Raw genomic sequence first — 72,089 nt, 5'->3', positions numbered from 1 at the left:
GGACAGGAGGCCCGCCACAGGACCAACAGACCACCAGCACCCCTACCCCTGCAGAAGGAGAACCACCCCGCAAACGGTCCCTGCGATCCAGGCAGAAGCTAGAGAACATTGCCAAGACCCCCGCCAGGAAACAAGACTCACCTGATTGTCACCCTTCTGTCCCACTCTGTCACCCTGTCCACCTTAAACTGCCATTACTCCCCTTCCTATGCTCCATTGGACAATGCACCTGTGATATCAAGAGACTGGACTCTAACTGGACATTCCTCCACCATCAACCCAGCCCATTGCACATCCTCCTCTATGTATGAGCACTTAAATAAACACTCTTGGAACAAATACAAATCTTGAGTCTGTCAAATGATTGAATTATGTATTAGTACAACATTCTGAAAACATTGCAAGTCACATATACAGTCATTTATACATTGGTATGACCTTTAGTGGGCAGCAGTAAACATACCAGGAGGCAGAGTGGGCCACAGAGATCTGTAAATAGAGATGCCAAAGGGTACAGTAAGTGGCCATGAACATAGGGAAATCAGGCTGCCATGTACAATGTCCTACAGAAAACTGAAATGTAAAGTGAAGTTACAGTATCTTACCTGTGTGTCACTGGACATACTGCTGTATTATATTACTTCTGTTGTCCACATCTTCTTCCTCTGCCTCCTCTTCCTCACTGTTCACAGGCTCCACTGCTGCCACAAGATCATCTCCAGGCTCATCCTCCTGCAGAAAAGGCACCTGGCGTCTCAAGGCCAGGTTGTGCAACATGCAACAGACAACGATGATCTGGCACACCTTCTTGTGTGAGTAGTACAGGAATCCACCTCTCAGATGGAGGCACCAGAACCTGGCCTTCAGGGGGCCAAAGGTTTTTCAATTATCCTCCTTGTTCGCCCATTTGCCTCATTGTAACGTTCCTATGCCCTTGTCCTGGGATTCCTCACTGGGGTCAGTAGCCATGAGAGGTTGGGGTAACCAGAGTCACCTGCAAATATCAAGGGATACCTGTTAGACACACACTAACCCTTAGGGACAGCCCCATTCCCAGACACCAACATATACTGGTTGGAGACCTTGGGCTCACCTTTTAGCCACACCCGGAGCCTCTGGAGTTGGCCCATCACATATGGGATGCTGCTAGTCCTCAAGATAAAGGCATCATGCACAGAGCCACGAAACTTGGCATTCACATGGAAGATGTACTGGTCCGCCAAACACACCATCCGCACATTCGTAGAGTGATAGCTTTTTTTATTCCTGAACACTTGTTCATTTCTCGGGGGTGCAAATGCTACATGTGTACCATCAATGGCACCAATGATGTTGGGGATATGTCCCTGGGCATAAAAGTCAGCTTTCACTGTGGCCAAATCCTCCACCTGATGGAATACGATGTAGCTGCGCATGTGTTTCAGCAGGGCCGACAACACTCTGGTCAACACGTTGGAGAACATTGGCTGAGACATCCCTGATGCCATGGCCACTGTTGTTTGGAAGGAACCATTTGCCAGGAAATGGAGCACTGACAGGACCTGCACTAGAGGGGGATACCTGTGGGCTGGCGGATAGCTGACATCAGGTCTGGCTCCAATTGGGCACACAGTTCTTGGATTGTGGCCGGATCAAGTCTGTAGGATAGGATAATGTGTCTGTCCTCCATAGTCCCAAGGTCCACCAGGGGTCTGTACACCGGAGGATGTCGCCATCTCATATTCATCCTCAGCGGCAGAAGCCTGTGGAGAAAAACCTTGAGGAGAGGGTCATATTTACACAAAAATTGACATAATGATGCATCTTTTCCTTTACAGAACCTGTATGTGAATCTGAGAGTCAGTTGCTGTGCCAATGTCTGCTGTGACGCAGTTAGGTGTCATGGCCTGTGCCCCTCTGAAATGGCGGCTGCCTGACCTGTGAGGAGAGAAAGTGGAAATGAGGTAATTCCGCTGGCATTGTGCACTGTTGTGGTAGGCGGTCGATGACCTCCGCGCAAGTTCGCATTGGTTATCATTGGGCCCTATGGGTTCCAGGAGCCAATGGCGATGTAGGCCGGTGGTGACGATACGCACCACTGCGGATGTGACCTCCATTTTCTATCTGTGCACTCACTTGCTACCTGACCTTCAACAGGAGAGGACCTACACACTGCAAGTGCTGCTGTGACCTGTGTCTGGAAGTGACAATGGCTCATGTGTCTGAGGAAAGGGCCCCTGCCTTCACTGCGGAGGAGTTGGAGAAACTGGTGGATGGGGTCCTACCCCAGTACACGTTACTTTACGGTCCTCCAGACAAACAGGTGAGTACACTGTGAGCATGATGCGTGGGGCATGAATGTATGGATTGCTGTGTGTGTAAGCCACATGTAGATGGGGGCTGAGGCGTCCTGGCCAGGGTGCTGCATGTATGGTGGTCAATGTATGTGCGTCAGGGGATGGTAGGGATCTGGTGGGCCATAAGTGTGACGGTCTGGACGGTTAACTAATTCCCTTTTCTGCTGTCTTTTCCATGCAGGTCAGCGCCCATCAGAAAAAGGGTATTTGGTGTGCCATCGCCGTGGAGGTGCGGACCCTGGGGGTCTTTGACAGGCAGAGCACCAACTGCCGCAAACGGTGGGAGGACCTGCGCCGCTGGGCAAGGAAGAGGGTGGAGGCCCAGCTGGGGCTGGCCTCCCAACGAGGAAGGGGTGCCCGTCGTACCCTGTCCACCTGATGTCCCGCATCCTGGCAGTGGCATATCCAGAGTTGGATGGACGCTTGAAGGCATCACAGCAGCCACAAGGGGGTGAGTACAGATTCAGTTTCATGACTGTGCGCGTGTTAAGTTTTACCTGGGTGGGGGATGTGGGCTGTGGGTGCCCCTCGGCCAGGGCAAACATGGCAGGATAGGTCTCTTGTTGGGCAGGCTCTGAAGCACTCCACCCCCAATAGTGTTAGTGGGCATCTACTACTGGGCAGGGTCCTGTGGGTTTCAGGTGTGCAGCTAATGGCGTTAGGCATTGTACCCCATGGGCCGGTGACTATCTTAGTAACTGGTAGTGCATGGCCTAGTGCATAGGTCTGCTCCCTGTGAGTTGTCTACGCCAACGGTAGTGTTGTTGCTGGAATTGACCAAGTGTATCCTCTGTCTCTCCCCCCCTGTCCTTGTGTGCATTAGCATCATCTGGTGGAGGAGCAGAGGCACCGGCGACAGAGGGAGCTGCATCCCACATGGGCCTGGAGGCCGAATCCACCGACGGTGAAGGCATCAGTGGGACGGAGGGCGAGGGGAGCACCCTGACAGGGTCAGGGGGGACACCACAGATAGCGACTCCTCTTCCGATGGAAGCTCCCTGGTGGTGGCGGACCCCTCTGTGCCCACCCCAACAATAGGTACAGCCACCAACCCCCCTACCAGCACCGCCCTCCCAGCAGCCCCTCAGAGTGTTTCCCGTGCCCGCTCACCCAGGAGGGTGGGCATCTCCTTCACCCCAGGCACCTCAGGCCCTGCCCCAGTCAGCTCTGCTGCCCTCAGTGAGGAGGCTATTGACCTCCTGAGATCCCTCACTGTTGGGCAGTCAACCATTCTGAATGCCATCCAGGGTGTCGAGAGGCATTTGCAACAAACAAATGCATACCTGGAAGGCATTCACTCTGGGTTGGTGGCCCAACAGAGAGCATTTCAGGCTCTGGTCTCAGCACTGATGGCAGCCATTGTCCCTGTCTCTAGCCTCCCTCCTCCAACTTCCTCTACCCAGTCCCAATCCCCTCAACCTCATCCTATCCCAAGCACACCTTCAGACTAGCATTCACCCAAATCACCACACAAAAGTGGCTCAGGCAAACACAAGCACCACACTCCATCTCACAGGCACTCACACAAGCACCATCCCCATGCAGACACACCAACATCCACTGCCTCCACTGTGTCCCCCTCCTCCTCCTCATCCACCTCCCTCCCAGTAGTGTCTCCACTCACACCAGCATGCACTACATCCTCATCCACTACCTCCATCACCAGCACGCCCATCACAACACACCCCTCACTGGCAGTCACCACCCCCACATCCATGCACACATCCCCTGTGTCCTCTACCAGTGTGTCTGTGACCCCTCCTCCTAAAGTACACAAACGCAAGCACCCACCCACCCAAAAGCCATCCACCTCACAACAGCACCCAGCCCATGCACCTGCACCCAAACTCAGCAGACAGACACCTCCTAAAACCACTCCCTCTTCCTCCACTCCAGAACCCTCTCCCTCTTCCTGCACCAGTGTCCCTAAGAAGCTTTTCCTGGCCAACTTTGACCTCTTCCCTACCCCTCCCCATCCCCCAGTCCTTCCCTTCGGGCCAGGGTAGCCAGAACCCAGCCTAGCACCTCAGCCACCAAATCGTCGTCCGCTGTGGTTCCTGCAGCTATCAAAGGCTCAAAGGGGGCACCCATCAGCCCAGCCAGTGTGCAACCAACCCCTGCCAAGGCCTAAGCATTCCGCCACCTGGCAAGGTGAAGAGGGGGACAGGATACAGCAAGGGGAAGGAGCCACAACCACCCAGCAAGGCCACCTCAAAGACTCCAGCTGCCAGACCCAAGGTCACATCACCATCTGCTAAGGTGAGGAAGGGGCAGAAAACACCAGCCAAGGCAATTCAGGCGTCCGAGGCTGCAGGTGAAGGCCTGGTGGGTACCAGCACAACCGCCAGCCCGCCATCTGCACTCTCACCTGCACCGTTGCAAGCACCACTACTGTCAGCAGCAGCAGCCCCAGTGGGCAGCCGTCCGAGGCTGCAGGAGAAGGGCTGGAGCCTCCCTCCACCACCGGCAGCACCGGCACCTGCACCACGGGGTTATATGACGGAACACCGAATCTTAAACTACTACTAACCTTACCAACGAGGTCGGAACACCGACCTCGTCTTTACTACTAATGATTTTACCACGAATGCCTTAACAACAATATTTCGTTGTAAAGCCATTCCTGATAAAATCATTAGCAATAGGCACCATTCACCCTACATCCCTCACCCCACCCCCCCAACCCCACCCCAAAACCTAAAACCCCCTGACCCCCCACCCACTCCCCAAAACCAAAAACGCCCCACCCCCCCAACCCCACCCTAAAACCTAAAACCCCCAACCCCCCACCCCCTCCCCAAAACCAAAAACGCCCCACCCCCCCAACCCCACCCCAAAACCTAAAACCCCCTGACCCCCCACCCCCTCCCCAAAACTTAAAACCCCCCACTTACCTGAGTCGTCACCTTGTCATCTGCGTCATCCTCCTCAGCCAACTCCCTTGTTTGTACCTTAACCATGCATGTTCGTTGTTCAGGACATGCATGGTTAAGGCACAAAATAACGAAGTCGTCGTTAAAGAAAGCGTTGTTCCGCTTTCGTTAACCAGGACTTCGTTATAAAAAATTTGGCATAAAGGATGTTTACCGCACCACGGCCAGCACCGCCACCTTTACCACTGCTAGCACCGCCACAGGCCCCGCCACAAGCAACACCACCTGCACCGCTGACAATAGCATCACTACCAGCAGCAGCAGCCCCAGTGGGCAGCTGTCCGAGGCTACAGGAGAAGGGCTGGAGCCTCCCTCCACCACTGGCAGCACTCCCACCAGCCCCGGCACTACCACTGGTTTGCAGCCGTAGCCGTCGCCAGATGGAGTCTAGCACTACCTCCATGGACTATCACACAACCTTGTCCCTGCAAATCCCCTATCCTTGGCAGGATGAAGCACACTGGGCACAAAGCCCCCTCCAGAACCAGTGGAGATATGCATCCAATCACCCAATCCTTGGCAGGATGAAGCACACTGGGCACAAAGCGCCCTCTAGAACCAGTGGAGATATGCATCCACTCACCCTATCCTTGGCAGGATGAAGCACACTGGGCACAAAGCCTCCTCGAGAACCAGTGGAGATATGCATCCACGCATCCAATCCTTGGCAGGATGAAGCACACTGGGCACAAAGCCCCCTCCAGAACCAGTGGAGATATGCATCCACTCACCCAATCCTTGGCAGGATGAAGCACACTGGGCAGAAAGCGCCCCCCCCCCAGAACCAGTGGAAGTAGGCATCTACTCGAGAGACTGTGGCCTTGCACTCCCCAGGACTAAGCAGTGGGCAACCCACCCACTCGAGAGACTGTGGCCTTGCACTCCCCAGGACTAAGCAGTGGGCAACCCACCCACTAGAGAGACTGTGGCTTTGCACTCCCCAGGACCAGGCAGTGGGCAACCCACCCACTTGAGAGACTGTGGCTTTGCACTCCCCAGGACCAAGCAGTGGGCAGCCCACCCACTTGAGAGACTGTGGCTTTGCACTCCCCAGGTCATCGCTGTGGGCAACCCACCCACTTGAGAGACTGTGGCTTTGCACTCCCCAGGACATCGCTGTGGGCAACCCACCCACTTGAGAGACTGCGGCTTTGCACTCCCCAGGACCAAGCAGTGGGCAACCCACCCACTTGAGAGACTATGGCTTTGCACTCCCCAGGACATCGCTGTGGGCATTGAGCCCCCTCCAGGAGCAGTGGCGTTTTACCATCTTCCGGCTTAGGTGCACCCCTCTTCACCCTCCCCCTGAGGTGCCTGTGTGTTTTCGACCTGATGCCCCTGCAGTGTTCTCTCCGTATTGAGGCAGGAGTCAAGTGTGGGCTTAGCCTATGAGCTTTGGCCCAGTGGCCCACGGACATTTTGTGTGGACAATGTACCGCCTTATGTACATATTGTATATTTTTGTAAACACTGTTTTTACACTTCTTACATATATCTGACTATTTCTAATATATCACTGTTTTGAATCTATTCCTTTTGTCCTTGCGTTCTTCCAGGGGCTTACGGGGTGTAAATGTAATTTTGATGCACGTGTTTGTGTGTATGGTGTTGTGGGTGAGGGTGGGGGGGTGGCGTGTTGCGTGTGTGTCTTACTTTCTTTTCCTCCCCCCATCCCCTGTGTACTAGATGCAGTACTCACCATGGTTGTCGCCGCCGCTGTTGGTACTCCTGGTAGATGAGGAGGTAGACCAGCATGGGGAGGACCTGCAGCTCGGGCTCCATGGCATCCTGGATCTTTGTTGAGTGTCGAGAGGTGAGTGGTTTCCCTTCCAAGTCCTGTTTCTGCTGTGCTTTTGCTGGCGTTGGTACCGCCCCGGAAAAGATGGCGGATGGGCGGGTTGTGATGGGGTGGGTGGTACATTGACTTCTGCCTGTCTGTTGGCGGTTACCGCCACGCTGTTTGTTGCTACCGACATGGCGGTCGGAGTGTTAAAGTGGCTGTATGTTTTGGCGGTTTCCATCATGGTCGTGATCCCATTTCTTTTACCGCCTGCCTGTTGGCAGTATTACCACCACTTTAACACCGACCACCAGGGTTGTAATGAGGGCCTTGGTGTCCAAAAGATCGGCTGGTACGCCTTCACATAGACAAATCAGTACAACCTGTTGTCCTACTCCATTGCCGGGTGGCCTTCCATCTCCGCCCAAAAGTTGAGGCTGAACTGAAACAGCTAGAAGAGGCCGACATCATTGAGAAGGGAGATGGCCCTACCCCGTAGCTATCCCCATTCGTTGTGGCCCGCTAGCCCAAACAGCCGGGCGAAGTCAGGATATGTCTGGATATGCGGATTCCCAACATGACAACTTGACTAGAAAGGCACCTAACACCCACTGTAGATGATATAGTGGCTGAAGTAAGTGGCTCTAAATGTTTTGCTAAGATAGACCTCCGAGCAGGTTACCACCTTTTGATGTTGGTACCGGAATCAAAAACGATCACCACCTTCTCCACTCACTTAGGCCTCAGAAGATACAAGCGCCTCAGCATTGGGGTTTCCAGTGCTGCTGAGGTGTTTCAAGACACCATCAGAGGGATCCTGGCAGGACTTCCCGGGGTCCTTAATGTCAGTGATGACATTCTGATACACCCTTCTACATTGGTGGAACACCTTGAGAGGCTTCAAGCAACTTTTCAACAACTTCTAGACAGTGGATTCACCTCACACCGTGAAAAATGTGCATTCCTGAAAAGGGAAGTCAGCCTTTTTGGATACAAATTCTTGGAATACAAAGTCAAGTCTGACCCTGTCAAAGTCCAAGACATCTGTTCTGCATTGGCTCCCACCAGTGTCACTGGATTGTGGTCTTTGGAATGGTGACCTATTGTGGACGTTTCATTCCCAATCTCACCTCTGTGATATCCCCTTTCCATGAGTTGACGAAGTCCAACGCCATCCGGGAATGGAGCCCTGAACAGCAAAAGGCCTTCCAATCAATGAAAGGTGCCCTGTCTAAGAACACAGCGCTAGCCTATTTCAATCAACATTTGGAATCTGAACTGTCAGTAGATGCCAGCCCCACAGAACTGCAGGCTGTGCTCTCTCAAAAACAAAGCAACAAAAAACCTCGGAAGGTCTGGCGGTGCTTTTTTTCCGCGCAGCTTTGGACGGCTATGTGCTGATTCTGCCCGTGCTGCTGTTGCACCGGTCGGAACGTGAGAGCCGCAAGCTCCTATCACAGGTCAGTGCGGGCGGTGGACAATGCAGTACCTCACTTATCATCACTGCCAGTAACGGATACAGAGTGGTTGCAATGCTGCTGCTGTAGCATTATCCTGTGGACACGCAACAGAGTGCCACCGTACGTTTTGACGGGTAAGTGGTGCGGGGGACATGTGAGAAAGCAAACGCTGTTTCCTTCTGGATCCTGAGTATAGCTAGGGAACAGGAGAACAAATTTAAGTGGGATAATCAAAGTTTGGTGGAGAGGGTATATTCAACTTCTGGTGCAGAGAGTTACGGAAGGGGTTTGCTGGTGTTGTTATGTCCTGTTTAGTGCAAGGGGTAAGGATTACCAATCCTACAAAAGAGAATTATAGGCATAAGGATTAACAATCCTACGAAAGAGAGTTATTCCGGTGATCCGTGACTGGAGAAGTTATGTGCTTGTGGTGTCCTGGATCGTCCCCAGGAAATACTGCTTAAGTACTGTGTGGACACGCAGTGCAAGCTCTTCAAGAAGTGTAGCAGGGGAGGGAATCGTAAGCTGTTGCAGGTGTGCAATTTTGAAACATAATCAGATAAGTATGGCCGTCTGTGATTCTGAGAGTTGATAGATGGTAGTTGTTGGATCCTTGTGGCTCCGAATCATACTGTGGGGCCCCCAAAGTGAATGCCAACAAGCAGGCAGGCAAACCCCCACTCTCCTTTGTGTGGTGCACACATAACTGTTTCTGCTGTGCTTTTGCTGGCGTTGGTACCGCCCCGGAAAAGATGGCGGATGGGCGGGTTGTGATGGGGTGGGTGGTACATTGACTTCTGACTGTCTGTTGGCGGTTACCGCCACGCTGTTTGTTGCTACCGACATGGCGGTCGGAGTGTTAAAGTGGCTGTATGTTTTGGCGGTTTCCATCATGGTCGTGATCCCATTTCTTTTACCGCCTGCCTGTTGGCAGTATTACCACCACTTTAACACCGACCACCAGGGTTGTAATGAGGGCCTTGGTGTCCAAAAGATCGGCTGGTACGCCTTCACATAGACAAATCAGTACAACCTGTTGTCCTACTCCATTGCCGGGTGGCCTTCCATCTCCGCCCAAAAGTTGAGGCTGAACTGAAACAGCTAGAAGAGGCCGACATCATTGAGAAGGGAGATGGCCCTACCCCGTAGCTATCCCCATTCGTTGTGGCCCGCTAGCCCAAACAGCCGGGCGAAGTCAGGATATGTCTGGATATGCGGATTCCCAACATGACAACTTGACTAGAAAGGCACCTAACACCCACTGTAGATGATATAGTGGCTGAAGTAAGTGGCTCTAAATGTTTTGCTAAGATAGACCTCCGAGCAGGTTACCACCTTTTGATGTTGGTACCGGAATCAAAAACGATCACCACCTTCTCCACTCACTTAGGCCTCAGAAGATACAAGCGCCTCAGCATTGGGGTTTCCAGTGCTGCTGAGGTGTTTCAAGACACCATCAGAGGGATCCTGGCAGGACTTCCCGGGGTCCTTAATGTCAGTGATGACATTCTGATACACCCTTCTACATTGGTGGAACACCTTGAGAGGCTTCAAGCAACTTTTCAACAACTTCTAGACAGTGGATTCACCTCACACCGTGAAAAATGTGCATTCCTGAAAAGGGAAGTCAGCCTTTTTGGATACAAATTCTTGGAATACAAAGTCAAGTCTGACCCTGTCAAAGTCCAAGACATCTGTTCTGCATTGGCTCCCACCAGTGTCACTGGATTGTGGTCTTTGGAATGGTGACCTATTGTGGACGTTTCATTCCCAATCTCACCTCTGTGATATCCCCTTTCCATGAGTTGACGAAGTCCAACGCCATCCGGGAATGGAGCCCTGAACAGCAAAAGGCCTTCCAATCAATGAAAGGTGCCCTGTCTAAGAACACAGCGCTAACCTATTTCAATCAACATTTGGAATCTGAACTGTCAGTAGATGCCAGCCCCACAGAACTGCAGGCTGTGCTCTCTCAAAAACAAAGCAACAAAAAACCTCGGAAGGTCTGGCGGTGCTTTTTTTCCGCGCTGCTTTGGACGGCTATGTGCTGATTCTGCCCGTGCTGCTGTTGCACCGGTCGGAACGTGAGAGCCGCAAGCTCCTATCACAGGTCAGTGCGGGCGGTGGACAATGCAGTACCTCACTTATCATCACTGCCAGTAACGGATACAGAGTGGTTGCAATGCTGCTGCTGTAGCATTATCCTGTGGACACGCAACAGAGTGCCACCGTACGTTTTGACGGGTAAGTGGTGCGGGGGACATGTGAGAAAGCAAACGCTGTTTCCTTCTGGATCCTGAGTATAGCTAGGGAACAGGAGAACAAATTTAAGTGGGATAATCAAAGTTTGGTGGAGAGGGTATATTCAACTTCTGGTGCAGAGAGTTACGGAAGGGGTTTGCTGGTGTTGTTATGTCCTGTTTAGTGCAAGGGGTAAGGATTACCAATCCTACAAAAGAGAATTATAGGCATAAGGATTAACAATCCTACGAAAGAGAGTTATTCCGGTGATCCGTGACTGGAGAAGTTATGTGCTTGTGGTGTCCTGGATCGTCCCCAGGAAATACTGCTTAAGTACTGTGTGGACACGCAGTGCAAGCTCTTCAAGAAGTGTAGCAGGGGAGGGAATCGTAAGCTGTTGCAGGTGTGCAATTTTGAAACATAATCAGATAAGTATGGCCGTCTGTGATTCTGAGAGTTGATAGATGGTAGTTGTTGGATCCTTGTGGCTCCGAATCATACTGTGGGGCCCCCAAAGTGAATGCCAACAAGCAGGCAGGCAAACCCCCACTCTCCTTTGTGTGGTGCACACATAACAAGCCATTCTAACTATCACACATTTGGCAATTGAGTGTCACTCATAAGTGCACTGAAATCATGGAAATATCACACATAATCAATTTGAAAACGTGTCAGCTAGGTCCTTAGTAATAAATATTTAAAAAATAAACCACTCAATACACAGTTTTGAGATACCATTAGATATGTTTCTCTTTCCTCCAGTATTTTGAAATGTTTTTCTTTTACATTTAAAAAAAATACTTTACAGGCAAACATTGGCAAAACTAACAACTTGTAACTAGCATTATAAAGACCAGACCTGTTAGCTTTGTCAGTGATTCTGGTATTTGTTACTCAGCTGTTCTATGAAGCTTTCTCACAGTCTAGGGACATTTGTACCAAGGCTTTAAATGGGGCCAAGTCCCTCAGGATCTCAAACAGTAGATAGTATTATAGAACAGACATTGAAAATGGTCCATATTGGGCCTTGTATTCATGTCCTTAACTTTACTGGGGAAAACACTGATGCATATGCCAAAAGACCCGATTCAGGCTGGATAATCCTGATTTTTTTAAGACAAAAATGGCTACATTTTGGCTGTTTCCTAACTGAAACTTCCTCTGCTTCTATAGAGGTCAATGGAAGCAATTTTTTTCCTGATTTTATTTTTTAAATCTCGCACTTTCCTTTTCTAAAATTTGGGCCTGTATGCTGACGATTTCTGAGCAATTAATGTAACAAATGCTCAGATAATCCATGCCAGTGATTTAGCTTCTGTTTACATCTAATGTTTTTTCTGGATCTTGCACTCCATTAGATTGTTGGCTTGTGGCGTTTTTGTATATTTTTTCTTCACTCAGCATAGTAGTCTTGTATAGTGCATGCTTTGGACTTATTCGCCTCCTATTGTTTAGTGTCACAGTTGAAAACACCGAAGTTGAGGCTAAGGTTACTCACTATGTCTGTGTGTTGGTCAAAGATGCATACATGCCAATAGACCTCACTAAGGTGGGAGAATCCTGATTTTTGTAAGCCAAAAATTGCTCTATTTTGACTGCCTCCCACCTGAACTTGCCCTTCCTTCAATAGTAATCAATGAGAGAAATACATTCTCTGGATTGTTTTTTTAAATCTCCCATTTTCCTGTTCTAAAATGTTGGCATGTATAAAGACATGTTCAGCATAAATGGTCATCCAATGTTGGCTTCTCCCCAGAGCGCACACAGACAACCATTGACAGAGCCAATAATTCTGGCTGGTTGTTGGTATATGACAGATGTTGCGCTATTATATCTAGATGCAATAACAGAAAGCACAGAGAAGCACCAAAATATCAGTGGGGTGGCACACTATGGGACGCACGGAAATGTAGTTTAGTTGATTAAGCCATGCCTATAACTAAATAGGCCACGCTCATCCCCGCCTCCGTCCACTTTTTTAATCCAATTTAAAGGACTGTTTAGCGCCATGCTACCAAACAAACATAAAATGAAAACCCTAGACAAGCAAACATCTAACTACGGGGAACCAATAATTTAAATAAACCAAAGAATATGTGAATTGTGATATTTGACCGATCTGCCTCATGTAAACAGTAAAAGATTATAAAGTTGCCTTGTCCAACAGCATGGCTCCCAGTTGTGGCACAATATTTAAATATTTTAGCACGGTAGCGTTGTAGTCTTTCCCACATTGCCTGCTCAGCGTGATCTGGAAGTCCGTTTTCCATGGCAATGCCTCTGAGAGTGCTGCTGCAGTTGCCACCGCCCCTGTACGCTTCTCAGGTCTCACGCTTCCGCTTCCGGTCCCTCTGTGGCCTAGCTGGGCCCGGAGCCGGGGGCTTCGGTGCCAGTGGTGGCGGCCACGGAGGATGTCCTCGGAAGGTCTGGCGGCGCACGTTTTCCGCGCTGCTTCGGAGGGCCGTGTGCTGACTCTGGCAGCGCTGCTGTTGCACCGGTCGGAGCGCGAGAGCCGCGAGCTCCTATCACAGGTCAGCGCGGGCGGTGGACAACGTAGTACCCCGCTTATCATCGCCGCCAGGAACGGACACAGCAAGGTGGTAAGGCTGCTGCTGGAGCATTATCGCGTGGACACACAACAGAGTGGCACCGTACGTTTTGACGGGTAAGTGATCTAAGGGACATGCAAGAAAGCCAACTCAGTTTTCTTCGAGAATCCGGAGTATAGATAGGGAGCCGGAGAACACATTTAAGTGGGTCAGTCAAACTTTGGTGGCGAGTGTATAAAAGTCTGGTGGAGAGGGTTATAGAAGGGGTTGGTTGGTTCCGATATGTCCTGTTTGAGTGCAAAAGGTGAGGATTAACAATCCTACCAGAGTTATTCCGGTGATTCGTGAAAGGAAAGGTTACGTGCTCGGGTGGCCTGGATCATCCCCAGAAATACACGGTACTTCTCTATTACTGTGTGGGCACACAGTGCAAGCTCTTCGAGAAACGTAGAGTGTAAGCTGTTCAAGAAACGTGGCGGGGGACGGAATGGTAAGCTGTTATAGGTGTGCAATTTTGAAACATAATCAGGCAAGTATGGCAGTCTGGGATTCTGAGAGTTGTTGGATCCTTATAGCTCCGAGTCACAAACGGTTTTGGGGACACTTCAGGGAAATTTACGTGCGCAAACGTTGGTATTCTTCCAGGTGCTGTAGAATTACAGCTTTCCATTATAATTTCAAAATACGTGTGTGATTTTCAAATTTTTCCAAATTATTCCTGTCCTGGATTTAGACTAGTTCAGTTAGTCTTTCCAGTGTCCGCCAAACCCTCTGTTGTTTAGGAGACACAACTTAGGACAAGGAAGTTTTATAATGTGCTCAAAAAATTGATTCAGGATGGAAGCGGAAATGGTCATTAGCTAACATCTCATGTTAGCAGCCACCCTTTGTATGTTAAGCTCTATCACCATCACAATCTGAATTATCTTAACCCATAAAAGACCACCTGCTAATATAACAAGCTGCAGACTTTTTTTTAGTTCGCTCCGGGTTCGTTATGGGCATAAATATGTAACACCTTTGATTAGTAAATACTTGACACATCAGGTTGAGATCCTCCCCAACTCTGCCAGAACTTGGCAGACCATATATCATTGGAACTCACATTTCCATGGGGCCCAAAAGTTTGGTCTGTGCTGTGACTGAGGGCTGCTTTGATGCCAGTAGGGTAGCAGTCGTGGGGAAAGGTAGTGTTGAGGTTTTTACCTGAGCGTAGGGGAAACAAAGCACGTATGTTAAAGGCTGAGCATGTACGTTTAAAGGCCGAATTGCACATTCAATCAGTTTAACTTTTTTCTTCATTATCATATCTAAGAGTACATCAAATACATAACTTTAGGATGCGTGCTGTACAAAACCCTCTCTTGTGTTTCATTTAATAGACTATTTTGTTGCCCATACCAAACGACGCGCCTCCTAGTCACCTATTTACATTTTTGCTAAATTCATGTTTGCAAACTATATCGCCTAAAAAAACTACTTCCCAATGCACTGATATAATCTGTACTATAGTGAAACACCTGTATGCTAATGAAATACTTTTTCAATTCGGGAGAGACTTTTATTATATTTTAATACATTTATTGCAAGATGTCTTTACAAATGTAGGTGTTCTTGAATGTTCCTGAAGGTAAGTCGTGCAGGACACCCTCGATACTTTCTTTAACTTCAGTTAACCTCTGCTGTTGACTAGTGGGCTGCGTGTAAAGGTCAGGAGACCGCAAGCGGCCACCGGGCTGTACTTTGAGTATCACTGCCCTGTAGGCAACTCCCATGCTAACCATTCTCGTATATACAAAGAAAGCATGAGCTGGACTCAACATTCCACCAGACATGATTCAGCATTATTACGCTCTTCTTTTTGACATAGACTAGCTCATAGAGAATTACACTGCTCCCTGGAACTACAACTGCATCTCACGATACTCCCGTTGTATTACCTTTAACATCAACAACCAAGGCACATTGTGACATGTTCAGAGAGAACTCTTCCTATCCCTGCACACTATGCTTCAGTTCACATGGTTGGCTCCCAAACATACACAAAACCACATTTATGCTAAGGATTTGTAAATAGCATTTTCCACAGACCGCACTACACATATTTTCTGTTGATTGTTCACTATCCAGCACGTGACATCAGTTTGCCAACGATTTGTAATTTCCCAGCAAGCACAACACTTATAGGTCCCTTATTTGTTTACTGTGTTGATTCCCCTGTACTAATGACACACTCGGGATAATTCAAGCGGCTGACCCTCCCCGCCCCGCGATCAGTGGTACGCCTGGTAGCATGCGTCCACAGAATTCCACATCGCTCCTAAAACATGCACTCAGTAGTGCCCCCCCTGTTTGGGTCTAACAATAGAGCAGTGCACATTTAAATATGCAGATGAAAACGTCAAGAACACTCTAGATCAACGGTACTCAAAGTACGGCCCGCGGGCCGCCAGTGGCCCCACGGACCTACCTTGGCGGCCCGCGAGACACACAACAACTTAGACCATGCCTGTGAATTCACTGTACGTCAGCAGCCTTTAATGTGCACATGGCCTTCATTTTACACCTCTGACGTCACGCGCTTTAAGATGTTAAAAATACATATCTTATTTTGATAACGGTTAAACGATTCCACTGTACACCATTAATAGCTTAATCGTGCTCACACTTTACTAAATTTGCACCCCAAAAAGCCATCAAGCATTATACACACAATTGGACATTTTCGCTCACCACTTCCTGTAGCAAATATGTTTCTTTTTTTTTTTTTTTTTTTTTTGGGCCTCGGCAACTACAGTTTGGAAATATAATGAAGATAAAAGTCTTCAAATAACCGGACACTGAATAACACATAATGGAAATGATCATGGTAGGTGCCTTATGACGTAGTAACGGGAGACTCAGATCACCGGGCACTTGTGACGTCACACTCGCAGCCCACAGTCACAGGGCGAATGGCACAGCAGGTGCCCCCGCCCGGCTTCTTTACCAGAGTCTGCCCCCCTACCACCAGCGCGTGCTGTCGCCCCTCATTGGAGGCATGACCCGTGGGCACATCAGCTCGCACCCAGCTGCACTCTGTATAAATAAAAGGCAAAGCGGTGCTGCCATTAACTCAAGGCACACACTGACTGCTTCCACAGTGCCACTCTAGTATTACACAGAATAATGTACCCCCATTAGGAACAATCCGAGGACAGATACATCGCTTTGTTCTTCAGGGCCTGCACCGATCTTCTTTTCGTATTTTAACAGAGTTGCAGGCACTAGTCAATACATTCGTAAATCCAAAATACCCCACCTAATAACATTAAATGGGTAGCTTTCTGACAAAAAAAGGAAAACGCTGAGAGCAGATGGCGCTGTGTGTGTGCGCGCTGTGTGTGTGTGTTACTGGGGTAGGGGTGAGAGCAGTTGGCGCTGTGTGTTACTGGGGTAGCGGTGAGAGCAGATGGCGCTGTGTGCAGATGGCGCAGTGTGTTACTGGGGTAGGGGTGAGAGCAGATGGCGCTGTGTGCAGATGGCGCAGTGTGTTACTAGGGTAGGGGTGAGAGCAGATGGCGCTGTGTGCAGATGGCGCAGTGTGTGCTACTGGGGTAGGGGTGAGAGCAGATGGCACTGTGTGCAGATGGCGCAGTGTGTGTTACTGGGGTAGGGGTGAGAGCAGATGGCGCAGTGTGTGTTACTGGGGTAGGGGTGGGAGCAGATGGCGCAGTGTGCAGATGGCGCTGTGTGTGTTACTGGGGTAGGGGTGGGAGCAGATGGCGCTGTGTGTGTTACTGGGGTAGGGGTGAGAGCAGATGGTGCTGTGTTCAGATGGCGCAGTGTGTGCTACTGGGGTAGGGGTGGGAGCAGATGGCGCTGTGTGCAGATGGCGCTGTGTGTGTTACTGGGGTAGGGGTGGGAGCAGATGGCGCAGTGTGCAGATGGTGCTGTAAAAAGGGGGCGGGTGGTTGTTCCCCCTCTAAGCCCCGCCCCCTCTAAACACCCCCCCCCCCCCCACTGTCACTTCAGTGCGGCCCTCGGCCACAAATCATACTGCAATTTTGGCCCCGAGAAAACGTTTGGGAGTACCCATGCTCTAGATGAACTACCTACACACAGCACACACTCTGAAAGTCTACACGTATTAACACACATAACTACATATTAACATGAGCCTATAACTCTTAATATGAGGTTTTATCGTCCTCTCATTATCTGAGCCAAAAATACAAAGACAAATACAATATCAAAAGTGCCGAATAACTTGACCTAGTTCGTAAAAAGGTATGTATTTGACTATCTGTAGCAAAAGGTTGGAATTTATAATGTTGCAGAAATAAGCTGTTATAGTGAACTGCGTAACTTCTTTACAACAAGACTGAAATTGTTTACCCTTTATAGCGGGTATCAGTTAGAAAAAGCTATCGGCCACAGGAAACATGGTTCTATTCCTTTTTCCTGTCTCTTTTCACGCTTCTTGCTGTATGAATATCACTGCAACCAACAGTCTTAATATAAAGTACATAGCTCTTCACTTTGTCAACATTCTAAAATGAAACAATCTGGCACATTCGTCCTTGTCTTGTGGTACATGGACACTCCGTGAAGTGAAAGGCACCAATCACTTTTACATATCCATATTGTCACTATTGATGCCTGAAGATGTCTTGACCAAGGTGGTTTGCATTTTAACATCTTTCCATAGAAACCTAAGGAACAACGCCATCTAAAAGGATTTTTCACTGCAGCAGATGCGCCCACTGATGTCACACTGCCAACGGCAAAGAAACTACAGCTTCACATGGACTATCAACCATGCTATACCATAGTGGAGAACCAACCTTGTTAATGAAAAGGTGAAGGCAACTTGGTTCTACTAATGTAGTTTATTTATAAACAAATTTGGGCTTAACTGAAAAAAAACAACTGTGCCATGCAGCTAGCCTGTGACTGCAGAACGCAAAAGTAAAGAAAGTGCATTTAAATTGCACGACAAGATGGATTTAAGGTATGGAATTTACCATACACCAGTAGAGTGTGTGTTTTTTTGTGAGCCATTCCTTCACTTTCCTGGTAATGCCCTGCCACTTCACGGTTTCTCCTACTAGCAACAACTACTGACATCTTTTTGGTGTGTTTGGGGACAGGCTGAGTTCTTTTCCACCTCTGTAAGCTTACATTTCCTCTGAGCTTGTGAATCTGATTTTCCCTGTTCCTTGCTGGTGGCATCCCAAATAATGCAGTACTGGTGGAGCTATTTTTCTTTTCGTTTACTTGCTTTTTTTCTGTTAAACTTCTCACTTTTGCTTCCCACCGGTCCACTGCTTTTTAGAGTTTAGTAAGTCAGCAGTTTAACTTATTGCCAAATGTAACTGAAAAGACGTTGCTCCAGTCTAACAACTCATACCTCCAAACGAAAGGGTGTGAATTGCAGTGCCAGATTTGGATGTATACTTCAAAACAGCACAAACTACAACAAACTGTTTCGTGAGTTGACAGCAGGTCTTATTTTCGGGTTACTACCTTAATCCTTATTCTGGCCTTCATTGTTGAGTGGTTGGATGCAGCAAGAGGCAAGTTACTGAAATATACCATGCTAGTATGGATCGTCCAACCAGCATTCATGCACTCGTAGAATTGTAAACCTGCGTTTTATTTTGAGAGTGAAGTAATAGATTTTATTAATGAAGTTCGACTGTTCTACAGTTCATATAAGTATGTCTATTGGCGCTACTGAGTTAAGTAATAGAGTAAATTAACAACCTAATTATTAGCAATATGAGTTGTTGCATGGCTGTCTGATCTGATGGCCCCTGAGGTATTTAATAAATGCTAGTTTGATGCTTCTGCTAGGTCAGGATCTTTTCAAAGTACAGGATTGGAAATCATTCCAAATCGAGAAAACTAGAAATGTGAAGATCCATATGTGCTGCATTGCGGTGTATTTTATTTGATGTGAGTAAGTCCACTGTAAGGGTGCAAGCCAGGAGAAGCAGTGAAGATATTTGAAAACAAGTGATTGGCATAGCCAATAAGTCTCACCTTTTGGACCTCATAACTGTTTAGCAATGCAACACATTATCCTGGGTGCTGTTCCGCCAGGGATTAAACAGAAAAATAAACCAGTACCATAATCCCTGTGCTGACATTCCGAACCTCACATGTAACTGATGCCTAACAAAACAGTGATCAGCGCATGATCTGGTCTAGACATACCAAAACACACCAAGTAAAAAAATATTTTAGTTGAGGGCTAGTGCAACATCTGTAATAACACAGACACCTGCCCAACAGGACTTAAATAAAACACACACTGCTCTTTACACTCTACAGCTTGGTGCAGTCATAACCAAGATAGGGTTAAAGTACAATGCCCTGACATTAGTATGACACAACAGAAGCATGAGGCCACTTGTCATGCATGGTTTACATCATACTGAAGTCACTTACGACACCAATGCAGCGGATATGGGGACAACATATGATAAAAACCTGCCTCCAACCAGACCACAAAATGACCCCAAAAAAGGCACATTTAACACGTATTGAGAAGGTGCCACCATATTGCTGATGTTAACTAACCTTAAAACATCAGCTATTCTGATTTAGGTAAGAGTTTTTATTTCTATTAACATATTCACCTATCCTGGAAAATGAGTGCAGCAAAAGAGGGTCCTGGGAAGACCACCTTAGCCTGCTAGAACTGGGTTTATTGAGCACTGCCCTCCATCATGAGCTAGAGGATGCAGAAGATGCCGGCAGTATGTTAACTCCGTTGGCCCACAGCCTGGTTCATTCTCAAATTTATTTTTTAAGACCTGCTCTGTTTCTGCGAAGTGTGATTCACATATGGGGGGCAGAATTGAACTCCACGCATACAGACAGGACAGAGGTGCACTTCACACAGGCAGAGCAGAGGCACATTTCATACGTACAGGATAGAGGTACTTTTCACACAAACCGGGCAGAGATGCGTTTCACACAAGCAAGGTGAATGTACACGCCACACAAGCAGGGCAGCTGTATAATTCAGAAAGTCGGGTTAGAAAGACATTTTACTCAGACTACAAGTAGACACACTTGACACTAGCAGGGCGGAAGCCTTTGTTACACATGCACAGCATAGTGACATTTTAAGCAGGCGTGCTATGTTTCATACAGGCATCATATGGCCATATTATACACAGGCATGGCAGAGGTACCTTTCACCCTGATAGGGCAGACACAGATGTGGAGGGTTGAGGCAGTGGCCACGGAGATGTGCCCTGGCAGGGAGCTCTCCGGCAGAACAAGAGGCTATGTAGAGGAATCGAGTGACAGAACAGAGGTAAAGTGCGTGGACAGTGGTCGAGTTTATCCTGGACCTAACTCTGGCCCTTTTATAAAAGGCTGATCTCAAAGGGCTGGAAGGCCTCAGTCCACCACTCGCTGACTGACTGGAAAAGGGATGTTACGAAATGGTCCAGGGCTGAACTGCAGGTTCTGAAGGCGGAGGAGGCCAAGGGCATCCGACAGGTTCCTATTGCCCTGGCCTGGGAAGACCTAGTGACGAATTGGGATGGGCTATCCAAGAGAGCAGCAAACACCGAAGTGGGAGTGGGAGATGGTTAGCACATACTAGGGGGTAGTCCCGAAGAGAAAGTTTCCCAAGTGGTGCCCTAAGTTGTCCGAACTGATATATGATCTGCCTAGTGGAACGCGAAATAGAGACGAACGAGCCGCCATCTGCCACAATACCACAGGGATGGGGGAGGGGGGGGTGAAGTGAGCGGACTGCTGTCCCCTTCATACGCTGGTGCGCCCTGGACATGGCCCTTTCATTTATGTTGCTATGCCCCAGTTCCTTAAATGTTATCAGCAATAAATCTCACCCACACAATGCTGTAAAGTTGACCTTCTGTTTAGTTTATATACCCTTCCCCCCCCCCCTTACCCTTTTTTTTTTCTTTTTCCCTCTTTTCTTTTCCCTTTTTCCCGTTCTTCTCTTCCTTATGTTTTCTCCTCCAAGTTATAGCTTGGAACGGGTTTAGGCTTGTTGTTTATATGCACGACACAAATCAATACGGTAGAACAACGGAGAACATAGCACAATTTGTCAATGGGGTTAGATTAGAAGAGTTAAGGTCCGACGAACGAATAAATGATAATAGGAGTACCAAAGAAATATACAATGAAGCACAAGTAATGTTTACCACAAATGCGGTTTGTTTAATGATCATGTATAACAAGCGCAAGAGATTACCTTGAATAGACATACGAATGTAAGACAACAAAATGTTAATAAAAATATATAAAAAAAAAAAAAAAAGACCGTGGTCGAGTTTAGAGGTAGTAGGAGAGTGAGGACTGTGGTTGGGTGCAGGACGGTGGTAGGGTGTTGGGACTGTGGGAGGTATGCAAACAGTTGTACCTTTCTTTATTAGTGGTAGTTTGTAGGGACAGAGTATGGTATAATACAGTTACCAATGTGAAGTGTAGGAAGGTGATAGTGTGGAGTGCGTGGGGAGGGGTAGAGGGTAGTGAAGTAAAGTGTGTGTGTGTAACAGGCACCAAGGACAGACGGAACACTGTCGAGAGACCAGACAAGGTGATAGAATCAAAACACACTGCCTAGAAGCGTGCCAATACCAGAGTTCTGCCAACTTGCAGGGACCACGGTGCATGCAAGCGTGCCCCAGAGCAGTCAGTGAGCTTGCAAGGGAGCTGGGAACTTCTGGCAGCGCCACAACAGCCCACTGCTTCAGAGTGACATGTTCTATGTATAGTACCTCAACTTGATATAAAAGAAGAATCTGGAAAGGCAAGAATAGAGGGCCTATCAGGGACCTGTTTCAATGGTGGTTTTCTATTACAGTCCATGCCGAGCACTTGCAGAATCAATTCAGCTTAAAGCTCCGGTGATAGCAGAAAGATGTTGTCCAAAAGAATGTCTGTTGTTTGCTAGCACCGCTTCCAAACTTGCAACAAGCTGCAGCATTTTCTTTACTCACTGCACACTCCTCAGACATTGTGACATACACCCGAACAGGCCACTCCCTGGAGAAGCCACTTGGGAAAACAAGACGGACAAAGATGGTGAGCTGGCCCTGGAAACTGGGGCCTGTAGGTCACTGCAGCACCAGTCCTACGAGAAGCAGCCCGATGACGAAGCATGACATCTCTGTTTGGTGTGAGGGCACCACTAGATAATGCATAAGATTCCCCAGGGTTGGGACCAAGTGTGATTTTCTTACCTGTGTTAGTGGTCTTTATTAGGAACAGTACCTTCTTTTGTAATATATTCCTGGAAACCCATCTCCTCCCTGCTGTCTGTTTCATGTTTGTAGAGGAAGTGGTGGGGGTGGGGAACCTGCTGGATGGGGCATTGACATGAGAAGAACTTGCCCGACCAGTCGCTAAGGGAGCATGACAACTCTGTAAAAAGCTAGAGCACTTAATGGGTTGACGTTAGTTAGTATTAAGCACTATGTAATGTGGGTGAATGTGAAGTCCCTAAAGCGGGGAGGATGGTTAGCCACTTTGGGTTGTACAGGATTCACTGAAATGCAAAACTGCAGTTTTTTTTTTCCATCTCTTCTAAAGTTGCCTAGTCTGGGGTAAGGCAGGGTGTTCATTATGCCTTACTCACTAGGATTTCAACATGTGCAAGATACACCTTTTTACTACTAATAGCTCAATTTATACATGTTTAGATGCTCACTGACAACTGTCTGTGTACACTGAGGCACTGTACTACTACAGAAATGCACAAATGGTGTAGCAGAGCTCAATAGACTTAAGCTGTCCCAGTGCTATGAGTTAAATTCTTGCTTCTCCGTGTGCCGCATGGATCCGATTTTACCCCCGTTCGGGGATGCAGGAGGCACAGGGAGGGAGCACACCATCCACAATTGGTTATACACTGGCTGCCCCGTGGCTGGTATCGCATTAACGTATGTACAGCTCCTAGATGTGAAGCTGGGCTCAAGGGGACAAACAGACACTCAGTAGACATGCCGCTGTGCTGGTGCCTGAGTAGGCACAAGCTGCCAGGAGCCACGTGCGGCTGCAGATGTATCTTCAGATGAACCCAATACTGAAGGATGCCGCAAACTAACCCGTTCCTCAGACTGATGGCGTGCGGCTACTAAACTAAAATGTGTTCTTCAGGTAGCACCAGTCTTTAGTGTGGATTCATTCTGAAACTTTTCATTACATATTGAATTGTATTACTGTCAACTTAAAAAATATTGATGCAGCAAGTGTTTTGACGACAGGTGCAAGATTGTACTCTGTACTGTGTCAAAATGAATGCTTCCAAGCTCCGTCCTATGCTTTGGCTGCTAGGGATTAAGAAACGCAAACAAGGACTGGCATGTGGCGAAGTGGGGAAGGGTGCAAACACAGACAACCAAGAGCAGTAAACAAAGAAAAAAACAGGCCTCGAAATGAACACAGAAGCGTAAACATACATGTAATTGGGCATGGCTCCATGCGAGGAAGTAAAACAAAGTAGGGACAAAGAGGAAAGATTACCCAATAGCAAGCAGCAATTTTTCCAGGACTATCGAAGAGACAAAGAAAAAGGCAATTGGTGGGCTGTTAGCCCACAGAGTGGAAACAGCATGTCTCAAATAGACTGCACATGCGCTGCTTAGGTTTGACCTAAACAGAAGTGGAACAGTAAACTGCACATTCCAAACCAGTCGTCATTTTTGGGATATATAATATCTGAAATTATTTCAACCACTTGCCATCCATTTGGTATTGGCTTGTAGTTGGGAGGGTTACAGGGGTGTGGAATTTATTAAAATATCTACTTGTCCAGGGGACAGGTTGCTTCTCAAATCTACTTGTCCTGTAAAAAGATCTACTTGTCCCTTTGGTGCCATGTAGTGTGGTGACAAACTATGGCAGCAATCTCATTATGTAAGAGCTCTGATAATATCCTCTCTGATTATGCCAGGGCTACTACCATAGTAGGGCTTGAATACTTGCAGTTTCAATCCCTACTGTAGCAATTTCCTTATTTTGCCACCTTTCTGCAGATCTGCATACTGGGGCTGGAGGAAGCAGTAAGCAATAGTTCCAGGACTGGAATGCCTTTGAGTCCGCAAACCTACTAACCTGCATGTTTTAAAGATTTTCACCAGCTTCTCTCTAATATTTTCCCATAATAAGAAAGGTTGGACATTTACTCCTGACAATGGCAGAATTAGAACTTCTTCCAGGGTTGAGAAGAAAGTGGCTGGAGGGAAAATGAACTTGCAAATGCTCAATAGATTTTCACATGAGCAAATCTACGCATCCGTATTTACCCATGCTAAAATACAGTTCACAAATATTTTATAGGGGTACGACAGATACCATGGGTGCACTTTTGTGACTTTCTTTAAGAATTTGGGGCCACATGTAGGTAGGTTCAGATTTGCGACCCGCAAATTGCTAGTCAGAGCGACTCGCAAATTGCGAGTCGCAAATCCTAATGTAGGATGGTGTCCCTGACACCATCTGTGATTCGCAAGGGCTTCGCAAATGCCCACCTCATGAATAATCATGAGGTGGGTCGCAATTTGCGGCCCCCTTGCGAATGGTGGCCCACACAGGGATTGTGGCCTGCTGGAGACAGCAGACCACCATGTTGGTGACTGCTTTTCAATAAAGTAGTTTTTTTTTTTTTTTTTTTTGTAATGCAGCCCGTTTTCCTTAAAGGAAAACGAGATGCATTACAAAAACGAAAAATGAAACGTTTTCGTTTCGACCACTGCCTGCTCTGAAAAAATGTTTACTGTGACATTCACAATGGGGAAGGGGTCCCATGGGGACCCCTTCCCTTCTGCGAAAGTGTTAGCACCCATTTGAAATGGGTGCAAACTGTGATTGGTTTGCGTTCGCGGTCACGAAACAATCCTACATTGCACTGCGAGTTGCAATTAGAAAGGGAACACCCCTTCCTAGTTGCGAGTCGCAAACCCGTTTTGCGGTTCAGTAACCAGGTTACCGAATCGCAAAACTGGGTTTGTGCATCGCAGTGTGCTTTTTGCACGTCGCAAACAGAGAAGGTCGCTGTTTGCGACATGCAAAAAGCTACCTACGTGTGGGTTTTGGTCCCTAATTAGGTCTGGTGTTAACAAAGACATTTTGTTTTTATCAAACTTCTATTTCTCTCTCTTTCGGCTGGCTTTACTGTGAGTGATCGCATTCTGCTCTTCCACAAGGAGCATATTGGCACACAAAGTAGTTTTGTTCAGTGTCGGGAACTACAGTGGCAATCAGTGACGTAACGAAACTGGAGGGAGCCCCTTTGCAAAGAACATGGAGGAGCCCCCTCTCCAGACTCACTCAGGGCAGGTGCTGTTCTGAAGGGGCCCCCTGGAGGGCGGCTGCGGGGCCCTTGTTATGCCACTCGTGGCAACTTGTGCTTTTAGAGTTCAAAAACTTTTTTTTTTTTTTTTTGCCAGTGTTTGGTACCATGTTGAGGGCCTGGTAGCTCCCACAACAATAAAGTGTTACAAAAGCCATGTCAAAACAAGACACGCATTGATGAAACTAAAAGACTTCTAAAAATATGTCAGATCAGTTGGCTTTGTCAGTGTTTTTTTTTTTCATGCTTCCCATAATTGTGTTGAAAATGGTTACACTGATTTTCCATTAGAAATATTTTTGGGAAATACTAGCATGCATCAACAAATTTTACTAAATGATACTTCATAAGCATCTAATCAGAGGGCATTCTGGGAGCATTATACTTAGCCTCATACCCAGAAGTTTTCAAACCTGTGTATACACTTTTTTTTTTTTTTTTTTTTTTTTTACTGGAACCAACGTCAGTAGTGAAGTGTGACCTTAAAACATTTATTTACAGCACTCACCCTAATAATTAAGGCTTTCAAATAATGAACCATAAATACAAGTTCGAACAGCATTATCTTCTGGAAACATTACCTCAACTGCAGAGAGTTCCACTCTCTGTAAACAGGCAGCCAAAGGGTTTGAGCTGCAGAGGGTTGGGCCTACTTGTCCCAAGGACAAAGTAAACATAAAAACTTGTTGCCCTTGACCCCAAACAAGATGTCCCGGGCGTCGGGCGATAGGAATTCCACATCCCTGGGGTTATTTCCTCCTTATTACAAATATATCAACTCTTAAAAGGAATTACAGCTGAACATATTTACTTACATTACACATCATAATCAAGAAGTGAAAGTGCTGTTTTCTTCAGTTTGCCTTAACAGTGTATTCACTTCCCACTCAGACCCAATATAGATGCGACACATTGGAAATTGCTGGTTGATTTTTCCTACAGCAAAATGCCAAAGAATCCATATGTGGTTTTTGACACCAGAAGTCCTACTTGGGACAAAAGCCAACATAGATGTTCTTTCAGTCATTGTTCAAAAGAGGAGAAAGTGCATTATCTCATTCCCACCAATGGCACAGTTAAGATAGTCATCATATTCTAGAAGTGTGACACACTTTGCTAACTACACCCAGGTTGGGAAAATCTCTATTCTAGACTTGATATATAGAACACAGGACATTTCAAAATAGGTAAGTCCTGATATGGTCCACAGCCCACTTTGACTTTACATTCTAAATCGGACGATGTCAAGCTGCCTGTTCTAATGTTTAAGAATTTTTCTTTCAAATTAAGCTTCAATTCCATTCCTTAACAACATCAACAAAATTGGATTTAATTGAAACTGGATTGCTCCAAAGGTGACCTAGTTGCAAATCAACAAGAATCTTTTTAATATATGATAACCAACCATTGCCTACTGGGTGTCTTCGAATTCTGTGACCAAACCAGAGATTTTGCTTTACAACGTTAACTTTATATTTACAGCAGCTCAGTACTAAAGATAGAAGAAAACTGACAACCCCTAAGAAACAAACTACTAAGTACCAGCCCCATAAATTTTTCTAGAATTGATCTGATTAAGGGAGGTACACTGGTGACCCAGACAGTCAGAATTAGGTTAGCACTGATAATCCTACCGGACCATACACCCATAACACAGGACTTTACATGGTGTGAACTTTACAAGAGGAAATTCAATTAATTTGTACTTAGCCATGGACTTTACAAAAAGGAAATAAGAAACCAAACATAAGAGTACTTTAATATTAATCAGTACATGGATGCACAGCCAGCAACCACCTGGGACGTCTTTAAAGCAGTTGTCAGAGGTAAAGCGATTACGTGTTAAACCCAGCAAAGATGCATGTGGGCTTTAACAAAGGAAAATGTGAAAGCTGATCCAAGAGTAAAAGAAAAGCAATAGAAGGAAAGGAAAACTCTCACTCCTGAGAAATTACAAAGTAGAAGCCAGCTAACCTTATTTTTAAAAGAACTGTGTGAAAAAGCTAGACTGCATCTCAAACAGAAATTTTATGAAAAACGTAGTAAAGCTGATAAGCTGCTTGTGACGAAACATTGAAGAGGAAAAGATGCCACTTGAATACCCAATGTTAAACGCCAACATGGGTTATTGACTGTGGCGGAAGCAGAGAAGTTAGAAATGCGTGAACATGGCGTGTATTATATGGTATGGTTGTGCAGCCTCACCGTGTAATAATCTTCCCAATCTTTTAGGACCAGTAGGTTTCATTTTAAAGCCCTCTAGCTCATCCCTGGGTAACTGTGGCTCTGAGCAGCAAGGATTATTAAGAGAACAAGTGTAAAGCACTTGCACAGCACCAAAACAATTCAAGAAGAAATACGCAAGATACTCAAGAAATCCAATACTCATTTTATAAAAATGGACTGTATTTTTAGGCACCACAATAAAAAATACCACCCAAGCGTTCTGGAGATACAGATTTTAGACGGGATAGTAAATATCCACTTTTTACTGAACTGCAAACAAGCATTGGCAAATTCTACAAATTTGACACTAAAATGTTTTGAGAAAAAACGTTTGGCTTGTCATATTGTGGTCAGCCAAGTCTGATAGGGAACCAATCAGCAGAGTATTTTAGGCCCTCAGAACCGTTACCTCGGCGGGTGAAACAGTCTTCAGTCCAGTCCAGGTACTTTTATCCTTTGCTGTAGGTTCCTGTGGAAGTGGTCCTGATGAAAGGGATGCAGCATACTGTATATGCTCAAGGATGCAATGCGGCTGTCTAGGGTCCTTCTGCAGCTACCTCTTGGTCCACAGAGGGTTATGTGGTCCTGACTACGGGGTCGATGTCCTTTGAAGTCCTCTTGGTCCTGGCAAAAGCCAGAACACCCCTGGTATTGCGGTCCCAGCCAAATCTTCCTCTGGGGCATAATGTATCTTGTGGGCAATTAAGCTACACCCCGATGACTCTCTTGGGCCCACCGATCACAGGTGAAACTTTGAGCATTGGGCTCTGCTCCCTGGTGCTGCATGGTGGAAGTCTGAGGATTCTGGGCTGCCAACTGCCCCCATGAGGCATCTTCAGCTGTTCTAGCCCTGCGCTGGCAGCAAGTAGTCAGCTAACTGTTCCTTGGAGACTCTTGCTTCAGCTGGTCTTTGGAAACTACTTCTCTTTGAGAAGGGCACAGTAGACACAGTCCCTCTCCTTTGTTTAGCAGGTGCAGTTAAAACAGGAGCAGGCTCTCTTTTACTGTTTCCATGGTGCAGGATGGTCGTCCTTCTTTCAGCCTTCTTCCATTCCGGGTGAGATTGGAGTTCTGTGTGCCAAGGATGCCCTATTTATGCTCAGAAATTGCCATCCGAGTAGGATGAGGTTGGTAGCCAATAGGCTACTAGGTGCCTTCCCTCCTGATGACCACTTCCTCTGAAATGTGACATCTAGCTGACTACTCTGCCTACTTCCAACATAGAAAAACTCCTCTCTTGGCATCCAGAGCTTCTTAGTCCAACCCATAAGTGTGGCTACCAAGGGGTCTACACACCCCTGGAAAAAAAATGGTTTGGCAACTGGATTCCCCTTCCCTGTCCTTAGTCCCAGCCTATTTACCTAGACAGTAGAGCAGCACCTCTCTAAAGTGTCATTCAAAAGCAGTTTCTCCTTTGAAACGCGCCTTTATGGCCAACACTGGTGTGGTTCCCTGCAGGAAGTAGGGAATACCTCTCCAGTGCAGGCTTCTGTTGTCTCCTTTCCTGGGAGTCGTTAGCACATCGCCACAGAAAAATTAGTTGAGAACAGTTTCTCTCATGGTCCATTCAGGTTTCCTCCTGGGAACATTTTAGTGCAGGGCTCTCAAGAAAGTGAGCATCAGTCACCTCAGGAAGTGTCTGACATTGCACTCCGTTCTGGGGTATTGGGGGGAGATTATGGTGGTGGGAGCAGCACAAGGAGTTTAAGGGAGGGAAGGACCAGGATGGGCGAGGGCCTCGACGATGATGGGGAGGAGGGAGGGCACCGGGTGGAGTTAAAGGCTGTGGGGGGGGGGGGGATTGGTATCTGGGTGGGGGGAAGAGCAGATGATAAAGCAGATTACAAAGTTGATTACAAAGCAGACATTAATTCAAAAAAATAATTCTCACAGAGAGCTTCTTTTGGGAGGCACCTAAGAGTATGGTATAGGATGATCCCATTTCGTAAAGGAGGGGCTGGGGGTGAACTAAGAGTGATTTCTTGTAAGATTAATGGTGCTAATGAGCAAGTCAAGTTTGCTGCGTTACTTAATTGGCTCAGGACCTCACAATCACAGATTTTTCTATTACAGGAAACACATTTAAAGTGCCAAAAGAAGCCCACAAAGCTCCCCAATTTTATTGCTCAGGCCTATTATGCTTCAGCTAATGCTGCCGTTCGAACGGTCGCTATTCTAGTGTCTAAAGAATTCCCAGGGAAGATGTATCCGATTTATCGCGGGAACACTGGGTTGTAATCAGCACTCTTATTTCAAATAATCACATTAATTTTGCATGTTTTTATGGCCCGGTAGAGGACGATCCTACTGCCCTTCAGAGTCTGTATAAGGTGCTCAGTGTACTCCCCGGCTTTTTAATCCTTGGTGGAGATTTCAATGCAATTCCAGATGTACAGATGGATTCTTCTCGGAAAAATAAGAAGCAGAATAAACCTAAAGTCTTTCAGTGGTTGGCTAAAATTATCTCGGATCTGGCGTTAGTTGATGCCTGGAGGTCTGATAATCCATAGATCAATGACTTTATGTATTTTTCTAAAAAATATAATGCAGCCTCTAGAATAGACTTTATTTTAACCTCGTTCCTCCTCCCACATAACAATTCTTATATAAATGCCAATCCTTTTTCGGACCATTCAGCACCTCAGGGCAGTCTGGAAGTTATGGCGAATTGGCAGCTCGTCCATGCTGGAGCTTCGATAAATCTTTGTTGGTAGACGAAGGGTGGGTCCAGACTCTTAAAACTTCCATTACCACCTTCCTTGAAATCAACAAAGATTCAGCATCTCCATTCTTTATCTTGGAAGCACTTAAAGCACATATAAGAGGAGAAACTATATCTTACAAGGCTTTCATGGTCAAATCTAACAAGCGAAAGGTCAGTGAGCTCCAACTAGAGCTAGAACAAGCACAAAAGGCCAGTCTGTCTTCCCAAAACGTAGAGCTGCTGCTGCTAAGATGAAGCAAATAGTCAATCAACATACAAGCTTGCAGAGGTGGTATGAGGAAAGTGAACATATAGGTAAATTTCTGGCAAGATCAGTGAATAAAATAAAAGCCCAAAAATATTATTGATGAAGGGTCGGATACGCTGGTAAGTCACCTGGAAGACATTGAAAGGGTTTTTGTATCTCACTATTCAAAAATATATACCTACTCTGTTCCAACCAACGTCCAGTTGGTTAACCAGTATTTGGATTCAATAACTTTGCCCAGTTTAGATGCATCTGCAAGGGCAAATCTTATATCTTCTATCTCATTCGCTGAGGTAAAATAGGCAATAGTGGCCTCAACAAACGGGAAAGCCTGTGGGAAGGGCGGCATTCTGGCAGTAGTCTATAAAATCGTTGTAGATCAGATAGCTGGGTGTCTTGCTGCTCTGTTTAATGGTATTCTTCAGGGGGCAGACATACCCACATCTTTTCCAGAGCCACGGTGACCAGTTTTCCAAAAAAAGATAGGCCAGCTCAGAAACCAGATTCATATCGTCCGTTCAGTTTATTAAATTTTGATTATAAGCTGTTTGCTAAAATATTGGCATGAAGACTGACTTCAGTAACACAGGATCTACTCCAGGAAGACCAGTGTGGCTTTCTCCTGGGTAGGCTGCTAGCAACAAATACCAGCTTTTTTAATTTAGGGGATATACTACTTTTCCAATAATGATAAACCGGCGGCTATTATAATGTTGGGTGCTGAGAAAGCCTTCGATTTAGTCCAGCGGCAGGTGCTTTTTCAGATATGAGCAAAGTTTAAGTTCCCTAGCCAATTTATTCAGACTTTATGCAATCTGTACTCTAAAGCACAAATAAAAATCCTTATCAATTCTCGTATTGCAGGAACTCTACAAGTCCAGTGGGGCACGAGTCAAGGATGCCTCCTTTCCCTTGTGCTCTTCGTGCTGTTTATTGAACCCTTAGCAGCGGCAATACTACAAGACGCTTCTATTCTTCCTCCTATGATATGTGCTAAGGAAAAGCTCTATGCCCATAGTATAGGTACAGGTCACAAGTTTAAGGATATTTGGGGACCAACTCTCGAGGTAGAGGATCTATCTAGGATATGAGGAGTTGTGAAAAGCGAAATCATAATCATCGTCTGTAGCCAATCGAGTATCAATGAAGCGATGAATGACAAACTGTAATTATATGTCTCAATTTCTCTACTTTGTTCAAGATTTTCATCTGCTCAAATCAAAAAAATGTCAGACACTTCCTTAAAAAAAAGGAAATGTCTGACATATTCTATACATTCCCTCTCTGGGAAGAAACCAGTCAATATCTCTGCTGGTGGCATGGATTGGTCAGGCCATCTTTGGATCAGCCCCAGACTTGATTATAGTCCGTCAAAAGACCAGTGTGGGCCTCTTTCCACATGTGAGACCTGGTTGGCACAGGTGTTGAATATGCACATGAGCTTTCTATAGTTATTGGCAGGATCCTTTGCCACCAAATCCCTAGCAAATGACAAAGCAAATTGTTGTGTGTTGCTGAAGATGAACACCATCTCAAACATATGAGTTGGGGATAGGGCGATCAAAAATCGCTGTGAACCCAGTTAAGGACCTATTATCATTGTCTTTGTTTTGACAATTTGATAACTGATGAGTACTTGCTAGTCAGGAATAATCTGGTACCAGATTGGAACTCCAGGCACCTCAGCGAAGCGTACGCTGGATTTGGTATATTTTTATACACCGACTCGTCTTTAGGGTTCTTTGGTCTCTGTTCTTAGACCAACCCTTGCTTGTGGCAGGACTAGTTGTGTTTGACATAGAGATTTTTGGGGAATGGTGGAAGGTTGGGGGTCTTTTGAGAGAATCTTCTGAAATCATCTTTGAAACGTGAGCCAGTAGCTCCAAGAAGCAATATAAATTGTTGTGGTCATATGGACTAGTTGGTGTTGTGAAGGAGATTCCAAATCTTTGTGAGCAAATGTCGTGAACATTACCAATTTTCTTGTTTGGGCCTAGCATGCCGATCTGTTAATTCTTACCAATTAGCAGTTTCAGTAGGTCACGTTCCCATTGAAGCTCATCCGACTGGAGACTAACCCTTGAACAGAAAATCGTAGAAGGAACTTTTCATGCCAAATCCTTTGGATCCTAGATATTCATCTTTATAGGATGTTAATAAGGCTGCCATTTTTAGAAAACAGCCCTGATAATGCAGTTTCTCCCCCCTCTCCAGCAATGCCTTTAACGGGTGAATTGTCTGTTCTTCTGTGTTTACTCCAAAGTTTGTGATGGTGATAAACTTTCACTGCAGGCTATCCACCCATGATGGTGTGACTTTTGAGTTTGCTAGATTAACACAAACAGCAACGAGATCCATGTCCTACTTGACTTTTCTGGGCAGTGGTAAATTGTGAATGTTTTGGTGCCTTGAGGAATATGAGAGATGCCTTCCAGCTACGGATCGAGTTGGTGAAACTTTTTGTGCCTGTGTTGAAAGGCTCATTGGATCAAATAGATCATGGCTCGGGCAGTAATGGTTTTTAGCTCACGCTGTCAGGGGAGCTATTTCTATGAAGTCAGCTTTAGCAGAATTCCACCTTGAAGACTTTTTGAGGGTGGTGGTCTGCTTGAAGGACTCAACATTTAAAAAAAAAAAAATTATATATATTTTAAGGCTTTTCCTTCCAAGGAATAACAGGTGGTATCCAAGCTTTGGACTTGCATAACTCTCACCACAGGTCATGTCAAAAAATGCTATATAGCCTAGCTTTTTCATCTGAATTTAAAAGAAATTCAGATGAATAACCTCAGCCTTGATGTTTTTATACCGATAATTAGTAAATAAATATAACTTTACATTATTAGATTTAATAATTGCTCATTCTGCTGTTTTAATATCAAGTATTGTTTAGCTTAATCTGCATTCCTTTTTTCCTGCCCTACAGATAAATATGTAGAATACTATGTGGAAGGCTACATGTATTTATTTTTAGGTACCGAAGGGAAGCCAATTCTTAAAGGGAAATGCAGAATTTCCTAGCGGTGAGTGAAGGAAACGCTTGATTTTATTGAAGAAGGTGAGGCAAGAGAGAAAACATTCTGCGTTTCCCATGAAGCCTCCCAAAAAATTGGGCCAGTAGGGAACAAACAGTGATAAGTCAATTAAATTGCACTGCTTTCAACAATACATTTAACTTGCAGCAGGTAGACCTCTTTTCTTGGTTGAGAAGGAAAACTAAAGTCTTGATTAAACAATGGTATTAAAAAAAAAAAAAAAAAAGATAAACATGGCAAGCAGCGAAGTGAACTCTTCTGAGAAACACCAACGAAATGTCCATGAAAATTGGAATATGAAATTAAACCAATGATAGAATTCATTGGTGTAGAAGATTGTTTGACTATGGCTGATGAGCAGAGCTGGAGGTAGCCAAAACATTCTGTGGGAAGAGTTAAATACAAAGTGGTAGGATAATACCCACATCAGCAAAATCACAACTTTCCACACTAATAGGAAAACCAGTGTTTTTACGGCAAGACCTCATGTTGTATTTTGCTTGTTCAAAGCAAATTAACAACCACAACACAATGGGAGGCAAAGGTTTGCTATAAAATGTACGGAGTGTGTTATCGTTGAACCAGCCTGTCGAACCAAGGATGTTCTCTAAATAGGCACCACCCAAAAGGCCTTGGAGGCCACACACATCAAGTGGAATAGGCTCAGAAACAAGTGTCCTCCATACCTGCAAGGAAAATTAAGCATTAACCCGACTGGTTCAGCTAGGAGATGTAACAGGCTTGCATGAGATTAATGATTGGGAGGAAGAGGACCTGTTGAGATGTTTGATTTTCTGTTTGTGAGTCTTAAGACAAATAGCAACAAAAGGTTGATCAGGGTAAACGATTGTTGTCAGTTGTTCTGGAAACAAGATAAGCTCCTGTTGAACTGTATTGTCTGGCAGAAAGAAAACATGATTTAACCTTAGAAAGGTGTTTTGTTTCTATCAGAGTAACCTAGTTTTGCAGGTGATTTTCAGTGACAATGCAGAGTTACGTGACCAGATTTAAACAAGTAAATAACTGTATTAACATCCCACAACTGACTATTTAGAAAGAGGTGGGTTACAAAAACTTTACTCTCTTTCGAGGAAGATAAGACAAATTATTTTGTTACACAAGTTTTTTGTTGAACTGGAAAGTGTTGTGACTAGCTCACTTAACAGTAAGCATTAACGTTTCCGTAGTTCTAACCATAATTAGAAAAGAGGCTAGGAAATTAAGTGTCAAAGTTTCAACCGCTAAAAGGGATTAACTGTTTTTTCTTCAAATACCAGTTTTACCCAACAGCCCAAGCTAAATGGTAGGCATTAGAAGGCCACACTTTTCTGTAAAATCTGGTGAACTGCTTGAAGGTCTCCAGGATGACTTGGCTTCTTCCATGGTGTCATGTAATGATTGATTCAGAATAAGATGATGCATTTGTCCTTGTGGGTTGGTATGGTGATTTGGGAAGGAGGAAACCAAACCTGAGGTTGCTAGAAGGGTCTGTCTCTGACAACGAATCTGTACCAAGACTCTGATCATTTTAAAAGAAGGGAAATACTAATTTACCCCCTGTGACCATATACATGAATGCATCGGTTATGGCAGCAAAAGGATTCGTCTCCAACTGAAAAGGAAAGAAAGATGAGTAAACAAGTGGCAACCAGATCCAACTGAAATGGGCTTCACTTGGATAATATATTTATTTTAAATTACAGAATGATGAAGTTTATAAGCTTTGAAATACCAATCCACTACGAACTTGAGATTGCGGGGAATGTTTTTTTTTTTCTTAGACTGAAAGTTTCTGCTTGCGGCAAAGTTCCCTCAAAACGTGTCATCACTTCTAAGTGTTTGAATAATGATTTGTGTCTGACTGTAGCCAAATTAACACTTCAAAAGAGGGTTGCGCAACTTACCTTGTATTTAGCAAGACTCGGTACTGCAAAGGAATCGACAAGCATATGTGAATAAATTATATGCAGAGGTGACTAGACCACGGGCTTTGAGTTGAGAACTAACCATGTGTGGTGCCCCAACCTGTCCAACTTGTGTTTGACTCCTAAGTGGTATGATCAAGTCACTGTTGTCTCCTGGGTACAGGCTAATCGTGTTGAGACCAGGTTTGGTATTTGAGATATTCGGCAGTAGGCCGGAAAAGGTTTTAGTTAGTCTAATTTAGTATGTTCCATTCTGGTTGTTTTGAGATTGACGGTGGTAATTGAAGGCACTCTTTGGCAAATGGCATCTGTGGATGCAGAAAAACTGGTAAAGACAAGTGACATTGAGTAAAGTTGGAATAAAGCCATGGTTGCATATCTTCCGTTAGGTTGATGGAAATGTGTTGTTCAACGGTTACATCCAAATTGTTAGAGTTGTGTGCACAGGGAAGTTTGAGGAAAGGTAACAATCACCCATTACTCTGAGAAGGTGTTTTATTGTAGTCCTACATAAGGAGTATTCTTAGATGAGAAGATTAGGACGTAAAGGAGAAATGTGGGTTGCGATGTATACATGTGGAAGCTGACAAAAGCTATGGCAGCTCATGTTGGACCTGTGGTATTTCTTTACATTTGAAATGACAAATTTGGACATTCATGTTACAGGGATTGTTTGCTGTTTTACCTGCTGAACTAGCCTACACATTCGTCTTGGTTGAATTATTATTGTGAAGTTGATGGGGGCGCCAATTTCATCTCATTCAGTTAATTAGGGAATAGGTTTTCAGATGAATTGGTTATTGACAATTACGATTTGTGTTGCATAAAATCGGACACTACTGATGCAGTATTCTATTAAGTTTGTCCTATCTCTGTTTACCATCAACACTAACAGGAAAGTTTGGAAGCTTAATCAACATTTTCAGAATATAATCTAGTGGGTTTTGAGCAAGCACTATTTCTTTAACTGGTTTTTGCGTATTGGTTATTGTGAGGAAGTGTGTCCGTAGTGGCTTGTTCTTTGAAAAAATCACGTTTTGGGGGATGTGGTAGGTTCGGAATTTAGGAGCAGCTGTTGGCCAATATAGGCTAATAATGAAGATAATGAGGACTAGGAGAGGTGGTGCTCAGTAGGAATCCGAATTTGGAGATCAAGTGTTTAAGGTGCTGTGAGGGGTGCTAAAAGAGGGTTTCTTTGTCACTTCACGGTCTTTTAGAGGTGGGAGAGTATTTGGGAAAGATGTGTTGTCTTGAGAATGTTTGACGTTGTTATCATGCCTTTGCAGTCTCCTGCAAGCAATAAATGGATCTCGCGGAGATGACATTTTTAAGCTGAAGCAGGTCTGTTCATGCGGGTGAAAGGAGGCCCTTGTGCCCTCGTTTGGAACTAAAGTGGTTAATTTAGGTTGAAAACTGTCGCAAAGTTAAAACATGAATACCTCTAGGGCTTTGTGCATGCGTCGCCCGTTAAAAATGAACAACTTTGTGACCCCCCCCCCCTTTGAAATGAAGTATTATTCGCTACCATTTGCAATTATTGTATTTTCCCCCTATTTTGAGATACAACCGCTCCCCAGGGCCCCTCTCAAGAGGAAATCGCAATGTTTTTATTCTTACAGCAATTACTACAACTGTTTTAGTCTTCATTCACCAGCCGTAGCTCGAAGCAAAGGTGTCTCATACTCAAATATGAGTGTAAACAAAGAAATGAGCAGGAGGTAGCACATTTTTCAAGAGTAAATGGTAAGGAGGGGGTCAGCCCACAGACTCATGATCTCAATCCAGTTATTTCTTGCTTATCATATCTTATTATGTGCCCTTTATGGCCAAAGCGTTTATATTTGGGGGCTCAGTATTCATGTAAACTGATTGTGTCACGCTCCGTGCTGGATCTCTTCCTTATCCTCTGATATTTTGTCCCATTGATCACTGGATGAAATTGACAGCTGTCTATAAATATACACCAAGTATTTTGTATATACCAGGTTTTGCTTCTGTCATCAAGGTGATATTAAAAAAAATCTCTTCACTTCTAATTACCTATTTGTCTTTGCAGTTACGTCATTGATGGGGCTACCGCTCTCTGGTGTGCTGCAGGAGCTGGACACTTTGAAGTGGTGAAACTGCTAGTTAGCCATGGAGCCAACGTGAACCACACCACAGTCACAAACTCCACTCCTCTAAGAGCTGCATGCTTTGATGGTAGGCTTGATATTGTCAAGTACCTGGTGGAGAATAATGCCAACATCAGCATTGCCAATAAATATGACAACACTTGCCTTATGATTGCAGCATACAAGGGGCACACTGATGTGGTCCGTTATCTTCTGGAACAAAATGCTGATCCAAACTGCAAAGCGCACTGCGGTGCCACTGCCTTGCACTTTGCTGCTGAAGCTGGCCACTTGGAAATTGTCAGGGAGTTGGTGCGCTGCAAGGCAGCCATGGTCACAAATGGGCATGGCATGACACCCTTGAAGGTGGCTGCAGAAAGCTGCAAAGCAGATGTGGTTGAGTTGCTTCTGTCACACGTGGACTGCGATACTCGCAGCAGGATTGAGGCACTGGAGCTTTTGGGGGCATCATTTGCAAATGATCGTGAAAATTATGACATCATGAAGACCTACCAGTACTTGTACTTGGCTATGTTAGAAAGGTATAGAGATCCCAGTAACACAATCCAGAAAGAAGTCCTTCCTCCCATAGAAGCCTATGGGAGGCGAACTGAATGTCGAATTCCTGAAGAACTAGATGCAATAAGACATGACACTGATGCACTGCACATGGAAGGCCTTCTAGTTCGAGAGCGGATTCTGGGCTCTGATAATATTGATGTTTCACATCCTATTATTTATCGCGGGGCTGTCTATGCAGACAATATGGAGTTTGAGCAGTGTATTAAGCTTTGGCTTCATGCTCTGCACTTGCGACAGAAAGGGAATCGTAATACCCACAAGGATCTCTTAAGGTTTGCTCAAGTCTTCTCCCAAATGATTCACCTAAATGAACCAGTGAAAGCTAAGGACATTGAAAGTGTTTTGAGGTGCAGTGTCTTGGAAATTGAAAGAGGAATGGCTAGGATTAAGAACCCTCAAGACACAGACCTGCATACTGCTCTGGACAACTATGAATGCAATATTTTTACCTTCCTGTACCTTGTCTGCATATCCACAAAGACTCGTTGTAATGAGGAGGAACAGTCTAGAATCAACAAGCAGATTTACAACCTAATCCAACTTGACCCCCGCACAAGAGATAGTTCTAGCCTGCTACATCTTGCTGTTAATTGCAGCACACCAGTGGATGATTTTCACACCAATGATGTCTGCAGCTTCCCCAATGCACTGGTCACAAAACTCCTGCTAGATTGTGGTGCAGATGTGAATGCTGTAGACAATGAAGGAAATAGCCCACTTCACTTGATTGTACAGTACAATAGACCCATCAGTGACTTTTTGACTTTGCACGCCATTATCATCAGCCTTGTGGAAGCTGGGGCGCACACAGACATGACGAACAAACAGAAAAAGACCCCCCTGGACAAAAGCACCACTGGAGTGTCTGAGATACTACTTAAAACACAAATGAAACTGAGCCTGAAGTGCCTGGCTGCCCGAGCGGTGCGGGTATATGATCTTACTTACCAGAACCAGATCCCCAGAGTTCTTGAAGAATTTGTTGAATTCCATTAGTTGCTGCTGACTTATTTTTTTTTAATGCGGTGCTGTAAAGTAAAGGTGACCAAAGCCATGTATCTGTTCTCTAATTTTATATCCATTTTCTCATCATTCTCTTTAGGGGTTGGCTGAAGAATGATTATTTTTAAATGACGATTTTTTATGGGTTTTTTTTCAACATTGATGCCTAAAAAACAGTTGAATGAATTGTTCTAGTAATATTATGTGGGTTTATGGTTAAATCTTGTACTGCGTGGTTAATGAATATGAACATACAGGCACTGACCAATTAGAAGTTCACTTGAACATTTTTTATGACCTCCCTATGTCCTCAATTTTAACGGGCACCCAAGCCCTTTTAAGAAGTTGTGAAATGATTGAACATTTAGGCTTCTGGCAATATGTGATGTTTCATAGAGCAGGAGACGTTAAGATTTCAATGCAGCACTCCACTGTGAACAAGTTCAATGTGTTTTGTAATTTCTGAAGGTACAACATTTATTCACAAGGTTGGCATATGATTACTATTGAACCCCAACTGTCCATATCTGTGAATAAATAGTACTAATGCAAGTCATGCCAGCCAAATGCAAATTAAATGACATAATCTTCACTGTTCAGCCTTTAGATTCATTTTATTCACATATCCACCACAAGCGTGGTATATCTGCCCTTTATGAAGTAGAGAAAGGCAAGCAATTAAAATCACGGGGCTAGCTAAGGAAAGGGTTTGGCTTAACCCTAACCTTGCCATAACATAATTGCTTTGTAGACGAAGTAATAACTGTAATGAAGATTAATCGTTTTATATGAATGACCACATAAATTTAGATGACATGTGCAGCCAATAAGTGTAATATTTCTCACTTTTCAGTGATGGATGAGCCTCGATTTACAAGCAGAGCGTGAGCCAAAAGATTAATCAGTTTGTGCTGCGTAGTAGGTTTATGGTAAACTGTATTATTTATTTATTAGTAGTATTCTTCTTTTTGTACATTATGGGGTGGTCATGTGATTTTTAAGTTCGTACTGAAAGGAATCCCTTGGTGCTCCAAAACATGGCAGTTCAGAGAAGATAAGGCACATTGTGGTAAAGTGACTTGCCCTCGGTCATATATTACTTGTCAAGTGGTGAAGCTGGATCTCAAACTCATATTTCCTGCTCCCTCAGTTGCATTCAACAACTCAACCCCATTCCCTATAGTTTTACACCAAAAGACAGCGGCTTACCCATAGTTATCGTTTAAGAACAAAAAGTTGCACTCTGTTCAATGAAGCTGGATTGCAAAGTGCACACAGATTAAACACTAAATAAAAGATGTTTATAGAAACGGGTAAGAACAATAAAGAAAATGAACAATAAAATAACCATACGTCCTAAATGTGTATTGAAAAAGAAATGCAGGTGTTTAGTATAACTTCAGTCATTAGAGGGGCAACCACTCTCTTAACAGTTAATCACTGGGCCACCCCTAAGTTGAATTAGATGCCCAGTAAGTTGATAAGGTCACTGACGTACATTAGCAGAATAGTTCAGTCATAGACATTTCAAGGATCCACATCGCCCTCCGATAAATATACTTCAAAGCTTGTTTCTAGGTTGGCTTGATAGGTTGACAGGCCTGAAGGTCATACCAGAAATTTGGCCTGCACTGACCTCGTGCTACTCCCCAAGTGTTATGGACTATTTATAGGGTGTACTACTGTTGCAGTAGATTCATTACATTACACTGCAGACAGTACATCAGGGGTCATTGCTCGGTAGGTACGGTTTGCTGAATTTACACCGGGTGTTGCAGGTAAGTCCTATTAAGTTTTAAAACAAAAAGGTAAGTTTATAGCCATAAAGTAACTGGTGATTATATAAATTTTAAAAAAATAATAAAAGTTTGGAAAAGGCTTTTTGCACAGCCACGATCGCTACCGAGTAATTATAGTTAGATCAGAGTTTCCATAGGAAGAGTGCTTTTTGTTTTGCTAATAACTTAAGTGCCATTTGATGAATCTTCATCAGACTTTTCAAAAGTTCATCCACCCAACTCCTTGGAATGAGTGTCCCATTTCAGTTCCCAGAGGAAATTTTGGGAAGCGGTATAGTGAAAACCGAGTTACACCAGATTTGGCAGAAAGTTCGAGTTTTACTGGTTGTGCTTTTTGTGATTTAGTTTAAAACTGTTCAGCTGTTTTCAAGACGTTTGGGCTTAGAGGTGATTAGGTTGGGGTTGACATCAATTAAAAAAAAAAAATGGGTACATCTGGACAGATGGTCCAGGAGGACTCCTGCAATACCTTAAAGTTAAAATGATAAATAAAAATACGAATTTGTGGTTGTATGGGAGAGCTTTCTCTTGTCTGCCTGTTTTTTGGACCATGGGCCTGCAGGATCTGATTGGCTAGCTGCAGCTGCTAGGAAAACATTGTTGCTGCCGCATTACAGGACACGGGGGCCTGGGCCTGTACCTGTTTTTTTTAAAAAAAATAATAAAGAATTGTGAGGGCGACCCAGAGGAACCCCCTCCTCTTTACCTCCCATTAACCATATGTTTATACTAGTGTACTCAGGGCGGTTCAGCATGGTGCTCCTGTTGAAGCCATACTGCAGGGATCATCGACCTGACACTTTATCACTGTACAACAGGAGTAGTATGGCGCCATTAAAAATCCATAGGGGGTTGGCTCGAAGCCAGGCCCTACAGCCAATCCCACGCTCTGCATGGCCACAGGGCATGCCGCCAGAAAGCTGTGCAGTCTCAGGAGTTTGGGCGCAGGGCCTAGCCAAAGGTCAGGCCTTGCAGCCATCTCCATGCTACACTCAGCCAAAGACTGTGCAGTAGAGGGTTGGGTGTCCCTGGGCCGTTGGCCTCCTGTGAGGGGTTGAGGCAGGGCCTGGCCAAAAGCTATGCTCAGCGTGGGAGTTAGATGTATATGATCAAAGCCCAAGAAATGAATGATAAAAACATAGGTTAAAGCGACGTTACATTTGGACATGTTAAAAAGATTTTAACTTATGCTTAAGAACTCTCTAAAAGTTCACTGAAAATAACAAAGGTTAAAGTGGTGATATAGTTGGGTGTTGAAATAACACAAAAACTAACTTTAGAAAAACAATGAAATTCCCCAGTTGTAGCTCACTGAGTTACTCTTAGTTCACTCCTGTCATGCACTTTATATTACCTTACGTATTCCATCACACCGCATGCTAAATTGCAACATTGATGACATCACTAATGACATTATACAATCACGGTGACACTGGGCTATAGGGCTTGTTAACTTTAGGTAATGCTGCATGCTACACCTGTTTTCTATTCACCTTAATGGTATTACAAACGTGTACTTCACATAATACCATCTGCGAGGTCCAATGACCACGTCTCTGTAGTTTAGTAAAAAAATAAAGAAGTTTAAAAAAAAAAAAAAAAAAATCTGCACACATTCCCGAGAAGAGGGGCACCGTGGCATACAACTGTGGAGCCCATGCTTATAGTACCAGTGTATGATAAACCATATTTAAGTGAGACACCGCTATATTTTATATTATTCTACAATCTTCATTGCATCAAAATCATGAGAAAAGATATGGAAATAAACATTCACAACTTACAAACATCCTTATTACATAGAAACTGTGTATCCCACTGTAATGCCATTATTTACCTGGGCACATGACCAGATGTCCATTGGTTGGTAATTTATTGTCAAAGCCAGCTTTAACCTTTCACAGATTTTTTTTTTTTTTTTTTTTTTTAAACAGGCTTTCATTTTAAACCACAACCTACTTTGCTATAACTCCCCAGTCAGTGCACATCAGGTGCATTCATCCTTTACCTTGTTTTACCCCAACCTTTAGTTATTTAAAAACTGTGCTTCATATAATTTACAACATGTACAATTGCCTCCTAGACTTACATAACTTAAATTCTATGGATCTCCACATGTCCACTCACTATGTGGTGTAAATGACTCTTGTTTACAGTGATGTCGCCAGTGAGGTCATCAGTGATTTATTTAACATGCCTTGAGTCATGTGAAAAATGAGTTCATAAGAACTGCATGGTGGGACTTTAAGTTAGCTCGGTAAACAATAAGTGGTAAACTTCAGTGCTTTTTTTTGTTTTGTTTTTAAACACTACATTTTGTATTCGTTCAACACCTCGCTAGAACACCACTTTTTATCTTGTTTTTTTTCTCACCGTGTATCATATTTGTTTGTGGCTTTGTCATATTAGCCGAGGTCACAGTTAAGGTTGTTAAACATATAATTGATTGCTGTGTAATTAATACTGACAGCCACAAAAATTCACACCAATTGTTTAACTGGTAACAGAAAAACATAACGGTTATGGTGAAACCCTAACGTTGCACTTGGACATTCGCAGTTTTGTCATGGGTCGTTTGATCTCACATGGTCTTCATGGTACAGCTAGCTACGTTTTTCTCTGGTTGTTGAATCTTGGCAACTACTATTTTTGGCTTACTGGTCCCCGCCCAGCAAGGTTTGTCCAAACAGTTTTTCTTGATGTCTTTTAGTTTTGCGTTTGCTACGTAAGTGTGGGTGGAATTCTAAGAACATGTCTACTAACTGAATATATCATTTGCCATTCTGCTTCCTGTGTAAGTTTGCATGATAAGGTATTTGAGGACTTTGAGTGCCAACCTAATTTTAACTGGTTACTGTAAGTATTGACGTTGCCCTCTAACCAGTGGTTCCCAACCTTTTGACTTCTGTGGCCCCCCACTCTATCATTAGTGGAACTGGAGACCCCCCCCCCACTGAATCATTATTGGAATCTGAGGACCCCACCCTGAGTCATTACAGGAAGCCGGGGACACCGGCCTAAACATGGTCTATGATATCAAACACAAAACAATATACAAAAAATATAGAAGCCAGCATTCTGCAAACACACGAATTATAACACATTTTATTTAATTTGCATAGCAGTATAAATAAAACAATAACAGTGTAATATAAGTAGGACATTTGGAGCTTTTCTAAATTCAGTTGACCGCATCGTCCATACTATATTCTGTTTGATGCATCTGCACAGCTCACACATCAATCTGAGGATGCTAATGTAATTTTTAGCCGCCAGTTTCAAATCCCTTGACATTTATACTAGGATTTAAAATTTTCAATCGTACATTTAGCCATCTGTTAATATTATTTACTTTTCTAAGCAGTCGCGGACCCCCGTAGGAGGCTTTGCAGACCCACAGGTAGGGAACCACTGCTCTATAATGTTCCGATTTTGCCCTACTCACCTGTTCTAAGAAACCAAACAGTCCTTTCTATTACCAAATGAATTTCACTGTCGGTGACCTGGGTGCTGGACTCTTGATGTATTCCCTTTTCATGCACAAGATTAATATTTTTACCTCCTTGCGGTCAAAAGTTATATTGCTGCGTCTCTCCAAACATAGTATGCTGTAATGTATTATTTATTCAGTGTAAGGCTGAACATCTTATTTGCAAAATGGATGTTCATTATGTGTTTGCATTCTTGTGAGCCATGTATTTGTGTCCCCCCAGGGCCCCAACAGCCTCACCATGAGTTTCTCTTCTTTTTTTAATGAGATATAGCTTCCACGTGGTTAAAGCTCAGCTGAACTAAACTTGAGATCTGTTCTTAACCCCTCCACTGCCAGGCCTTTTCCCCCTCCTGCGCCGAGCTTTTGTTTTTTGGCTGTTTGGGGCAGTTCGCGCTTACGCCCTCATAACTTTTTGTTCACATAAGCTACTCACGCCAAATTTGCCTCCTTTTTTTCCAACATCCTAGGGACTCTAGAGGTACCCAGACTTTGTGGGTTCCCCTGAAGGAGACCAAGAAATTAGCCAAAATACAGTGAAAATTAGTTTGTTTGTTTTTTAAAATGGGAGAAAAAGGGCTGCAGAAGGCAGCTTGAGTTTTTTTTCCCCCCTGAAAATGGCATCAACAAAGGGTTTGCGGTGGCAAGATCACCATCTTCCCAGCTTTCAAGAACAGGCAGACTTGAATTGTAAAACCCCATTTTTCAATACAATTTTGACATTTTACTGGGACATACCCTATTTTTTGTGCTTTCAGCCTCCTTCCAGTTAGTGACCAAAATGGGTGAGAAGCCAGTGCTGGATCCCAGAAAGCTAAACATTTCTGAAATGTATACAAAATTCTGAATTCAGCAAGGGGTCATTTGTGTAGATCCTACAAGTGTTTCCTACACAAAATAACAGCTGAAATAAAAAAAAATTGAAATTGAGGTGAAAAAAACAGCCATTTTTCTCCATGTTTTACTCTGTAACTTTTTCCTGCGATGTCAGATTTTTGAAAGCAATATACCGTTACGTCAGCTGGACTCTTCTGGTTGCGGGGATATATAGGGCTTGTAGGTACCCAGAACCAATAAATGAGCTGCACCTTGCAATGGGTTTTTATTCTATACCGGGTATACAGCAATTAATTTGCTGAAATTTAAAAAGTGAAAAATAGGTATCAAGAAAACCTTTGTATTTCCATAATGGCCACAAGATAAGGTGTTGAGAAGCAGTGGTTATTTGCACATCTCTGAATTCCGGGGTGTCCATACTAGCATGTGAATTACAGGGCATTTCTGTAAGGCCCGTTTTTAGAGATACTTACAAATGCATTTAAAAAGGAGTTTTGACACGGAGATCCGGAGTGAAAAATCAATGACCAAAGGTCTATTTATTTTTGCTGCAGCAAAAGAGGACAGGTTTACCACTGGCATCCCTGGCCCGAAGTAAAGTGTGCTAGCATGGAGCGTTTAACAGTGATATTTATACTCCTACATCAAAGGATACATAAAGTATGTAAATAATAATATACGTCATACAGATATTTTAAAGAGGTACTCCTTTTCCACACACCGGTTCCATTCCCTGCTTTGTCCTCGACTCCCTTCTGCAGCTGCCTGACTTCCCACATTCTTGAGACCCTTCAAATGATTGCGTGGTTCAGAGGTACAGATATCAGCCTTTCCCTCCCCAAAATACAACAGCCGAGGTCGGTTAGTTATTTTTACCACATGATTATAATGAGTAACGTGCCCCAGCTAGGGAAAAAAACCAGCTGCAAGCCTGTGGTGTGGAGCCAGGCTTATTTTACTTAAACAAATATACATAAGATAACATATGTGGTAGGCAGTGCGTTCAGAGAGAATGCTCAAACTACACGTGCTTTAAAGAAAAAGAGCAATACAAAATGGATTCTTACAATTGACCCTTTTTGAGTTTTTCTCCTTGAACATAATCAACATTTTGAAAGGAGTTCTAAATTTCCTCATATGTTGAATTTTACTCCTACTTTCTTGGAATTGACATTCATGGAGACATAAACAACCGATGGGTATGAGCAACCAGTATCTGTAGTGAGAATAGTGGGATCAATAGGCATTAGGGAATTTATCTCTTCTTTCTGCATCATAGTTCGATTGGTTTCTAGTATTTCAACTGGAGGAAGTTTACACAATTTTAAACAGGAACAGAAAGCAGGTAAGCACTGTACTAACAGACAGCTTAATATAGCTATTATTATTAAAAGTATGTCTTTAAACAACTACACCACCCGCCATGCCAAGATCATAACCATGATAAACTTAAATTGCCTCTTTCATATTGGCCCCCCTTTTCAAATACCTGTACTGCTTTTATTTTCCCAATATCCAATTCTATCTCTGATGATTTGTTGACAAAGTAGCAGCATTTTTGCTGGTACTGATGTTGGATTAAAAAACATACTCCTCGTTGTTGTACCGTAATGAAATCTAGAGCAAGCCGATTTTGTATCGCCAATTGGGCTGCAGAGTTTATTTCTAGCTGTACACTTCCTGTGGCCTCCCTTGTGGCATTAAATGCAATGGCTAATTCAGCAGACATGTTCATCATTGCCAGCTTGTAGGTCGAAAATTCCAAATCCTGGATTAAGAACATGTAGAACTTGAAATGCCCAGTTCCTTTGTTCCTCCAATATGGGCGTCCCTCGTTTGTACCTATGAGCAAAACTCCCCATGTTAAGGGGCTGGGAAGATTATATATTTGATATCACAGTAATGTTGGGTGCTAAGTATGCCAGTGAACATATCCCTTCCCAGTTTAGAGGGAGTATTTTATATGCAGTTCTTCCACATACAAAATACTTGCCTCCCTGGATTTGTGAATTTATAATGCTGTAAACTATTACAATACTTGTAATCCACCCAAATTTCATTTAGCAACAATAGATTTGACCAGGGTGCAACATAAGAACATCTAGCCATCCACAGGGAGCCAAGGAAAACTTGTGACAATATTACAGGTGTATTCTTCCCATTTCTATCTCATTCTCTGGATGGATCATATAACAATCCTTCTGGATCTACCAGAACCTCATTTCCTCCCACCGTCAGGTTCCAATAATTTACAGTGTAATTTTGCTGATTCCCATTAATTAATGAAGTCCAATTTCTGTCTATTTTCTCCTCTCCATCAAGATCCCAATTCCCTGTTTTAATATCAAATAACAAAGTGTGAACACATTGTTCAGGTGGGATCTTCCCCATGTATTTTGCCTCTGGGTTTTGCCTGTAAAAATAAGTAGCAAAACACATGGGAAACATTTTAAGTGTGGCATTCTCTCCAGGAATCTGGGAAAGCTTGTATTCTGCCTGGGTATTAGGGAGCAAAACACACCTAGGGTACCACTGATATTCTCGTTGGTCACATCTCCAATTGGTATTTGGTACAAGACACACTTCCCCTCTTTCATATTCCCTTGGTGATACTGGTACTTCATAAAGGCCTATAGGGTCCTCCGGGTGTCTAGACAAGTGCCGGCAAATCCAGCAGTCAGTGAGACTTAATGCCTCAGCCAACTTTCCATTAACCTTTATCATTGGATGTAAAGTGGGATTTTGCAACAATGATGCAACACCGCTGGACATTATACATATTAACATGAGGGTCACTAGGTACTAAATTGTTGTTTTGTAGAAATAGTTATTAGACCACTCTTTTCTATTCTCTTGAGGGATATTTGTCCTACCAAATGGATATATTTTCATAATTTTATTCTACTCTCCTACCGTTTTACTCGTCTCAACCACCTATGTGTGTTCAAAAATATACCCACACAATTACCAAATGTGCAAATGCAAAATATTGAGACCACTATACTAATAATCATATATGTATATATATACAAATAAGTGAGTTTCCTTCAGTGTTCACAACCCACTAGAGTTCAGCAGTGCTGTGCTTCCCACTCTATCAGTTCGGCTGCACTAGTTGGTCCATTAACTAGTTTTTCAAATACTGGACAATAGATGTTGGCTTGATCCTAGGTCCCTGGACCGCTTCTTGTCGTATTTTTTTTTTTACTCCTGATGAGAACTCAACTCCCAGTGAGTAAGTCACGATACTTCAAAGTTCGTATTCAGTGTAGTTCGTCAGTTTTGTTCAGTGTTTCAGCAAAATGAGGGCAGAGGCCAGCAATTGCAACCAGATCGGTGGTGTGCTGGGTACTTAAAAGGCACCTTCTTTCCCGCTGGGACTACAAACCGCACCAATCCTAATGACTGGCCGCTTCCGTAGAACTGGTACCTTGGTTTTTCTCGCCAGTCACAGAACTGTTAACCCCACTTACACACTTTCTTATCACAAATAATATCGTTGCACAAGCTGCATCCCACTATGCTTGTGTTCTCGTTGAGACAGTTGTTCTGACCAATGTTCTGGTGTCGTTGCACAGGCTAGTCACCCGTGTTCATGTTCATGCTGAAGTTTTAGTCATCACAATCATTTACAACCTTGTCGCCCAAGGTGTGCATAACAACAGTGAGGATAGCTCGTTCTAATGCTGGTACATCGGGGGCATTTGAAATGCCTGTGGCGGTGAAAGTGGGGGAACTGTGTTTCATGAAGGCAAGCGTGCCGTATTCTGCTGAGCAAAGGATTCCTTGGCCATTCAGAAAAGACCTCAGTTTGCAGTTCCAGGCTGGGAGCTATCAGGGTGATGTAAATGTAGCTTTTCGTAGGGGTCACCACTTTACGCACCTTCAGAATTCTGTTCATTTGGGTGGGCGAGGACGCAGATTGTATCGATGAGTTTGTTGATCAGCAAACCTTCGTCACTGGGCTGCTGTGTCACCTCAGGAGCAGAAATGGTAGCACTTGAATCATGTGGAGGTGTTTCCTGTCTCCCTACTTCTCTGTAATAAGGAGACAACGGTAATTCTGCTGCTGGAGTAGATTGCAGTGGAATTGGTGCACGCTTACAATGGCTAGCATGTATCCAGTTTTTCCTTCCTTCCACTTTCACTGCCGTCTGTGTTGCAAGCAGTACCTGGGCTGGCCCCCGCCACCTGGGCTGAACACTGTTGGTTCTTTGAAAGTTCTTTGTCATAAGCCAATCCCCCCCGGCTTGAAAGGGTGACCAGGGCCTTCAAGAGGAGTCGGTAGGCTGGCCTTGACCCAATACAGGAGCAGAGCACATCGCCTTTTTAAATTCCTGAAAAGCCTCCTCACATCTGTCATTCCAAGGTACAGGAGAGGGCACATCTGAAAGTGTCAGAGCAATCTATGGTTTCGCTATAAGTAAAAAATGTGGAATCCACTGTCTACAAAAGGATGTAAATCCCAAAAATGCTTGGATTTTAGAAGGGGTGCGTGGTGCAGTCATTGTATGAACCAGTTTAATTCTGTCTGGATGTAATCTCCTTCCCTCCTTAGAGAGGTGTCGTAGATAGGTGACCTCCTCTCTACAATACTGCAATTTTGGGATGGACACCATATGGCCCAGGGATGCTAAATGATGTAATAATGCAACAGTATCAGTCTTACATTGTGTCATGGAATCTGAGGCAATTAAAATATCGTCAATGTACTGCAACAGTGCAGAGCCTGAAGGTGGATTGAATTGGTCTAGTTGACGTTTAAGACATTGACTATATACACTTGGGGACTCCACAAACCCTTGAGGAATTGTTGTCATTGTGAATGATCTACCAAAAATTGCGAAGCTGAACAAATACTGGCTTTCTTTGGCAATTGGAATACTGAAGAACGCATTCTTCAAATCGATGACAGAGAAATAACACGCAGAGGGTGGGACCATGGTGAAAAGACTATTCATGTCTGGGACCACAGGAAACTGGGGAATGACTATTTTATTTATTTCTTGGAGATCAATAACTAATCGATATACTGTGTTATCAGTAACTGATTGCTCAACATCTGATCTATTAGCATCATTTTGTTTGACAACAAGAAGAATTGGACTATTACAGGGGCTACTCACTATTTCCTTTGTTACACCTGCATGCACAAGATCAGAAATGACTGCCTTGAACCCTTTTTTGCTTGCTTTAGGTAATTTGTATTGCGGAACACAAGGTAACCGGGCAATTGGTTTGATTTTTATTATAATAGGGTCGATATCCATAATGCCTACATCATTTTTGCCTTTGGCCCATAAGCGAGGGTCTATTTCCACTAGCTCTGGGGGTAAGTCTTATTCCTGTGAGAACATGCACCGGGTAGGGGCAATACTATCCATAGTTAAATAGACACCATCCATTGAACAGTGAATAACTGTATTTAATTTCTTTAACATATCTAATGCAAACAAGTTTTCATTGCAACCTGGGGTTAAAGAGTGGCGTGTGTACTGTAAATGGTCCTACAGTTACTCTCATAGGTGCTGAGATGGGGCTCACCACGGGGATCCCAGAATTCCCAATTGACGTGGCATGAAGCCCAGACAGGGGACCCCCGGGTACTGCAGAATGTGCAATAGATGTTCTGGTGGCACCAGTATCTAGGAGAAACTTATGCCCTCTCCTTTGATTTTTACACCGATATAGGGACAACTCTGATCTACAGGAATACTTACTCGCCCCTGGCCCTGTCTGTGGCTGTCCTAATAATTGTAGGATTCAGAAAAGGAATCATCAGCATAATATTGTCGTTCAAATGCATTGTCAAAAATGTTAGTGTTATGCGGGACCTGGTTTCCATTCTGCGAATTCTGACCATTTCTACCTCTTCCTCGCCCTTGTGTATTACCTGACGTGTTCCTTCTATCAAGTGACATACTTTGTCTTCCTTCCAGTAATGGGCAAGTATCACGCCAATGGCCATCTTGTTTACAGTAGGCACATTGGTTGATATTTAATCAGCGGTCTTGGGGTGGTGCAGATGCACCTCGACCCCTTTCCCGTCCCATTGGTGGGCCACCCCTTGGCTGAGGAGGTGTCCCGCTGGGGATATGCCTGCTGTAATAGTACCTTTTTCTTCAATTCTTTTACTGACTTCTCATTCTTTTCTAATTCTTCCTTATACCTGCTCTCATAATATTGTGCCATCTGTAAAATCTCTGCCTTTTCAGGTAGAAGGCCATTAACAAAGCGTTCCACAAAGAGTGTGACACCTGTTACGGTGGCGAGGTCTTGACAGCTAAAATCTATGAACGCTTGTTCAATTCTAGTAAAATAATCTGGGACATCTTCACCTGTTTTCTGCTTATAAGTGGCAAGTTTTCCCCAGTCCACAGTTTGAAGGGGAATAACAGTTTCTAATTTATTCAATATTCTGTTAGGTAAATGTAAAATATCCTGATGAGGCAGGACTCCTGGTGCCCTGCGTGCTTCATGTCCTTCTAAAAAAAAAACATGTAGCTCCCAAAGTAGGCGCTTCTTCTACTCTTCGAATTTTATGCCGTACTTCAGGGCCCCATAAGACCCCAAAAAAATAATCAGTGTCTTTGAGGGTCATGGTGGTGGTGGAAATTGCAGTTCTAAGGTCACAATAGAACCCACCTGGATCTTTCGAGGATCCGGCAAATCCTTTTTTATAGCCATCACCTCTTCCCTTTCCCAGGGGACATGGACAAACTGAACCATAGATACCGGAGGCGGTTGGTTGGTGGCAGCTGCAGCTGCGAGTACAGAAGCAGTTGGAGGACCAGGATGTACTTCCCTCAATGGAAATCCCTTTTCATATATTTTTAGGACTGGTTCTCTAGCTAAAATACAAATGCGTACTCCCTCTATTAGGTCCTCACCGTCAAGTTTACAGGCTTCGCTATCACGCCAAAGTTGGTGTAATTCTTTTTGATAAGGGACGGGGGTAGAGTCCCTATTACCACAGCACCAATCTTCTTCCAATATTTCAATCATGTATTTAATTGCGGTTCAAAATGTGGCATATGTTGTACTGTGTGCATAATATCGGTATGAGTGTAAATAGGATTTGCCAGCCAAGTCCCTGACTGATTTTTTATAACCCGTTTTTCATCCTCCCCAATAGTGGAGCATGTACTGGGGGCCGAAATCTGCTTCATAGGTGTGCTCCACATGGGCGATAGTGTATGAATGGTTGTATCTTGTCTGCGTTGTCTATTTGGGGTATTAGAGGCAGAGGACCTTATTGGTAAACTTGCAGTGCTGGATGGTAATGGTGGAGCAGAGGGCGGAGAAATTTGGACTTGGACTGGGGTCTGTGATTGCTGTGGCACGTGCTGATGTGGTGGTGCACCTGGATCTCCCAAATTTTGCACTTGCCCTTGTTGCTGTTGCTGTGCCCCCGTGATAGGTTGGGCTACTGCAGGGGGGGGGGGTGTAAGGTGGAAGAGCAGTGGGGCTATTATCTAACATCTGTAGCAATACCTCATCTTCCTCTAATGCATGTTTGGATTCTGTCTGCTTTGATACATAACTTCCTTCCACCTGGGCTCTATGGACTCTATCTTCAGACTCAATTATTTTCTGGGTTTGGGAATGGTGGTATTGTGCTGCTTTTTGCATTATGGTTTTCCTTTGCTCTTTCTCTACCAGTTTATCTGTCTTAATTTGTCTTTTGGTGGCCTCGGTTTCCCATTTTCTGTATACCTCAAACATGTGTTGTCTAGCCTTTTTATGAAACAAACATTCTTGTAGGTAGGTTATTTTCTTTAAATCAAAAGAACCATCCTCCGGCCACTGGAGGTCAGGACAATGTCTAGTATATCTGCGCCATGTACTGTTATACAAATTATTCTCTAAACCATAATCCTTTAACATGTCCCACCCTGGTGTTCCCTCTTTTGGGATCGGTTGTTTTTTATCTAAACGTGGAACATGATTTCGGCGAAAACGACGACATAGCCCTTGCCAGCATTTTTTATTTCCCATATCTAACCTTTTAAATTTCAAAATGTAGCATGCAAGAAATACACTTTTTATCAAATGTTTACCAACTTACAAATTGGTCCAGGCGTGGGCAAAGTATTCAAAATTAACAAAACACGTGTAATTCAAATTGTCAAATGGTACCTTATACAAATGGAAATTTACCAAGATCTAATCATTCCCAAAATTGATAAGTTATCCAAAAACAATTATTCTCTCAAATGCAAGTTAAGGCAGACAAATAGCCAGCGAGGAACAGTCTTATCTGACTATCTGCTTTTCCTGGATTTTTCTCCGGCCGCCCGTGTCAGACTAATTAGTCAAGTTAAAACTGATGTTCAGGGTCTTCGCTGGGATGTCGTGAAAAGTGGGGAGAGGCCTGCCTGGTGGATAAGATGCAGCTGCTTTGAAACTAAGTCTTTGTGGAGGGGCCCCTGGAATCTACACCTCTGGAACGGCGTCCCCCCACTGGCAGCACATCTTGTGACAGCACTGCTGAAGACATCAACTGGAAGGTCCCTGTTCGGGCGCCAAATTGTAAGGCCCATTTTTAGAGATACTTACAAATGCATTTAAAAAGGAGTTTTTGACACGGAGAGCTGGAGTGAAAAATCAGTGACCAAAGGTCTATTTATTTTTGCTGCTGCAAAAGAGGACAAGTTTACCACTGGCATCCCTGGCCCGAAATAAAGTGTGCTAGCATGGAGCTTTTAACAGTGATATTTATACTCATACATCAAAGGATACATAAAGTATGTAAATAATGATATAGGTCATACAGATATTTTAAGGAGGTAATCAGTTTCCACACACCGGTTCCATTCCCTGCTTTGTCTTCGACTCCCTTCTGCAGCTGCCTGACTTCCCACATTCTTGAGACCCTTCAAAGGATTGCGTGGTTCAAAGGTATAGATATCAGCCTTTCCCTCCCCAAAATACAACAGCTGAGGTCGGTTAGTTATTGTTACCACATGATTGAGTAACGTGCCCCAGCTAGGGAAAGAAACCAGCTGCAAGCCTGTGGTGTGGAGCCAGGCTTATTTTACTTAAACAAATATACATAAAATAACATATTTGATAGGCAGTGCGTTCAGGGAGAATGCTCAAACTACATTTGTTTTAAAGGAAAGGAGCAATACAAAATGGATTCTTACATTTCTCAAATAGATGTCTTTTTTACACACTGCCTTACATTTGGAAGGAAAAAATGTAGAGAAGACAAGGGGCAATAACACTTGTTTTGCTATTCTGTGTTCCCCCAAGTCTCCTGATAAAAATGGTACCTCACTTGTGTGGGTAGGCCTAGCGCCCACGAAAGGAAATGGCCCAAAACACAACGTGGATACATCATATTTTTTCCACAGAAAACAGAGGTGTTTTTTTTTTTTACAAAGTGCGTACCTGTGGATTTTGGCCTCTAGCTCAGCTGGCACCTGGGGAAACCTAGCATACCAGCGCATTTCTGAAAACTAGACACCTAGGGGAATCCAAGATGGGGTGACTTGTGACATCACCTTATAGACCTGCTGTGCCAATGTCATCACCTTATCAGTCGACGCTGATGACGGAACCTCAGGTGGCCACGGTGCTGATGGGATCCGCTCCGGCGCCAGATGGCTCCGGATTAGACTGTAGTCAGCCGCCTTCTCCTGTTCTGCGTATTTCAGTCTTGAAGCCGGTGTCATCGATGTTGGCTAATTCTATGTCGATGCCAAGGTTAGAGGCCAGGCTGAGGTCATGCAGAAAAGCTTTAAGGCTTTTGGAGGAGCAGGAGTACCAAAGGCAGCTGCTGGAGGAAGGAGAGATTGTGGTGCCCTTGGGGGGGAATATCAAGGGCTTGACTCAGCCAGTGGGCTAGACACTTCCCTGGAATGGTACCTTTCTTCTCCAGGGGAGTTTACGGAGGAGGTGACCTCTTTCCATACTGTGGTCAGGAAGATGGCAAATTTTGGGGATCTTCCGTTGCCTGCTGCAGAGGTCAAAACTAAAATTCTAACTGAGGTCCTGCATCCTTCTTCAGCTTCAGTGGAACCATTGCTTCTGTTTAATGATGCTCTTACAGAGCCTATCTTAGAGGTATGGGGGAAGCCTGTGTTGTCCCCAGCTGTCAACCGATCTGTGGCAAGGAAGTATACGGTGGCTCCCGGTGATCTGGGATTTTTGTTGAACAGCCTACCCTGGAGAGTCTAATTGTTCAAGCCTCATGTTCCACACGGTCTGCACCAGGCTCCTTCCCTGTGATTCCGTCGGACAGGGAGTCCTGGAGGATGGAGCAGTCGGTGAAGAAGACTTTTTCTTTCTGTAGTATGGCCCTCAAAGCAGCAAACGCTACCTGTGTATTAGGTAGATATGTACACACCCTGATGGACACAGCTAAGGCTATGGTTCCAGACCTGCTGCAGGAGGTGCAAGGACAATTTGGAGAACTCCTGTCAGATGCTTGGGCGTTGGCTAAACAGGTTATCCAGGCTGGTCTGGATTCCACAGATTCGGTGGCCAGGGCGATGGGTACCTCTATCGCTACCAGGAGGCATGCGTGGTTGAGGTCCTCTGGCTTTTCTTCGGATGTCCAGTCTACTCTCTTAGACTTGCCTTTTGATGGGGAAAAGCTTTTTGGTGCTAAAGCTGACTCCGCCTTGGAGCGCTTTAAGGACAGTAGGGCCACAGCAAAGTCTTTGGGTCTGCAGGCTTCCACTACTACCCCTTTCATGTCCTTTCAGAGGTTCTGGGTGTTTGGGTGTGGAGCCGTTTACCGTGGTAGACCTTAGTCCACAGTCTAACAGCCTGCCAGCCTCCCATATAGGTCCTTTAGAGGGCGAGGGAGGGTTCGGACAAGAGGGGCCACCCAGCAGCACCCTGCATCCTCCTCTTCCTCTGGAGGACAACAAGGGAAGCAGCCCTAGTTTTCTGCCCATTTCTAGCCATACTTCTCCTGTAGGGGGAGGATTACGTCTTTTTCTCTGTGAGTGGGAGTTAATCACATCAGACTCCTGGGTTCTGAACATTGTGAGTAAAAGATATGCTCTTCCTTTTCAGGAGTCCCCCCCCCCCCCCTCCTATCCTTCCCTGTCCCTCGTATTGTTTTGAAGACCATCTCCTGTTGTTGCAGCAGGAGGTTCAAATCCTGTTATCAAAATGTGCAGTGGAGGTGGTTCCAGAGCAGGAAAGGGGTCAGGGTTGTTATTCGAGATATTTCCTGATTCCCACAAAGGATGGTCGATTGAGACCAATCCTGGAACTGAAGATTTTGAATTGGTTCCTCAAACAGGAGAAATCCAAGATGCTGACTCTGGTGTTGAACAAAGAGGATTGGATGGTGTCTGTCGACTTGCAGGATGTTTACTTTTATATCCCTATACTCCAGTCTCATCGGAAGTATCTCCGGTTTGTGGTGGGGTCTCAAATCTACCAGATTGCGGTCCTTCCGTTTGGTCTTACTTCAGCACCTCGACTCTTCACGAAGGTGATGGCGGTGGTTGCAGCAAGTCTCAGAAGGAAGGGAATATCGGTATTCCCTTACCTGAACGATTGGTTGATCAAAGCCAAGTCTCCGGAGCTTGTGCTGCATGACTTACCAATGACAACTCAGTTGTTGTTCAGTCTGGGGTTTTCGATAAACGTGCCCAAGTCTCACCTGGAGCCCTCGCAGCGCCTCCTGTTCATAGGGGCAGTACTGGATACAGCATTGAATCGAGCCTATCCTCCGCCTCAGCGGATTCAGGACATCTAGGCTATGATTCCAATGTTTCAAAATGGAGCAGTTGTTCCAATCCTCTCGGTCAGTTCGCTTCTTGCATTCTGTTGGTCACTCATGCACGTTGGCACATGAGGGCTCTCCAATGGTGCCTCTGCAAGCAGAGGTTTCAACACAAAGGGGATCTCAAGGAGTGGATATCGATCTCCAGAGACGCTGCAGTGGATCTACGATGGTGGGCTGTGGACGCCAACCTTTCTCAAGGAAGGCTGTTTCACTGCCGCCTCTGGTGGCGATGGTCATGATGGATGCTTCCACTCTAGGATGGGGAGATCATCTGGGGGACCTGGAGATCAAGGGTTGTTGGTCTCCAGTGGAATAGACTTTTCTCGCTCTGCATGTTCATCTTGTCTCACTGTTTTTATTCTGCATTCCTCAGCTACTGCCCACTCTTTAAGGTCCGCCAACCAGCAGGTCATTGTCGGCCCAGTGTGTCTCCTCGCCAGTACTAGACCAAGCAAGGCACAACTGAACCGCATCTTACTCCCCTTAGTCGGGCGTGTCAATAAGTCCAGCAAGCAGTGCTTCATACCCGACTCCACTTGAGAACCACACGTCGCTTGTCAACAACCCCAGTACAATACACCCTCAGTCCGGAGCATTCCCATGCCATATGTATAAGGTGTGCAGGCGTGCCTTTGCATCTGGGACCGCAATCCGACCTAGTTAGAAAGATCCTGTGCAATCGTCGTGGTGTGAGAGAAGCAAGATGCATATAGTAAAACTGTTAGCTTAAATTGTGCGTTGCCGGCTGTCTCACAGACCTACGCCTGTGAGAATTTCGTACCTCGTTCCAGCTGAGACAAGCCTCTTCCATATTCAGGCACCGATCCACTTTCAGTGCCGCATACAGGAGGGAGATCAAACCCGTATTCAATCCTACGTCCAGCATCAGCACCTGTGATACCACGGGCTCAGCCGGAATGTTCGTCCGGATCTCCCAGACCGGGCCGGGCAACTTTGCGAACTGCGGGAACTGCCCAGGTCACAGCTGAAACAGATCTGTAGCCTCAGCGATTGTGAGGAACGCTGCATTTTGGTACATATCGCCCACACATTGACAACCTCCGGCGTTTCTCAGGTTGTCATAGGGAGGAGTAAATGCAGGTTACCAGAGTAGTATATGGCAGCCAGAAAGAAGCTGAGCTACCTAAGTTCCCAACTGATCTCTCGTCCAGCTGGCTTGAACGTAAAGATTCTTTGCATTCCAGTATCTTGGCAGCAGTTGTTTATTAGCAGGGATACTTAATGGGTGGGGTTTGCTTCATTTGACTGCTGGATCCCAACTTTAAGAGATCGTAAGTGCAGCATACAGTTCACTTAATTGACAATGCTCAAAACAAAGGAGGCATATATAAAGATATATATCTGCCTGTTCCCGTGTTGACTTGCAGGGAAGGGTCGTGCTCTACTTAAGTCTGTAGTCCCCAAGTGGTACCACAGTGGTAGACTTCTCATCGAGAGTCCGCCTCACCTTCTTGGAAGAAAATCAAAGCTGATGCTGTTACACTGCGGAAGGAAGTATTGTACCTCATCTCAGGCATGAATGTTACGCAACAAAATAAGTCCTGGTTTAAAAAAAAAAGCTAAGGGGAGTAAGCTTTTTATATGACAGGAGGAGAGCGACAGGAGAAGCCCAGCCACCTCTACAGAGTCGAGATTTTTGTACTTCCCAATCAACCATCCCATCGATATGGAACGAATTCTAATGCTTTATCAAGGTGTCATTAATGATTGACCTGAATTATTCGTATTTTCATACACTGCTGAGTCTCAAGCATTACACTTACCCCACTTACGACAAGGAAAGCATTACCAGTTAAAGGTTGTGCCATTTGGCATAAAATCAACACAAGTTTTCACAAAATGTTTAGTGGTAGTGGCAGCATATCGAAGGTGCGATGGTCTCACTTTATATCCATACGTGTGAAGGATAATTAGTGAATTCTAAGCACTAGCCGATTGTAAGGCTTAAGGTGCTATGCTATGTTACCAAGTTTAGTAAGCCAGGGTCTGAGTGTGTGGCTTGTCGCTAGCATTTTGTCCACTTGTGGGTTGGCTGGCCACTTACATTGTAGTTTTTGTGATGTGTTTTTCAAGTAATAAAAAAGACGTTTGCCTTGCTCCATCAATATGAGGATCATGTTTTGGACCATAATTTCTTTATGACGTGGGGTACAAGGATGGGGCGCATTAGCAAATATGGCATCAAATGCTACATGGTCCTCTGACACCAGCTGTATGCAAAGGCTGCCCTTTTATTTTTTGCAAACACGTAAATGAGGGAAACCCCCCAGCCCCTATTCAGGGCATTTCTTAAATAATAGTCTGAGCTAATTCTGTCTTTGGTTTGTGTTTCTGCAACATTGGCGTGCTCTCTGTTAGGTAGAGAGGACTTGTGTTCTGAAATTGGATTGGCTGTCACTTTCTCAGCATGTCGGCCACCAAAACTTCCATCTATTGAGGTACCACCTTTTCCTTTGTAAATCAGCATAGCGCTTGTCTTGGTTCTTAGTGTGAATTGCAGGTTACTGTTAAGTATCAACAGCCTTTGAAAAGATGTGTTTTTAGACTTCAAAGCTTATCCTTTGTGGTAAAGGGGCAAATACAACAGCTTACTGGTGGCACCAAATTGTAAAAAGAATCTTAAACCTGCGTTGGACATGAACACCTGTACGTTTTGGAAGATACCAAATTAAAATTATCTGTTCAAGTAAAATGAATGGCAAAAAAATCTAATGTAATGTGCTGTAAAACGTAACATTTTCCTGTGGTTGCACCTCAAGCTCCCCTTGCAGCTTTCAGCAGGAGGAATTGCCTCTTTTTAATATCAGAGATTCCAAGCAGTCATAGACTACTAAAATAATATGGCACACAATGTGCTTTGGTACAGTGTATGCGTAGTTAAATGTTTGTGTATTTTTGCATGGTGCGTTTTACTTCTGATGAAGGTTCCTCATGTCATTAATATCCCCAGGTGCCAGATTGCATCCAAGAAGTTTCCCTTACCCAGTAGCTCTCCAGTGCCACATCCAGCAAGTCACTACATTTGCAACTTAATGGCACCACTGTTATGCTTGCATCCTATCCTGTTTTAGCATGCTTACAGATGTGGTTCAGGAGGTAATCTTCAGTGTTTTCTGAATTCCTAAAATCAACTTTTAAACCTGATAGATTCGACAAATGGCAGCTCATATAGTGTTGGGTTTCAAGCTCAGACAGCATGTCAAATGATGTCCTTGTCAAATACCCACGACTATATGGTATCATAGTTCTGACCATGCCCGCCTTATTTGTGACTTCTGTACCTCTAGGCATCTGAAAGCTACCAGATAGCAGAATACAAGGCTTTTTGTGTCTCAGGACACACCCCAAAACAGTCACACACTCCTCCTTTTAGGTAAATTTCCTGACAGTGAACAATCTTTCAACCATCAGAAGACCTCTTCATCGAGGAAGCGATCCTACCCATGGGTCTGTTCAGAAGGTTAGTGGTGCCATTCCTTGATGCTGATCTATTCTTCGTGTTTCACAGTCTATGGGGATTATAAATAAGAACTTGAAAAAGAGTTTCTGTCTCCACCTGCCTGACTCTCTCTGGTTGAGGCCTTTTGAAGGCAATGGTGGATATCTTCTCTGCGGTCACTTGTATCTTTGGGTCTCCTTCGGTTCCCAGGTTGCAGATACAACAGCCTTGGCAGTCCCAATGGCTTATACCAGCTGAATCCGCACATCCGTAGGCAGTGGCCTGATGCGGTTTCCACCAAAGACATTTCCACTGAAAGCTGTTGGTTAATTTCTGCCTCCGCTTTTAGAGATAATTTTGGTGCTGCACGGCTCCTGAAGTCAGAAAACATTAGAAACATCAGAAATAATTATTTAGGTGGCCGGAGAGAAGGTAAGGTCCTCTTTAAGGCCAAGAGAGTCGCCCACATGGAAGAACTTCGCCTTGAAGTCAGATGCACTGGGAATGCCAAGTCTGCACTTTAGGTGAATGGAGAAAGACTTATTTATTTTACTTTTTGCGATTTTATTTAAAGGGACCAAGACCCAAAACTGTATGTACGTGTCTTACATGAGAACTTACTGCTACGTAGGTTTTTTATTACAGATATAAATTACACAGTTAAATTAGTTAACACAAATGTCTTACACATCAGCATATTTGCACAGAATGTTACATTCCGTGCACTAGATATGGGGGAACAAAAACTGCTAAAGACAAAGAAATAAGTGGGTAGCCATTTTTTATTTTTAACATAGCCACAATGTTAGTACCTATATGTGGCCACAGTGACCATACCAAGATAAGGTAGAAATTGTTACGGAGATGATCCTGAGGCTGATAAGGAGGGAAGAAATTATCATACAGATTCTAAATTCTACATAGCCAATGGCCTTGATACAAAGGAGCTGTCCCTACTTTGGCCCAAAGTACACTTGCATGACAGCAGAGGAGCTTGAATTGACCTTCTCTGGAACTAAAATACAATTAAGGAATCTTGCAACATCCTTCAGTGGCCCCAAAGTCTACTTCTACTTTTTTTTTAAACTGAAGCTCTGTTCGAGCTGGTTCTGTATACCTGGGAGGAGCCCTCTTGGGACGATTAGTTTACAGACCGATTTCTAGGGGCCGTTGGCCTGCATTGTCTGATCCTAAGTTGTTGGCAACCCACCCATCTCCAGAGAGAGTTTAGTAGTCGAAACCTCATCAGCCAAACTAAATCCCAATGCCCTTGGGCACTTCTGGACCTTGAATCCAAGTGGCTTGACTCCATGAAGTCAGAGTTTCTCCTTCTGAATGTCTAGGTTTGAAGCACTGCTAACACCACGTTCTTTCTAGGTCATACATTTATGCATGAAGTCAGTTTTCAAAGTTTGTAAATGAGGATCGAGACAATTCTAAAATGTGTGGCCTATATGCAATGACATTGAAGCCCCATCTTTGACTAGAGCGGTTATATTCCACAGGTGTATATGAATGTTCTCCATGGTGTTTTATAGCAGTGCCCAGGCTGATTTCTTCTTGGGCCCTTTTAAAAATAGCTGTTCTACCACACTCTCCCTAGAAGTGGCCTGCCCAGTTAAGCGGTTTCACCAATAATTTCACCGCTCCCATGGTGTTTCCAGAGGCCAACAGTCCCTACAGCAATAACCATCTTGACCAGTCCAGATTTCACGCCATTTCTCATCCTTTTGCCATTGAGGTAGACCTAAGGGACTCCTGTAAATGCATCTGCATTTTTCCTGTTGCCATCCCTCCGCCATGTGGTCAGGGGCACGGTCTCACTGTTTTCCCCAGTTCCTGATTCAACACTCCTGATCACTGGGTCCTATTGCTTGTCTATAAGGGTTATGCCCTCTGTTTCCTTTCCACTGGTCTGGATCATCTGCATTGCGTCAGGCAGCACTCCCCTGCAAACATACTTGCCTTGCAGTGAAAAGGAGCAACGGAAGTGGGGCTCCTAGGGGAAAGGTTCATGGATTCTGCTCTTAAATTCTTTGGTCCCAACTGGCACTAGAGCCTCAGAACCGTTTTTAGACCTGAGATTCTTGACTTTGTGTGAGTTCGAATTCATGGCCCTGCATATACAGGATTGAATGATTCCTTGTGTCTTCAGGACATATTTGATCTGTCTTTCAAGGTTGCACTCTGACTTTACCTCTGCTTTCAAAAGAGGGTTTTTGGCGAGGGTGTGTGTTTAAGGGGGATGTCCAGCACTAGAAATTAACTGAATTATGATTTGTTCTCCCCCCTGTCCTGCAAGTCTTGACCACAGTGGTGGCCTCACTCAGGAAATACAATATATTACAGAATAAGTATGACGGACTAGTGAAGATGGGATCCCCAGCACTGGTCTCATACTGTTTCCAGTGAAGCCTGATCCAGTTTCATTTGCCGGCCTTTAGTCCATCAGCAGTAGTTCTCCCCCTTATTGTGAGTGAAGGGTTGTCATTCATTGGAGCAATTCTGCATGTCACCTATGTAAAGATTTTTCTTTAATCTCAAAGTATATTGGACATTCAGGATATTTCATAGTCCAGCTCTGTTCTGGTTCTGCAAGTTCTACACCAATTAGGTCTGATGGCCTTATGCATCGTTTTGGTGCTGCGTGCCAAATGGTGGAATAGAGCACTTTAGTGATGTCTGAGAAGATGGTGGCTTCAGCATAACAGGCATCTCTCTCCGTGCTGCACTCTTCGTCTCATGGTTCCATGGGGGAACATCTTCTGACTGAACAGATCACTGGGAATGCTTCATGTAGTTTCTCCCATTGCTCTGTTTTAGCAATTTGTGCTTAAAGTGTGGGAAGAGTGCTCAGCTGATCCTTTTCGCCTTGCATTGGACAGATTAGGATTTGGCATGCAAACCTGTTGAAACCTGCATTCAGCTTCCCGTTCCCTTCCGAGACAAGGCAGATCAGCTTTCACAGAAGGATGGTTTGTTACCCCAGTCCAGCCTTCATAAATACGTACGTGGGGATTGAGTAGTGCCAGTGAGAGGTCTCCAGCTGACTGCCACAGTTAGCGAACGTTATTTTAGCTGTTTGTAAATCAGCCACTAAATTGGTCTATTATGGTCACTTGGACTAATTTGTCCCCTGGTGCCAGGCTTCAGACTAAACCCTTATAGAGTTTGCCTGTGTGATCTCCTGTGCTTTGCGCTTTTCCTCGCTCAGTTCTATCGTGTAAGGCTATTTGCCTGCTTTTTCTGCATTTTTGTTCAGTCCATCTCTAGTGGTGCTTTTCTTGAAAAGTTTATTGTACTAGTTTCTGCCCATGCTCTTTGTCATTCTGATGTGGACTTGAACTTAGTGCAGACTATTCTTATAGCTTTATTGTTTGAACTAATGCACCTTTCTTCTTTCTGCCTTCTGGCCCTCAAGGTTGTGTTTCTGGTGGTGGTTACTTTGGCCTGTGATGCGCGGAGTCGCAGATTCTGTGGGTCTGGGAATTGGGCAAACTAATTATCTGCGCTTGTTCTTTTTTTTTTTTTAAACAAACGAAACAAAAATGCTATACACTTACCATATATGCAGGTGGAACACCTTCCATATTTCTTTCCCGCTCCTCATTTGCCTAAAGAGGAGTGGTTTAGTACTACGTTGTTGTAGAGGGCCAAAGCAACATAATAATCAGCTATTTGAGAAAGTTCTGGAGACAAGAATGGTACATTAGCAGAGCGACTGCAGAAAGAAACATCCATCAGAAGATGTTTTGCTTTCGCTCAGTAATATTTTATGTTCATACTGTATCTTCCATCACATTAGTCACTGCTCTGCCGCCTCACCTTCTGACTATTAGTCCATTTCATAATAACGTTCCAAGGTATGCAGAGATTATTATTTTTTTTTTTTTTTTTTTTTAGCACTTACAACCCCTAAGAGGCATTGAAGCGCTTTACATCATGCAGCATGCTGCCCCAGAATTTAAGGTTCGTTGTTAATCCAGTGGTTATTGGGATTAGTCTGGTGTTCTCATGGGGACCATTCCAATAATTTTCCCCAGTGTCTTTGATGTAGATTAAATTGATAAGGTTAGCTGTATTCATCCTGGTTATTGAGAATTTGTCCTGTGCTCTGGTGTTAGATATGATCATTATTGGCGCTGTGTGAGATCATGCAAATAATTGGTGGGATTGACAGACAGGCTAGAGAACATATAGTTGGATTGCAGAAATATGGTTTCAAATAGAGAGATGTGGTGGCTTATGAGGAGCAGGCTTTTTGAGAGACACAATGATAGAACTATGCATAAAACAGAATAGGCTATATCGTGAGTGTAGGCATGCAGAGGATGAGGAGTAAGAAGAGGGTTATTCAAAAGAAAACAAGGAGAGGAACAGTCAGACATTTAATTCAGTTTTTCCTGTAGGGTTTTTAAGAATATAGTGGAGTCTTTGTCAGAAGACATGCAGTCTGTGGATGCAAAACCGTCGCAAGAGAAGTATTTTTTTTGCATGTGTTTGATAGGCAGTAGAAACTGATAAACTGCTTGCCTGGTGTCGGTTACTTCTTGACAATTGGCATTAAATAACAGAATAACGTGTCAAAGAGAAATTCTTCTACTGACCCTGCTCGTGTGAAAATTCCCTTTCAATGGAACCCAGAACTTGGCACTGATATTTTTTGTGCATGCTGAGTTTGTGTATAGTGAGCATATAAGGTAGTAGTTGTCTTTGAACTGAAGGGGGTTGGATTCATCTTCGGATGCCTCTGGTTTAGCTTGGCACACAATGGAAAGTGAGGATATTTCTTAAACAGTGGGAATAGGTTGCATGCCTTCCTGTGACTGGAGACCCTGACAGCTAATTGAGGAGGACTAAGTCATGGCTATCATCAGAAGTTCCACAGAGACCTTATTAACAAGGGCTGATGATTAGTTCTTCCTGAGCATTGCCATTTGGTGGGTGGGAGTGCAGTTCGTGGTGGGGATGTTTTTAGCCAGCCTATGCCTTTTGTTTGTTCCTCATTGCTGCTTCTGAAATGCTGACAGCTATGTGTAGATATACTCATGCTTGTATCCAGCCCCAGTATTAGCCTTTGTGTAAAAATAATACGTCTCACAGTAAGTGTCAGGAGAGCAGCCTGGGAAGGACTCTTGAAAGAGAATCAACAAAGGAGTTTTGAGCAACATTGGGCAAAAAGAAAATACACAACAGTAAAATCAAAACATTGGAAGATCACTTTGAGGGACAACATGACATTATCTGGACCTCGGAAACAGAAAAACAACCAAGGAAAACACCAAATGCTGCCCTTAACTTTACTGGTAAAATCATTGATCGATTTCTGAACAATGAATGTAAAAAAAAAAAAAACGTAAGGTATTCCACGTCAGCGATTTAGTTCTAGTTTATATTTCACATGTTTTATTTAATTGTGCATTCCCTAACAGGTTTGGTTATTTCCAAGAAGCATTTTTATATTTTGCTGTGTAGCCTATTCATTTTATAGTGTGAGTACTTTGAACTGTCGACCCCAGGTGTTTATAATGGACCATTGTTGAGAACTCTGGAGTTGAGGATGATGGCACTGTGAGTTTTTCACAGTGCCTGTCAGTAAGTCAAAATGGTGGTCAGAATACATTGCCATTTAATCCTTGACCTTCTGCTGAGCACACAGAAAAAATGGCCACCTATTCCAGTTTCAATTGTGAGTCTGTGCGTGTGTGAAGGAGGTATGCAGTTGTCAAAATATTGTTTTTTTGTTGTAGCATCGTTAACAGAGCACATCAGATGCAGACCCCTGCTGTACTAAGACTAACTTCAAGCTACTGAAGTAGCAACATTATGAGGATGGAAATCAAGAAGTACGAGAAAAACAGAAAGCCTACACCTTCATACACTGAAAAATTGACACAATATCCTAGTCGAAATATGATACACTTTGCTTTTGCCTCTTGCATATGAAGTCAGTTCTCTTTGAAAAGCATCTCCTCACACCTTAAATGGCCAGCTCTCTAGTATGCATTTCTCCCATGTCAGACTTCTCTTGTGATGGCTATTTTTTTTTTTTTTTTTTATAACTAGACACTGGGCCATTTTTTGTACAGCTCCAGGTTGCTTTACAACTAGGTTCATGGTGTTTATGTGGGTTTTAAATACACATTTTGGAGCTGCTGGAGTTTTTTTTCAGGGGCAGTTTGGTCTAAATAGCCAACCAGAGAATTTTCCTTTGCCCCACATATTGGATGATTTTCTATTATTACTCAACTTTAAATCAATACCTAAAGTGGGAAACTCCTCAAACACTATTAGATCAATAATAGAAGGGTGCTTATGTTGGAAATTACCATCTTTTCCTAGTATTTTTGCTGTGACTGCTTTTGTTGGCCATAGAACTCTGCACTTTACCCTTCCTAACCAATGGTACAGTGCTAGCTCTCCTCTTCTTGGCACCTGATTGGCACAGTTAACATATCTACAAGTCCCTTGTATACGATACAAAGTGTAACTAGGGTCTGTAAGTTATATGTCTCAAGTGGGCTGCAGCAACCAGTATGACACCCACTGCAATGACACAGAAACCCCAACCACAGGCCTACTGCATCCTGGCCAAGTAGTTTTTAAAATACCAATTCAATGTGTCAAAATAAACCTTTTTAACGGACCTAAATCAGCCTTTTAAATACTAATCAGTCACCCTAAGGTAGGCTGTAGTTCCCTTAAAGGCAACATATTTATAAGTAGAACAATAAACTTTTACATGTCCTTACAGTGAACAAGCCTAAAATCTATTTTCAGTGTGGCAAGGTTGGCTGCTTCCATAGAGAAACACTGAATCACGTATAATGCCAATTTCAATTTGGTAATAACTAGAATGATGTTTTAAAGACTCCTTTTTTTAATAGTAAGACAACAATCCAATATAAATGATAAAGTTGAAGTTTATCTAACTATTAGAGAATGGGTATTTTAGAAAAATCACCCTGCCTAAAGCCTCCAAGACATTTCTGTAAGTATACCAACTGTCACTTGATGGCTCCCCTCTAGTGAGCTGTAAATTGCTCCCAGGACAGGGACAAAGGGCTGTGGGTGTGGGGAGGTGTTGCCCTTCCCTTGACAAAGTGGCACGGGTCGGTCATAGGCAGCTGTAGCTCACACGTAGGCCAGTTCCCTCTAGTCAGGCTGGCGCCAATCCCTGCAGGAGAAGTTTTTTTCAGAACTGATTTATAGTGACCACTAGTGAAGGGTTACCCATTTCCATAGCCACACCTCTGGGTGGCACAGGGAGCTCTGATCAGGGAAAGAAAAGCTCTGCCATGTTGGATTTAGGGAGAGAGGGGCACTGTAGGATTGTTTCCAGCAGGGCATACAGTAAGTGCTGCAAGAGTGGGTAGGGTCACCATGCAAACCTCCCCTGTTATTTAGCGAGTAACCAGGAGTTACCATCGCCCACAAGCTAACATGGAGCACAAATGTGGCATCCCGAGTAATAGAGCACTCATAGACCTGAGGAAGATTCAGAAGAGGACTGGCCTGCTTTCTAAAGGCCTGAGGAGACTAGGCTGGCTTTCTTTGTACCCATGACCCTAGAATTGACTCCACTGGTCAGTTGGCTGACCTCCTGTTGGCGCTACAGGGCTACCACAAGCTTCAAGAGGCCTTATTCCTGCTGAACAGTTTAACTGTCCACTTGCAAATAATGTTTTGTTTTTTTAAAAATTATTTTCCAAAGTTCAGACATCCTGCTTTTTAGTTACTTTTAGTGTAACACCTGCCCCAAAAAAAGTTACATAAAATTATTTTTAAAAAAAAAAAGAAAAAAAGTTGAATTTGAGGACTAACTTTAAAGGTTTAAAAATAGTAAAAAGTGATCTTGTTTGTCATGTGTTCCTAACTGGTAAAGTATGTTACTATGGACCTGCTTCCAGCGGTAGCAATGTTAGATTTGCAAAATGGGGTTGTAATATTGACACTAACGTTTTGCAAATCCGATGACATTGTGTGAAGCAACCTATGTGCTAATAGGCTTTTGTCACAAAACACTGAATCACAGTCGCTCACAATCCTAGCTCCCTCATGAATATTCATAAGATAGGTAACAAATTGCAACCTACTACGATTTTCTGTCATCACACTGATGGTGATCTCTGGGGTCAGTAAACCATGTTTGTGATCATTTTACCAAGTTGCACTGCAGGAGTTGCCAGGTGGCCTAGTGTGTGGGTGGTTAAGTGGCATCTCACTTCCTAGATGGTTGGAGTAGCAAATGGCTTTTCTTGGTGCCACTGATGACAGCTTGAGGAAAATATTCAGCACTCATTCTGGACCCAAGGGATATTCCAAAGGTGAGTAATCTGTAGCAAGCTATAATGTAGACTAAAAATACATAACTTCAGTAGCAATAGTTGTATTCAGAGTGCTATGAGGGAGGGGTGGTACAGCTTATAAGCATTTATAACCGGAGAGTGGCATTAGTGTTCCGATTGGGATACTTTTTGCTCACCTTTCCAAAGGGTGGATTTCTTTAAATGAGAAGATCTGCCATAAATTTGTTTAAGCCTAGTTTGACACACAGCCAGTACTTTCAGGTAGGCCAATCGTTTTTACCTTCTTGGATGGTAAGGCAGGAAGACTTTGGTTAGGTAGGCTGGAAAGTGACCATGGAAAGGCTTCCGGACTATGCACAAACTTTTTAACTGTGATCTTACTTTGACTATAAGCCAATGGTGTGACCCAAGAGTAGGTTTCATGTGGCTGTAGTTTCTTAGACCAAATATAAGTTGCAAGGTGTAGTTTAGAGCACTCGTGTCTTTTTAGTAAGCTTTTATACAAGCAGCTGTAGATGTGATGTGACCACCCCTAGGAACAAGATGATTTAATTTTTTGTATCAGCATCACAAGATAAATCGTATTGTATTGTATTGTGAGCTATTCATAGAGCGAATTCCGGCCGTAGCATCGAAGCACTAGCGAACATTGAAAGAGGAAATCTAATAAAAATGGCAGTAAAGAAAAGCCACCAAAAGCTAAGGTATCAGCAGAATAAATAACAACAAAAGGAAGAAAGGGCTATAAGAATAGGAGTACCTAGTCTAATCTAAGAATAACCACGTTTTTAGCCACTTTCGAAAATGGAAGTATGTCTCCTCCATCTTGATGGAAAGTGGGAGAGAGTTCCAGAGTCTTGCCGCTGTGACTGAGAAGGCTCTATCCCCCCATCTAGCCATACGGCAGCGAGGGATACATATAATTTCCAATGCAGATGATCTAAGCTGACGTCCTGGTTGGTAAGGCCGTAAAGTGGAACTTAATAATAATTACAGCCTTCCTGATAAAAAGCCTTATAAGTAAGACCAGGTGCTTTAAATGTAACCCGTTTTTCCACCTGCAACCAGTGCAGCAGTCTTAAACTGCTGCTAGCTGATGAGGAACTTGGTAGTTCTAGAATTAAGCGGGCCTCCGCATTTTGAATCAATTGTAGTTGCTTAAGAGAGACCTTCTTGATGTTAAGCATCAGTGCATTACAATAATCAAGTCTAGAAATCACTAATGCTAAGGTCACCCGGATTTTAAGTTCTCTTTGAAGAAAGGGAAAGATTTTCTTTAACATTTTCAGGCACCCATAGCAACTTTTAACTGTGCTGTTAATTTGATGTTCGAAGGAAAGAGTCCTTTCAAACACAACGCCGAGGTTTCTTACTGCACAGCTTGGAGTAGGACATTCATTGCAGGACTTAGGCCACCAGCGAGCACCCCATATATTGGTATCTAGGCCAAAGAGGAGAATTTCTGTCTTTTCTCCATTTAATTTCAGCCAATTGTTGCTCATCCAGTTATTGATTTTGTTCATGCATGTATGAAATCTATCTGCCACCTTCTCCCAGTTCTGATTAACCGGTACAATCAACTGGGTGTCATCGGCATAAGAAACCACTTGAAATTCAAATGAACGGATCAGTCTGGCAAGAGGAGCCACATATAAATTAAACAAAGTGGGGCTAAGTGATGAACCTTGTGGAACCCCGCAGGGAAGTTGAAATGGACGAGTCCTAAATTCAGCTGACTGTGATTGATCTATCCACCAGGAAATACTCTAAAATATCAAGTGCCTTATCTCGGACACCAGCTTGATAAAGACGTTGTAACAACAGCTGTGGAGTTATAGTGTCAAATGCTGCGGAGAGATCTAGGAGTACCAAAATAGAGCCTTCCCCCGATCAACTTTCTTACGGATCATGTCTGCAGAAGAGACCAAGGTGGATTCAGTACTATGATCTTTGTGGAACCCATGTTGAGACAGGTCCAAGACCCCCACAGGTTTGAAAGAAACTAGCCAGCTCAGTATTGAGGTGCTTCTCTAGTATTTGAGCTGTGGCTGGCAGCAATGAGATAGGGCATAGATTTTTTAGATCAGTGGCCTCCCCGCTCGGTTTCATAGAAAGGGGAATAACAATGGATTCCTTCCAAGCAGGAGGAAATCGACCCTCCGTCAAAATTTCTTGATAGACTGGTTCAAGGGCGGTCAAAATCAAATCTGGAACTAATTTTAAGATCTTAGGAGGACACAGATCTAAAGGGGAACCTGATTTCAGACTCCCTAGGAGATCTTTGATTTTTGGTGCTTGTAACATTGAGAAACAGGTAAGCTTAGGGCCAGGATCTTGGACCAGAACGGCTCCATAATCTTCTCTTCTCATCTCCATGGGTGACTGTTTGAAGTTGGCATGGAGTTGCAGAACTTTATTCTCAAAAAAGTCAGCAACCCTTTGGCAGAACTCAAAAGAAGTCTCCAGCGCCAGAGCCGAGAGGGGAGAGGTAAGAGTACGGACCACTATAAAGAGTTCTCTGGTCCCATTATCTGCTTCTATAATTTTACAGGTATAAAATTCTGTTTTAGCTTTTTTGATTGCTGATTTATAATTCTCTAGCTGAGCCCTAAGCTTGGCTTTCTCCTCTGGGTTCTGATGGAACCTCCACCTCCTTTCCTGGCGTCTATACAGTCTGAAATGTTTTTAATTCCTCCGTGTACCAAGGGGGAAGATATAGTCGTCTCAGGCTTAAAGCCCGATTTGACCATGGGGGCCAACCTATTGATGGTCCCTCTAAGTCCTTGTTCAAAACCCTCCCACACTGACATGGAGCCAGATTCCATCCGGTCTTGAGGGCACATGTCAAGTTCTGCTCCTCAATCTTGTGCAAGTTTTCTAGAAAATGTAAAGGCCAGAGAAGCCTTAGAAGGGGCCAAGAAGCATGCAGCCTTTATAGTTAGCAGATGGTGGTCCG

The 72,089-nt window shown here is 44.2% G+C and overlaps 1 protein-coding gene across 1 annotated transcript; it reads left to right on the top strand.

Moving 5' to 3' along the window:
• The first annotated feature begins 13,043 nt into the window (after positions 1 to 13,043).
• Positions 13,044 to 40,075, top strand: FEM1B (fem-1 homolog B). Its single transcript, XM_069222854.1, has 2 exons — positions 13,044 to 13,415; positions 37,842 to 40,075. Exons 1-2 carry the CDS (start codon positions 13,162 to 13,164, stop codon positions 39,475 to 39,477), a joined length of 1,890 nt encoding a protein of 629 aa, XP_069078955.1. The 5' UTR covers positions 13,044 to 13,161; the 3' UTR covers positions 39,478 to 40,075.
• Positions 40,076 to 72,089: the final 32,014 nt, after the last annotated feature.

This window comes from Pleurodeles waltl, chromosome 3_1 (assembly GCF_031143425.1).
Source record: "Pleurodeles waltl isolate 20211129_DDA chromosome 3_1, aPleWal1.hap1.20221129, whole genome shotgun sequence".
NCBI classification, from domain to species: Eukaryota; Metazoa; Chordata; class Amphibia; order Caudata; family Salamandridae; genus Pleurodeles; species Pleurodeles waltl.
Note: the sequence above shows the minus strand (reverse complement) of the source record. Positions and strands in the feature narration are given on the sequence as shown.

Coding starts and splice junctions, on each gene's coding strand:
- FEM1B (XM_069222854.1), top strand. CDS start 13,162: ATGTCCTCGGAAGGTCTGGCGGCGCACGTTTTCCGCGCTGCTTCGGAG. Junction 13,416..37,841: donor GGCACCGTACGTTTTGACGG/GTAAGTGATCTA, acceptor TTGTCTTTGCAG/TTACGTCATTGATGGGGCTA.